This window comes from Arachis ipaensis, chromosome B5 (assembly GCF_059453495.1).
Source record: "Arachis ipaensis isolate K30076 ecotype BB chromosome B5, ASM5945349v1, whole genome shotgun sequence".
In the NCBI taxonomy this organism is placed as follows: Eukaryota; Viridiplantae; Streptophyta; class Magnoliopsida; order Fabales; family Fabaceae; genus Arachis; species Arachis ipaensis.
Window position 1 is genome coordinate 68,296,677 of NC_142440.1, and position 72,089 is coordinate 68,368,765.

Here is a 72,089-nt window from a genome sequence, read left to right on the forward strand (position 1 = left end):
GCTTGTTGAGTATATCCTTTTGCAACCAAACGTGCCTTATATCTCTCTAACAAGCCATCAACCTTTAGCTTAGCTTTGTACACCCAACGACAACCAATGGCTTGCTTATCTGGTGGTAAAGGTACGAGGGCCCAATTGTTATTGGCCTCAAGCGCATCAAGTTCCTCTTGCATAACCTGTCTCCATTCTTTGAACTGAACTGCCTGGTGGTAAAATTAAGGCTCAGGTATGGTGTCTAATTGTGCGATGGAGTTAAGGTATGTGATGTTAAGGCGATGGTTACTAATATGATTGTCTAAGGGATAGAGAGTAGAAGTGTGGCAGACATAGTCACTGAAGTAAGGAGGAGGTTGAATGTGTCTAGTTGATTTTCTTAGTTGTTTAGGTGGGGAAGTGATGGTGTTTAGTGTTGGTTCTTGATGTTGAGATTCTGGGTTTATGAAGGTTGGAGTTGGTTATGAGAATGGAGAAGAGATGTGATTAAGAATGTGTTTAGGAAGTACAAAGTCATTGAACAAGTCCTCATTAGACTGCAGATGAGGTGAGGTACTAAAAGGCATAACATGTTCATGGAAAATGATGTCTCTTGAGATAAAAAATTGTTTGATTCTAAGGTTGTAGAGTTTGTAACCTTTGTAACCAATTGGATATCCAATAAAGACTGAAGGATCAGCTCTAGGACAAAATTTGATTTTGGAGTTAGAGGTGTCTGCTGCATATGCAAGGCAACTGAAATTTCTTAAGGCATCATAGTTAGGTGTCTTCCAAATAGCAGTTCAAAGGGAGAATTAAATTGTAATAATTTGCTTGGGGTTCGATTGATTAGGAAGGCTGCAGTGATGATGCACTCCCCCCAAAAGAAAATAGGGACTTTTGACTGAAAGAATAAGGATCTGGCCACATTCAACAGATGCTGGTACTTTCTCTCTACAACAGCATTTTGTTGGGGTCGATAAGGGCATGAGAATTAATGCAGGACACCTCTCTTCTGCAGAAAATCCTTAAGTGCAAGTTCCTTAGCATTGTCAGACCTGAGACATTTGATCTTAATGCCAAACTGAATGTCAATTAGTGCAAAGAAATCCTTCAAGTAACCTGTGGCTTCAGATTTATTATTCAGCATATAAATCCAACAAAATCTGGTTGCATCATCAACAATGGTTAGAAAGAAAATCATTAGACGATATGGGATTATGTGACTTAAAAGGAAACTTCTTGAATTTAGCTAAATGCCAGATTTCACAAGTATGACAAGTTGATTTATTCGACAAATGCAAAATACTATCTAAGTGTTGTAGAATGTTAGGAGGTACATGACTAAGACGTGTGTGCCATAAATCTGGACTACACAAATTTATTGAGATAGAATCAGTATAAGAAATATCACTAGAAAGAAAAGAATTTGAAGAATTTTGTGAACCATGCAGTGCCGAATTGGTTGGGATTTCTGCTCTTAGGATGTAAAGTCCTTGTTGCAAGTCACCCTTTCCAATCATCTTCAAACACTTGTTGTCCTAAATAGTGAAGTAATTAAAACCAAGAGTGACAGTGATTGTGGAGTTAGCAAGAAAGGATGAAACTGAAAGTAAATTGACATGAAACTCAGGGACATAAAGCACATTTTGGAGAGATATATGCTTATTGAGAGTAACTGAACCTATGAAATTGGCAGAGAAAATGTCACCATTAGGTAAGGAGACAGAAAAATTCTTCGAAGTATGTATTGAGGTGAATAGAGATAAATCACAAGCAATGTGAATGGTGGCACCACTATCCAAAATCCAAGAATTATGAGATAAGTTTGACCTTAACATGGATGCATTGAGAACGATACCTGCTGGAGTTGAAACTTCAGTTGATTCATTTGATTAAATATCTTGGATCTTCTTATTATTCAGCAAGGTTAGGAGCTGTTGAACTTGTGTTGGAGTCAAATTTGGGTTGATTTGTGCATCTGAATTGGACTGAGATGTGGAGATATGATGAACCGAAGGCTTCGTGTTCTTTCCTTTGCCAAAATTTGGAGGGTAACCGTGAATTTTGGAACACTTGTCGATAGTGTGCCCAAGAATTTCACAGTGCGAGACGAGGGGTCTATCTTTCTTCATCATGCCTCTGTCATGACCTTGAGATTGTGTTGGTTGCTGATTTCTCGCCAAAAAAACTACTTGATTATGGGAAGCAGAATTGAGTGACGCTCCTATTACCCTATGTTTTTCTTCTTATGTTACAAGAGAAATGACTTTGTTAATTGTGGGAAGAGGTTCCAAGAGCAAGATTTGCCCACGAATCTGGAAAAAGGATTCATCCAATCCCATGAGAAAATAGTGAATATACTCAACTTGAAGAAACTCTTGCGTGGCGTGCACATCACCGCAATTGCATTGTACTGGGTGATATGAGTTCAATTCTTCCCAAAGAACCTTGATTCTTATGAAGTATTGTGACACAGACGTGGCACCTTGTCGAAGATTCATCAAGTCGCGCTTCAATTCGAACACGCGCGGGATATTTCCATGTTGTAAACACTCCTTCAGATCGTTCCACAACTCCACTGCAGAATCTATATATACGAGAGAGGTAGCAACTTCTTTTGTAACAGAATTCAAAATCAATGTGCTTATTACATCATTCGCACACTGCCAATTCTCAAATTTCTCTGGTTCAGTGATTGGATCTGGTTTAGGCACCGATCCAGTGATGAAACCAAGCTTACGTTTGGCATTTAGGGCTTTCTGCATCGCGCGGCTCCAAGAATGATAGTTGTAAGGTCCCACATCGGTTGGGGAGGGGAACGAAGCATGCCTTATAAGGGTGTGGATACCTCTTCCTAGCATGACGCATTTTGACGAGTGAGTGTGGGGGACTTCGGCTATCATCCCTATCGTCAAATGCAAAACCGTGAGGCCTTGTGTGCCAAAGCGGACAATATCGTGCTAGCGGGTGGTTTGGGCTGTTACAATAGTTGTAGTCAGTGAATTGTTGAGTGACCAAGATCAGACTGGGTTGATCAGCGGGAGAGAGGTTATAAGGATCCACAACTATTGATGAAGCTGAAGAAACTACAGATGAAGATGAAGCTAGCTACGCCATGGTTGGTGAAATTAGGGGAAGAACAAAATGACGCTTCTTTCCAAGTCTCGTTGATCGGAATCGCTATTTCTATCAAGAACAGAGGTGAAACACGCGCATTCTCATCAAACTCAGTGTGTGAGTCAAAAAAAGAGGAAGAGAGAAGAGGGAAAGAACACACATTAACACATATGCCTTTAGTCTAACTAATTAATATAACTAAATAACTTTACATTTAGTCTAACTAATTAATATAATTAATTCAGGTCTTAACTAAATTGTTAAGTTATAACAGACTGTATAAATATATGCTATGGCTAATAGTGCTAACATATAATATATTATCTTAAGAACACACATTAACACATATGCCTTTATTGCCACTTTCATACACAATTTTACAAACAGAAATACAGGAAGAGACATGTACCATTAAACTTTCTAGATCAACCACAGCCATTCAAGATCCTAGCTGGAAAACTAATGGGACCAAATAATAACAATATAGTTGTCAGGTAAAAGCCAAAGTTGTGGATGATTCTATTAGACAACTAAAGACAATTAAAACTATATAGTTATATAACTTTTTTATTTTTCTTTTATGGAAAAAGAAGAGAGATCCATCATTTTATTTGTGAAGTGACACTTGAACAGTTGTATGTCATTTATAGGGTATTGTTCAGGACTATTTGGAATTTTGTTGGTTAAAAGATGATCCTTGGATCAATCAAGTAAATTCTTCGAAACTCAATTTATGGAGAAAATGTTCATACAAACAGATTGAGCGATAATGATTATCATTCATTATTTTTTACGATTAATTCACCTCAAAGATTTAATCACCAAATTGTGTACTTCTTAGAATTATTTATCTTTTGTTACTCACATTATGTTGATAATAGAGTGTGTAACTATCCCAATAAGTCTGCTAATAATATTAATATCATAATAAGTCTATTGAAGTTTCTCAATTAGATTAACAAGGTCCTAACCAATTGACTATGAATAACATAAAAAGTTAGTTATAATTATGTAAACTTAGTTAATTCAATTCAGTTTAATTCTATCAATTATACATATAATTAAAATAAGGTTATTTTAATAAGTTAACCTATCATAACGAAAAATCTATTTGAGTTTCTTAACCTAATTATTAAGGTCCTAACTAATCAATTATTAAAATTGTAAAATGTTAGTTAGAGTGATATTAATTAAACTAATTAGACCACCTTAATTATCATTCATTTTTTTTTGGTGTCTACCTTAACCATCATTAATGGAAAGTAATATGGGACTCTAATTAATAATAATTAAGACAGTTTAATTAAAAGATGTATGGATACTACATCAGACATTTTGGAATTTCTATCCTTAATTACAACATTCAAACACTACAAACTACTTGTATGCATATTTTGGACATTCTCAATTATTTCACTAACATTTTTTGTTTTCTATTAATCAAAACCATCTTAAATGATACGTATTTAAAAGGATACTTTTATATTTTAGAGGTAAAATGTAAAATGATAATTTTGTCATATTTAAGTATCTGAAATCTTTATAAATCGAAGCTATTCAATTCAATTTACACTACTTTATATGAATCGAATCAATTGAATTTGATTTAGCTATAGTAGTAATAAATCAAATTGAATAGATTCGATTTAGTAGGAATAAGCTTCCAAAAGAACTCAGTCCAGCCATAATAAATCGAATCAATTGAATTCAATTTATAGCTGAAGGTGCTCAAAGTAAATCAAATCAAATAGATTCGAATTACTCTTTAACGCTAACAATATAAATTGATTTTTACCTGATTCGGTTTAGCCTTTGTATACTTTATATATAGAATTCAAATTAACATGTTTCGAATTACAGCCACAATATTCTCTCCAACAACCCACGCAAGAGAGAACACTAAAGTCACAACACGACAAGATTTAAAACTGACATGGAAGACAACCTGGATCATATCTATCGATTGGAATGAGTTGCCCAAATTACTGGTAGCATCTCGAACAACAAATTACGAAATTCTATAAATAACTTCTTCATCCGTTTTATGTTATGCAGTCTCAATTTTTGGATTATAGTATTCTGCAACTCAACAAAAGTCGTAGAAAGTTTGATAAAGACACCCAACAGAATCTTATTAGTAAATTTTATTCTTTGTTGTGTTTTTTCCTTAATCGTCTTTCTATAGTGCACAAGAATTAAAAAACTATCTTTACTAGCCAGTTTAAGTGCCACTCTGATGAAAATTTAACGTTCTGCTTATATTTATATATGTTACATTCGTTGCTAAATCGAATTAACTGAATTCGATTTATTTCATTAGCTCAGCATGTAGTAAATCGAATCAATTAGACTCGATTTATTTAGGATGTTACCAGCTCCTGCTACACTAACATAAGTTATTTTGAATTACATAAAATAACTTTTCTTAATAAATTGAATCTATTCAATTTAATTTACTACTATAGTTAAATCAAATCAATTGAATTCGATTTAATTATATAAAAAAAGTGTAAATCGAATTAGATACCTCCGACTTACATAAAATTGTTCTAAAATAGGACATACATATAAACTTCTTGATTTTAGCACAATTATATAATATTGAGATTCATTTAATTTGTTTATGTGATCTTATCCTTAATATTATCTGCAAGTAAAAAATATGGGTTACCGCAAATAGGGGCAAGTAATGGCATCTGTTTCCATGCCTAAACATTAAAAAGTATTAGTGGATTGTTTACGTTCTTACCGTCAAAACTAGATACTCAAGCAATTTAGTCAAAAGTAAATTTTTTTTATAACATGGATAAATTTAGGGTTAAATAAGTTTTTAATTTCTATAAAATATTTATACTTTAGTTCTGATTCTCATAAAAAAAAATTGTCTTTTATTTTAATCCAATAAAATTTAAAAGTTGTCTATTTCAATATTTCCTGTTAATTTACTCTATTAAGTACTAATATACCAGATTAAATCCTAACGTACTATGGTCACCAAAAATAAATCCTAACTATTTTTCAAATAACTTTAAAACTTTACACTAATAAACATATACACAATAAAACAGCCTTCTTAAGACTGCATTACTAAGGATAGAAAGCAGGTCAAATGGCTCACAGCTGACAAGAGCCTATGGTCCGACTTACGAAAAGTGTTATTATTTCAAGTGTATCAACTATCAAGGAATCAGAAGTATTCAGTAACTTTAGCAATAATTCTGTAGTACACTTAAAATGTTTCCATTATCATGAACCTTTAGCATAGTAGTTTCATAAATTTGTTCATTAATAAATAATAAATTAACAACATCACAAGTGGATCGTCCTCATGGTCAACCATTTTGGTGTCCATCTCATTCCTCCGATGATTTCTTGACCTTAATTAAAATGCCAACTTCATCGTGAAAGATCACTGCTCCTTGTGGCTGTAAAATCTTGTCCATCTCAAGAAGAATGTTTTCCATGTTATAGCTGCATTTAATTGTGAGACAAGATGTTGAGTTAGAATTGTTTGGATATATAATTATAATGACAAATATTTACTTGGTTAAAAGTTTAAGTATGATTTAATTTGTGTATTAGTGGTGCAGGTCCAATATTTCATCTCTCAGTCCAAATTCATATTGCTTCAACACACTTCCAATACACAAATTCAAGGCTTAAGCCCAATACCCTTAATGAACAACATATTTAGAAACTTGATGTATGTCAAGAGAGAAGGTTCTGAACAATTTATGAAAAAAAAGGAGTGGAACATTTAGCAATATTATGGGATAGTTGGGGCATTAGAATACTAACTAAGACACAAAGGACAATAACACTACATAAAGGACATTAGAGGATCGATATTTAGAGATTGGAAGAGCAAAAACAACATGCAAGTGTAGTGGAGAAACTTCAAAGATAATAGAGGTGGTGAAGCAACTCTTCAGACAACAGAGTTAGTGGATCAAAATGAAAAAGGACCGCATGCCAAGGAAGACAGCAGCAATAGACAAAATGAGCAAAGAAACTAAAGAGGTAATGAAGCAATTTGAAGGGAGAGACTCACCCTATAAATCTGGCCTTACATCAGCATTTGAGGAAAAGGAAAACAAACTGGCACTTAAGTATCATTTCATACACTTGAGCTGAAATATTTTCTTTTAATTTTGTACTTCATTTGAAATTTCAGTGTTATGGCTATCTAATGTTATTTTTTTGTAATTGAGAAAAAGGTTATTCATGGTAAGGAGAAAATTGAAAAAGTCATGAGAGAAAAGAGGCAAGAGAGAAGCATAGAAAAGCCAAAAAAATCTTTTGTGTAACTGTTTTAGTTGAACTATGGTTTAGTTCCCTTACCAAGTTGGGATAGCACTTAGTGATGGCGAGACTTGTGTAGAAGTTTAGTGGTTAATACTACATGAATTAGGTTGTAATTCATTGGTATTGGTGTATGTAATCAGTTTGATTATAGTGAAAATTCTACCATGGTTGTAGTGGAGACTAGATGTAGGTTTTATGGCACCAGAAAACCGAATCAGGATACATGTTGGCCTCATTCTCTTCTTTCCTTCTCTGTTTATTTTTGGTTTTAGAGACAAAAAGAAAAAAATCTCATGCATAATCAGGTTCCACATAAAACAGAGCAAAAGAACTTCATTTATGAATTCAACTTGATTCAACCCCCTTCTCAAGTTCTAGCATTACCATCAATTGATATCAGAGCCCAATCTCAAAGAGTCAAGATTCATAGCTTGGTATAAAGATCCATAGCCAATAACATGGGTGCTAGCATCATGGTATACACGCTCACAGAAGGACATTCTAATAATAGACCTCCTTACTTCAACGACAACGACTACTCATACTAGAAGGAGAGAATGAGAATCTTCGTACAGTCAATCGACTAAAACTTTTGGAAGATTATTGTCAACAGACCTGATATTCTAACAAAAGCAAAATGCTGATGGGGATTTGGTGCTAAAGGAAGATAATGAGTGGTCAGAGAAAAAGAAGAACAATGTTAAACTCAATGCCAATGCAATTAACTTAATGCACTGCGCGATAAGTTTTGAAGAGTACAGAAAAGTTTCAAAGTGCAAAACTGCCAAAGAAATATGAGGCTAGTTGAAACACACACATGAAGAAACCAAACAAGTGAGAGAGACAAGAATAGACATGCTGATGAAGGAATACGAGATGTTCATCATGAAGGAGAATAAAAGCATTGATCAGATGTTCAAAAATTTTCAATAATCATCAACAACCTAGATGCCATGGGGAAGAGCTATTCAGAAGAAACACTAGTAAGGAAGATCTTGAGGAGTCTCGCAAAAAAGTGAAAAGTGAAAAGTACAGCCATCTCAGAAAGGAATGATTTGATAAAAATTACCTATGATGAGCTAAGAAGCAAGCTGCTAGTCTATGAAACTACTCACATGTCTCAAGACACAAATGACAAAAAGAAATGTATAGCATTGAAGTTAAGAATGATAGCCAAAAAAGAAGAATCTGATGACAGTATTTCACATGAAAAGATGGTGCTCTTTGCAAGAAAAATGAGAAGATCAATGAGGTTCAAAAGCAAATGCAAAGGAACTACTTCATCTAAAGATTTCAAGAAGGATCAATCCAAATTTACTTGTCACTATTGCAAGGAGTCGGGTCACTTCAAGTCCGACTATCCTTAATTGAAGAGAAGCAAAAAATCAAGCAAGGACAAGAAGAAGGTGATGATGGCAACATGGGAAGATTTGAAAAATAATTCTAACTCAGAAGATAAAGAATATTTTGATTATGAGGCTCAAATATGCTTGATGGTTGATCACATAGGCATGGATGAGATAGATCTTTCTGATTTATCCATTAATGAATTGCACTCTATTATCAAAAATTTTGCTGTGAACTCAAAGAAACTTTTTGATAAATTTGTTAAGTGCAAGAAAGACAATGAGACATTGAGAGAAAAAAATAAATTTTTATTAGAAAAGGTGAAGGCAACTATAGCTTATAATGAAAAATTTTTAAAAGAAGAAAATAATGCTTTAAAAGCTAAATTAAACAAATTCAAACTCAAGCATTCGGTCTCAGCCTCTACTAATTTAATTTCTAAAAATGAAAGGTTGAATAAGAAAATTAAGAATTTTAATGGAGACCTAACAAAATTTGTTCAAGGTTCACAAAATCTTGACAAATTACTTGCTTGTCAAAGATCTAATTTTAAAAAATCTGGACTTGAATTCAAAAGGAAAAGTAACTTTGTTTTCAAATAAACATTTAAAAAATCTGAAACTTTCTTTTTCAAGAATGTTAAACCCAAAATTTCCAGCAAGCCTCAAAATTCAGCAAACAAGAATCCTTGCTATAAATAAAATAGAAATAGTCATGTTCCTCAACAATACTCTATTTTTCTAAGGTCTTTTGGTGATAACAAATTGTATAAAATTGTTCATGATTATAATACTCTTGGACAACCAAGAAGATTTCACATAAGAGGATCTAAATAGATTTGGATACCTAAGGTTAGTTGAAGAACATGTAAATTTGTCTTACATCAAAGAAAAAAAAAAGACATATGGTATCTTGATAGCAGATGTTCAAAGCATATGATTAGAAAGGCTACCTCCTTCTTCATCAAACTCAACAAGTACGATGGAGGGTTTGTCACTTTGATAACAAGCTCAAGCATCACTACAAGAAAGTGAAGCACTTGTAACAAAAAATTTGTATTAAATTTAAAATTGTTATAAATTATGATTTTTTCGTAACAAAATAATTTGTTACAAAACATTTCAGTATTTTGTAACAATATAATAACTCGAATTTTTGAAAAATTAAATAATGAGTTATTTATGATTTATTATTTAATTTAAAAATATATTTCTTAAAAATAATTAAATTAAATTTTATGATATTTTAAATTTAAAATCTATTAAAATTTTTAAATAATTTTTATTATAATAAAATATTTTTAAAAAATAAAAAAATTATCATTATTATTATTATATTATTATTATTGTTATTATTACCATTACCGTTATTATTATTGTCATTATTATATTACTATTTTCTTGGCCGAAGGCCAAATATATAGATTAATACATATATGCTATTATACATGTATCCATTATACATATACATATAGTATTAAGAAAGAAAGCAACGCGCCTTCAACTCAATGCATATATATGCATATACATATATAATATGACACGTACTCTTTATATTTATTAATCATCATGATCGACATCTCATCTTTCTTCATCAACGAAGCCAAAACGAAAGAAATTAAAATAAAGAAGGAAAGATCATAGGTGAGAGAGAGAGACCGAGCTTGCATGGGGAGAACCGTAAACCCCACCAAAATTTCGGTTTTGATTTTTTGTGATATGTAACTCTAATAAAAAATCTAATCCAATAAAAGTGTTTGTATCTTCCTTCTTTATGTGTTGGTGTCATTTTTGTTCGGTAAAAATTGACAGTAACGTAGCTCTCATTCTCTTTGAGTTTGGCCAATTGAAGCTTTAAGAGAGATAGACGATTTCTGATCTTTTCTTCTTCAGCAGCCCGGTTAAAAAATTTCTTCGGAACTTCCGTTGTGTTGATTTCGTACGGAAGTAGGATTTGGTAACTTTATAATAATTAAAGGTGAATTTGATGAGTGAATGTTGATATGATTGATTATTATTTGAGTTTGAATGAGTTTATGTTGAATTATTGTTGTTGCTTGTGATTTGTTGGTTTGGCTATAATGAACAACTCAGCTGTGCTTATTTTAATGATTTTGGGACTGTTGTGATATGGTATTTAGAGGAAATTGATGAGATTTGGTAGTTAAAATATTAAATTAAAAGCAGAGAAAAATCGATAATCGAAAGGCTCGAAAACGGATTAAAATACAAATAATATTTTGAAAGGAAAGGGTTAAGAATTTCGGTTTTGATATAAAAGAAAGATTAGTAATTACATTTTATTTTTGAAGGGTAACTTTGTATTTGTATATAAAAATCGAGGTACAATTTGTAATTTTATAAATTTTTGGGTATTTTTGGTAATAAATAAAGTACGAAGTTAAAAGTGGGTATTTTATAAAAATTCAGGGTTATTTTTATAAATATAAAAATAAGTGAGGATTTCAAATATAATTTTTATAAAATATTGAGGTTAAACATAGAATATTAAAAAATTCATAATTTAGAAAGTAATTAATAAAAGCTTGAAAATAAGGTTTTATAAACTAAGTTTTAAAAGAAGATTATAAATATTATTTTAAATATTTTTTTAAAATTATTCATTTCTATTAAAATAAATCATTATTATAATTAGTATTTATCAAAGATATTATTTTGTAAGAATATTATAAAGTGTAATATTAATGAGGAGAGCAAGCAAAGTAATCTTAAAAATTTTAGAGAACGTAGACTTAATTAAAGGACTTTATAATTCTTTTCCATAAAACATTTAGGGTGAGGCGAGGGAATAATGAAGAAATAATTTATACTATAGAATGATAAGAAAGAAAAGAAAGAAAAGAAAGAACAAGACGAAAATGAGATAAGTAAAGATATGGTGGTGAGACCACTGAGATTCGCTTTCCGGAGATACATCGGCCACCCCAGGGGATGGTCGCACATATAAGACAGAGGTTTCTTAAAGAAGTTATCAATATATACATCGGCTCAAGAGAGTCACACCTGTAAGATAGATGTTACTTACAGAGGTTATGACACTGGAAGCCAAACTCAGACATAGGTTGTTGAGTGATGAGCGGATAATTTATACGGTTTTTGGCATTGTTTTTACATAGTTTTTAGTATGAATTAGTTAGTTTTTATTATATTTTTATTAGTTTTTAAATAAAAATCATATTTCTGGACTTTACTATGAGTTTGTGTGTTTTTCTGTGATTTCAGGTAATTTCTGGCTGAAATTGAGGGATTTGAGCAAAAATCAGATTCAGGCTGAAAAAGGACTGCAGATGTTGTTGGATTCTGACCTCTCTGCACTCAAAGTAGATTTTCTAGAGCTACAGAAATCTAAATGGCGCGCTCTCAATTGCGTTAGAAAGTAGACATCCAGGGCTTTCCAGAAATATATAATAGTCCATACTTTGCCCGAGTTTAGACGATGCAAACTGGCGTTCAACGCCAGTTCCATGCTGCATTTTGGAGTCAAACGCCAGAAACAGGTTGCAAAGTGGAGTTAAACGCCAGAAACAGGTTACAAATTGGCGTTCAACTCCAAGAGAAGCCTCTACATGTGTAAAGCTCAATGCTCAGCCCAAGCACACACCAAGTGGGCCCCGGAAGTGAATTTCTGCATCATTTACTTATTTCTGTAAACCCTAGTAACTAGTTTAGTATAAATATGACTTTTTACTATTGTATTTACATCTTCGGATCTTTGATTAGTTTTATGCTATCTTAGACTTTCATGGGGGCTGGCCATTCGGCCATGCCTGGACCATTATCACTTATGTATTTTCAAACGGTAGAGTTTCTACACACCATAGATTAAGGTGTGGAGCTCTGCTGTTCCTCATGAATAAATACAAAGTACTACTGTTTTTCTATTCAATTCAAACTTATTCCTATTCTAAGATATCCATTCGCACCCAAGAACATGATGAATGTGATGATTAGGTGACGCTCATCATCATTCTCACTTATAAACGCGTGCCTGACAAACACTTCCGTTCTACATGCAAACAAGCTAGAATGAATATCTCTTAGATATCTAATACAGAGGACCGAGTCCGAGATATTAGAATCTTCGTGGTATAAGTTAGAACCCATGGATGGCCATCCTTGAGATCCGGAAAGTCTAAACCTTGTCTGTGGTATTCCGAGTAGGATCTGGGAAGGGATGGCTGTGACGAGCTTCAAACTCGCGAGTGCTGGGCATAGTGACAGACGCAAAAGGAAAGTAAATCCTATTCCAGTATGATCGAGAACCGACAGATGATTAGCCATGCAGTGACAGCGCATTGGACCATTTTCACAGAGAGGATGGGATGTAGCCATTGACAACGGTGATGCCCTACATAAAGCTTGCAATGGAAAGGAGTAGGAATGGTTGGATGAAGACAGCAGGAAAGCAGAGGTTCGGAGGAACGAAAGCATCTCTATACACTTATCTGAAATTCTCACCAATGAATTACATAACTATCTCTATCTTTATTTTATATTTTATTTATCTTTTAATTATTAAAACTCTATAACCATTTGAATCTGCCTGACTGAGATTTACAAGGTGACCATAGCTTGCTTCAAGCCGACAATCTCCGTGGGATCGACCCTTACTCACGTAAGGTTTATTACTTGGACGACCCAGTGCACTTGCTGGTTAGTTGTGCGAAGTTGTGACTAAGAAACAAGATCATGAACGTGCATATTTAGTTTTTAGCGCCGTTACCAAGGAAGGAACGATCACGATTTCGTGCACCAAGTTTTTGGCGCCGTCGCCGGGGATTGTTCGAGTATGGATAACTAACGGTTCATCTTGTTGCTCAGATTAGGTAATTTTATTTTAATTTTAAGCTTTTTATTTCTTATTTTCGAAAAATACAAAAAAAATTTTTTTCTTCTTTTTCGTTTTTCCCAATTAAATTTCGAAAAAAATAAAAAAAGTTTAATAAAATAATAAAACCAAAAAAATATTTGATGTTTCTTGTTTGAGTCTAAAGTCAAGTTTTAAGTTTGGTGTCAATTGCATCTTTTTAATTTTCTAAAAATTATTTTCAAAAATTTCATGCATTGCATTCTTCATGATCTTCAAGTTGTTCTTAGCCAGTCTTCTTGTTTGATCTTCATATTTTCTTGTTTTGTGTCTTTTCTTGTTTTTCATATGCATTTTCGATTTGTTAGTGTCTAAAGTTTGATAATTTCTAAGTTTAGTGTCTTGTATGTTTTTCTTTTCTTGAAAATTATCAAAAATAAGTCTTGATGTTCATCTTGATCTTCAAAGTATTCTTGGTGTTCATCTTGACATTCAAAGTGTTCTTGCATGTATTGTGTGTTTTGATTCATAATTTTTATATTATGTGTCATTTTTGTGTTTTTTTCTCTTTCATCATTAAAATTCAAAAATCAAAAAATTATCTTTCCCTTTTTCTCTCATAAAATTTTCGAAAATTTGAGTTGACTTTTTCAAAAATTTTTAAAATCAAGTTGTTTCTTATGAGTCAAATCAAATTTTCAATTTAAAAATTCTATCTTTTTCAAATCTTTTTCAAAAATCAAATCTTTCTCATTTTTCCTTTCATAATTTTCGAAAATTCCAAAATGATTTTCAAAAATCTTTTTCTTATTTCTATTTCAAATTTTCAAAATTAATGCTAACAATTAATGTGATTGATTCAAAAATTTTAAGTTTGTTACTTGCCTAGTAAGAAAGGTTCAATCTTTAAACTCTAGAATCATATCTTTTTAGTTTCTTGTTAGTCAAGTAATCAACTTTAATTTTCAAAATCAAATATTTTTAAATTTTTTTTTAAATCTTTTTCAAAATAAATTTCAATCACATCTTTTTCAAAATCAATTTCAAAATCTTTTCTAACTTCTTTTCTAACCTCTTATCTTTTTAATTTGAGTTTCAAATCTTTTTCAATCAATCTTATCTTTTTGTTTCAATCATACCTTTTTCAAAACTACCTAACTAATTTTCTCTCTAATTTTCGAAAATCCATTCCCTCTTTTTCAAATTTTCTTTTTAATTAACTAATTGTTTTGATTTCAATTTAATTTGATTTCAATTTTAATTTTCGAATTTTAACTTTAATTTTAAATTTTTTTTATTTTATTTTATTTAAATTTTCGAATTCTTCTCTTCCTCACCTCCTTCTGATTATTTATTTATTTACTAACACTTTTCTTCATCTCAAAATTCGAACTCTCTCTTCCTCTTGCTGTTCGAATTTCTCTTCTTTTATTCTTATCTTCTTCTACTCACATAAAGGAATCTCTATACTGTGACATAGAGGATTTCATATTTTCTTTTCTGTTTTCTTCTTTTTCATATGAGCAGGAACAAGGATAAGAACATTCTTGTTGAGGCTGATCCTGAACCTGAAAGGACTCTGAAGAGGAAGCTAAGGGAAGCTAAAGCATAACTCTCTGGAGAAAATCTGACAGAAATTTTCGAAAAAGAAGGAGACATGGCCGAAAATAATAACAATGCAAGAAAGATGCTTGGTGACTTTACTGCACCAAATTCCAATTTACATAGAAGAAGCATCTCAATCCCTGCCATTGGAGCAAACAATTTTGAGCTTAAGCCTCAATTAGTTTCTCTGATGCAACAGAATTGCAAGTTTCATGGACTTCCATCAGAAGATCCTTTTCAGTTCTTAACTGAATTCTTGCAGATCTGTGATACTGTTAAGACAAATGGGGTTGATCCCGAGGTCTACAGGCTTATGCTTTTTCTGTTTGCTATAAGAGACAGAGTTAGAGTATGGTTGGACTCTCAACCTAAAGACAACCTGAACTCTTGGGATAAGCTGGTCACGACTTTCTTAGCCAAGTTCTTTCCTCCTCAAAAGCTTAGCAAGCTTAGAGTGGATGTTCAGACCTTCAAACAAAAAGAAGGTGAATCCCTCTATGAAGCTTGGGAGAGATACAAGGAACTGACCAAAAAGTGTCCTTCTGACATGCTTTTAGAATGGACCATCCTGGATATATTCTATGATGGTCTGTCTGAATTATCTAAAATGTCATTGGACCATTCTGCAGGTGGATCCATCCACCTAAAGAAAATGCCTACAGAAGCTCAAGAACTCACTGACATGGTTGCAAATAACCAGTTTATGTACATTTCTGAAAGGAATCCTGTGAGTAATGGGACGCCTATGAGGAAGGAAGTTCTTGAAATTGATACTCTGAATGCCATATTGGCTCAGAATAAAATATTGACTCAGCAAGTCAATATGATCTCTCAGAGTCTGAATGGATTGAAGGAATCACCCAACAGTACTAAAGAGGCATCTTCTGAAGAAGAAGCTTATGATCCTAAGAACCCTGCAATAGCAGAGGTGAATTACATGGGTGAACCCTATGGAAACACCTATAATCCCTCATGGAGGAATCATCCAAATTTCTCATGGAAGGATCAACAAAAGCCTCAACAAGGCTTTAACAATGGTGGAAGAAACAGGTTTAGTAATACCAAGCCTTTTCCATCATCCACTCAGCAACAGACAGAGAATTCTGAGCAGAATCCATCTAGCTTAGCAAATATAGTCTCTAATCTATCTAAGGCCACTTTGAGTTTCATGAATGAAACAAGGTCCTCCATTAGAAACCTGGAGGTACAAGTGGGCCAGCTGAGTAAAAGGGTCATTGAAACCCCTCCTAGTACTCTCCCAAGCAATACAGAAGAGAATCCAAAAAGAGAGTGCAAGGTCATTGAATTAACCATCATGGCCGAACCTACAAGGGAGGGAGAGGACGTGAATCCCAGTGAGGAAGACCTTCTGGGACATCCAGTGATCAATAAGGAGTTTCCCTCTGAGGAACCAAAGGAATCTGAGACTCATCTAGAGACCATAGAGATTCCATTGAACCTCCTTATGCCATTCATGAGCTCTGATGAGTATTCTTCTTCTGAAGAGAATGAAGATGTCACTGAAGAGCAAGTTGCCAAGTACCTTGGTGCAATCATGAAGCTGAATGCCAAATTATTTGGTAATGAGACTTGGGAAGATGAACCTCCCTTGCTCATCAATGAACTGAGTGATTTGGATCAACTGAGATTGCCTCAGAAGAAACAGGATCCTGGAAAGTTCTTAATACCTTGTACCACAGGCACCATGACCTTTGAGAAGGCTCTATGTGACCTTGGATCAGGGATAAACCTCATGCCACTCTCTGTAATGGAGAAACTGGGAATCTTTGAGGTGCAAGCTGCCAGAATCTCATTAGAGATGGCAGACAACTCCAGAAAACAGGCTTATGGACAAGTAGAGGAAGTGCTAGTAAAGGTTGAAGGCCTTTACATCCCTGCTGATTTCATAATCCTGGATACTGGGAAGGATGAGGATGAATCCATCATCCTTGGAAGACCTTTCATAGCCACAGCAAGGGCTGTGATTGATGTGGACAGAAGAGAATTGATCCTTCAAATGAATGAGGATAACATTGTGTTTAAAACTCAAAGATCTCCTTCTGTAACCATGGAGAGGAAGCATGAAGAGCTTCTCTCACTGCAGAGTCAACCAAAGCCCCCACAGTCAAACTCTAAGTTTGGTGTTGGGAGGCCACAACCAAACTCTAAATTTGGTGTTGAACCCCCACATTCAAACTCTAAGTTTGGTGTTGGGAGGTTCCAACCTTGCTCTGAACATCTGTGAGGCTCCATGAGAGCTCACTGTCAAGCTATTGACATTAAAGAAGCGCTTGTTGGGAGGCAACCCAATGTTATCTAATTATATTTATTTATTTTTCATTGTTATTCTATGTTTTCTTTAGGTTGATGATCATGTGAAGTCACAAAAACTACTGAAAAAATCAAAAATAGAGTGAAAAATAGAAAGAAAATAGCACACCATGGAGGAGAATAGTCTAGCGTTTAAACGCCAGAAACAAGCATCTGTCTGGCGTTTAACGCCAGAAACAGGCACCAAGCTGGCGTTTAACGCCAGAAACAAGCATCTACCTGGCGTTAAACGCCAGAACAGAGCATGGAAGTGGCGTTTAATGCCAGAAACAGGCAGCAGTCTAGCGTTAAACGCCAAGATTGCATGTATAGGGCGTTTTACACGTCTAAAGGGTATAGGGATAAAAAATCCTTGACACCTCAGGATCTGTGGACCCCACAGGATCACCTCAGGATCTGTGGACCCTACAGGATCCCCACCTAACCCTATTCTCTCCTTTTCACACCTTTTCATAACTCTCTTCCCCAAATGCCCTTCATCAATCACTTCAATCACTCTTTCCTATCACCCCCTCACCACTCACATCCATCTTCTCTTCCCCATAAATCCCACCTACCTTCAAATTCAAAATATTTTCCCTCCCAAACCCAACCCTAAATGGCCGAACCCTAAACCCCTCCCTAATTATATATAAATCCCTCATTCCTTCTTCTATTTCATACAACACAACCCTTTCTTCTTCCCCTTGGCCGAAACCTACTCTCTCTCCCTCTCCTCCATTTCTCTTTTCCTTCTACTTCTTTCTTTCTTCTTTTGCTCGAGGACGAGCAAACATTTTAAGTTTGGTGTGGTAAAAGCATTGCTTTTTGTTTTTTCATAACTATTTATGGCACCTAAGGCCAGAGAAACCTCTAGAAAGAGGAAAGGGAAGGCAATTGCTTCCACCTCTGAGTCATGGGAGATGGAGAGATTAATCTTAAAGGTCCATCAAGACCACTTCTATGAAGTTGTGGCCAAGAAGAAAGTGATCCCTGAGGTTCCTTTCAAGCTCAAAAGGAATGAGTATCCGGAGATCCGACTTGAGATTCAAAGAAGAGGTTGGGAAGTTCTCACCAACCCTATTCAACAAGTCGGGATCCTAATGGTTCAAGAGTTCTATGCAAATGCATGGATCACAAGGAACCATGATCAAAGTGTGAACCCAAATCCAAAGCATTGGCTTACTATGGTTCGGGGAAAATACTTAGATTTTAGTCCGGAAAATGTAAGGCTGGCATTCAACTTGCCAATGATGGAAGAGAACGCACGCCCCTACATAAGAAAGGTCAACTTTGATCAAAGGTTAGACCAAGTCCTCATAGACATATGTGAGGAAGGAGCTCAATGGAAAATTGACTCAAGAGGCAAGCCGGTTCAATTAAGAAGGCATGACCTCAAACCAGTGGCTAGGGGATGGCTAGAGTTCATTCAACGCTCAATCATTCCTACTAGTAACCGGTCTGAAGTTACTATAGACCGGGCCATCATGATCCATAGTATCATGATTGGAGAAGAGGTGGAAGTTCATGAGATTATACCTCAAGAACTCTACAAGGTGGCTGACAAGTCCTCTACTTGGGCAAGGTTAGCCTTTCCTCACCTCATTTGCCACCTCTGCAATTCGGCTGGAATTGACATAGAGGGAGACATCCTCATTGAAGAGGACAAGCCCATCACTAAGAAAAGAATGGAGCAAATAAGAGATCATGGACCTCAACATGAGCATGAGGAAATTCCTCACCATGAAATCCCTGAGATGCCTCAGGGTATGCACTTTTCTCCACAGAATTATTGGGAGCAAATCAACACTTCCCTAGGAGAATTAAGTTCCAACATGGGACAACTAAGGGTGGAGCATCAAGAGCACTCCATCATTCTCCATGAAATTAGAGAAGATCAAAGAGCTATGAGGAAGGAGCAAGAAAGACAAGGAAGAGACATAGAGGAGCTCAAGAGCACCATTGGTTCTTCAAGAAGAGGAAGATGCCACCCTCACTAAGGTGGACTCATTCCTTAATCTTCTTGTTTATTTATTTTCCTGCTTTTTGATTTTTGAGTGATGAGCGGATAATTTATACGCTTTTTGGCATTGTTTTTAGTATGTTTTTAGTAGGATCTAGTTACTTTTAGGGATGTTTTCATTAGTTTTTATGTTAAATTCACATTTCTGGACTTTACTATGAGTTTGTGTGTTTTTCTGTGATTTCAGGTATTTTCTGGCTGAAATTGAGGGACTTGAGCAAAAATCAGATTCAGAGGTTGAAGAAGGACTGCTGATGCTGTTGGATTCTGACCTCCCTGCACTCAAAGTGGATTTTCTGGAGCTACAGAACTCAAAATGGCGCGCTTCTAATTGCGTTGGAAATTAGACATCCAGCGCTTTCCAGCAATATATAATAGTCCATACTTTGGCCGAGTTTAGATGACACAAAAGGGCTTTGAACGCCAGTTCTACGCTGCAGTCTGGAGTTAAACGCCAGAAACACGTCACGAACCAGAGTTGAATGCCAGAAACACGTTACAACCTGGCGTTCAACTCCAAAAAGAGCCTCTGCACGTGTAACATTCAAGCTCAGCCCAAGCACACACCAAGTGGGCCCCGGAAGTGGATTTATGCATCAATTACTTACTTCTGTAAACCCTAGTAACTAGTTTAGTATAAATAGGACTTTTTACTATTGTATTAGACATCTTATAATCTTGGGATCATCTTTTGATCATTTTTAGATCTCTAGACCTCCATGGGAGGCTGGCCACTCGGCCATGCTTACCCTGTATTCACTTATGTATATTTCAACGGTAGAGTTTCTGCACTCCATAGATTAAGGTGTGGAGCTCTGCTGTTCCTCATGAATTAATGCAAAGTACTATTGTTTTATATTCAATTCAACTTATTTCGCTTCTAAGATATTCATTCGCAATTCAATATGAATGTGATGAACGTGACAATCATCATCATTCCCATACGAACGCGTGCCTGACAACCACTTCCGTTCCACCTTAGATTGGATGATTATCTCTTGGATCTCTTAGTCAGAATCTTCGTGGTATAAGCTAGATTGATGGCGGCATTCATGAGAGTCTGGAAAGTCTAAACCTTGTCTATGGTATTCCGAGTAGGACTCTGGGATTGAATGACTGTGACGAACTTCAAACTCGCGAGTGCTGGGCGTAGTGACAGACGCAAAAGGAGGGTGAATCCTATTCCAGTATGATCGAGAACCTCAGATGATTAGCCGTGCTGTGACAGAGCATTTGGACCATTTTCACAAGAGGATAGGATGCAGCCATTGACCACGGTGATGCCTCCAGATGATTAGCCATGCAGTGACAGCGCATCGGACCATTTTCACAGAGAGGATGAAAAGTAGCCATTGACAATGGTGATGTCCTTACATAAAGCCAGCCATGGAAAGGAGTAGGACTGATTGGATGAAGACAGCAGGAAAGCAGAAATTCAGAGGGACGAAAGCATCTCTATACGTTTATCTGAAATTCGCACCAATGATATACATAAGTATTTCTATCTTTATTCTCTGTTTATTTATTATTATTTTCGAAAACTCCATAACCATTTGATATCCGCCTGACTGAGATCTACAAGATGACCATAGCTTGCTTCATACCAACAATCTCCGTGGGAACGACCCTTACTCACGTAAGGTTTATTACTTGGACGACCCAGTGCACTTGCTGGTTAGTTGTATCGAAGTTGTGAATGAAAAATGATTTACTAAGACGTGCGTGCAGAGTTTTTGGCGCCGTTGCCTGTGATCAGAATTTCGTGCACCAAGTTTTTGGCGCCGTTGCCGGGGATTGTTCGAGTTTGGACAACTGACGGTTCATCTTGTTGCTCAGATTAGGTAATTTTCTTTTTGTTTTATTTTCAAAAAATTTTCAAAAATCTTCAAAAAAAAAAATTTCTCCTTTATTTGCGAAAAAATAAAAATTCTTTTCAAAAATTTTATTATGTTCTTCAGAATTTTTAAGAATGAATCCTAGAGTTTCATAGAGCATGTTGAAGCCTGACTGGCTGTAAAGCCATGTCTAAATTCATTTGGACTGGGGCTTCCAACCCAACATTATCAAGAGCAAGCTAGTTGCTAATCCACCTGCTGCTGTTCCAGATCCACCTGATTTACATCCTAAAGCTGACTGGCTATTAAGCCATGTCCAACCCTTTGATTGGAGCTTTAGGCTAATATTGAAAGATTCCTGGAATTTTTCTTAAAGATTTTGGATTTCTTGTTTTCTTCTTCCTACATGTTTTTCGAAAATAATATAAAAAAATCCAAAAAAATTAATAAAATCATAAAAATCAAAAATATTTTGTGTTGCTTGTTTGAGTCTTGAGTCAAATTTTTAAGTTTGGTGTTAATTGCATACTCATCTTGCATTTTTTCGAAAATTGCATTCATGCATTACATTCATCATGATCTTCAAGTTGTTCTTGATAAACCTTATTAATTGATTTTCATATTTTCTTGTTTTGTGTCTTTTCTTGTTTTTCATATGCATTCTTGCATTCATAGTGTCTATACATGAAAAATTTCTAAGTTTGGTGTCTTGCATGTTTTCTTTGCATTGAAAATTTTTCAAAAATATGTTCTTGATGTTCATCATGATCTTCAAAGTGTTCTTGGTGTTCATCTTGACATTCATAGCATTCTTGCATGCATTCATTGTTTTGATCCAAAATTTTCAGGCATTGCATCATTTTCATGTTTTTCTCTTTCATCATTAAAAATTCAAAAATAAAAAAAATATCTTTCCCTTTTTCACTCATAAGTTTCGAAAATTTGAGTTGACTTTTTTCAAAACCTTTTAAAACTTAGTTGTTTCTTATGAGTCAAATCAAATTTTCAATTTAAAAATCTTATCTTTTTCAAAATCTTTTTCAAAAATCATATCTTTTTCACTTTTCTTATTTATTTTCGAAAATTTTTAAAATATTTTTCAAAAATCTTTTTCTTATCTTTATCTCCTAATTTTTGAAAATAACGTCATCAACTAATGTTTTGATTCAAAAATTTCAAGTTTGTTACTTGCTTGCTAAGAAAGATTCAAACTTTAAGTTCTAGAATCATATCTTGTGATTTCTTGTGAATCAAGTCATTAATTGTGATTCTAAAAATCAAATCTTTTTCAAAAACTAATTTCAATCATATCTTTTCAAAAATATCTTCCTATCTTATCTTTTTCAAAAATCTGATTTTAAAATATCTTTTCTAACTTATTATCTTCTTATCTTTTCAAAAATTGATTTTCAAAATTTGTTTCAACTAACTAACTAACTTTTTGTTTGTTTCTTATCTTTTTCAAAACTACCTAACTAACTCTCTCTCTCTAATTTTCGAAAATATCTCCCTCTTTTTCAAAAATTCTTTTTAATTAACTAATTGTTTCAAATTTTAATTTTAATATTTCTTCTTTTAATTTTCAAAAATCACTAACCATTTTTCAAAAATAATTTTCGAAAATCCTTCTCTCTCATCTCCTTCTATTTATTTATTCATCTACTAACATTTCTCTCCCATCCAAAAATTCGAACACTACCTCCCTCTCTGTGTTCGAGTTTTTCTTCTTCCCTTCTTTACATTACATTCTTTTCTTCTTCTACTCACACAGGGGAACCTCTATACCTGGGTAAAAAGGATCCCTATTATTATTATTTTTCTGTTCCCTTCTTTCTCATATAAGCAGGAGCAAGGACAAGAATATTCTTGTTGAAGCAGATCCAGAACCTGAAAGGACTCTGAAGAGGAAACTAAGAGAAGCTAAATTACAACAATCCAGTAAGCACCTTTTAGAAATTTTCGAACAAGAGGAGGAGATGGCAGCCGAAAATAATAATAATACAAGGAGAATGCTTGGTGACTTTACTGCACCTAATTTCAATTTACATGGAAGAAGCATCTCCATCCCTACCATTGGAGCAAACAATTTTGAGCTGAAACCTCAATTAGTTTCTCTGATGCAGCAGAACTGCAAGTTCTATGGACTTCCATCTGAAGATCCTTTTCAGTTCTTAACTGAATTCTTGCAGATCTGTGATACTGTTAAGACTAATGGAGTAGATCCTGAAGTCTACAGGCTCATGCTTTTCCCTTTTGCTGTAAGAGACAGAGCTAGAGTGTGGTTGGACTCTCAACCCAAAGATAGCCTGAACTCTTAGGATAAGCTGGTCACGGCTTTCTTAGCCAAGTTCTTTCCTCCTCAAAAGCTGAGCAAGCTTAGAGTGGATGTTCAAACCTTCAGACAGAAAGAAGGTGAATCCCTCTATGAAGCTTGGGAGAGATACAAGCAACTGACCAAAAAGTGTCCTTCTGACATGCTTTCAGAATGGACCATCCTGGATATATTCTATGATGGTCTGTCTGAATTAGCTAAGATGTCATTGGATACTTCTGCAGGTGGATCCATTCACCTAAAGAAAATGCCTGCAGAAGCTCAAGAACTCATTGACATGGTTGCTAATAACCAGTTCATGTACACTTCTGAGAGGAATCCTGTGAGTAATGGGACGCCTCAGAAGAAAGTAGTTCTTGAAATTGATACTCTGAATGCCATATTGGCTCAGAACAAAATATTGACTCAGCAAGTCAATATGATTTCTCAGAGTCTGAATGGAATGCAAGCTGCATCCAACAGTACTCAAGAGGCATCTGCTGAAGAAGAAGCTTATGATCCTGAAAACCCTGCAATAGCAGAGGTGAATTACATGGGTGAACAATATGGAAACACCTATAATCCCTCATGGAGAAATCACCCAAATCTCTCATGGAAGGATCAACAAAAGCCTCAACAAAGCTTTAATAATGGTGGAAGAAATAGGTTTAACAATAGTAAACCTTTTCCATCATCCACTCAGCAACAGATAGAGAACTCTGAACAAAATACCTCTAATTTAGCAAACTTAGTCTCCGATCTATCTAAGGCCACTGTAAGTTTCATGAATGAAATAAGGTCCTCCATTAGAAATTTGGAGGCACAAGTGGGCCAGCTGAGTAAAAGGATCACTGAAATCCCTCATAGTACTCTTCCAAGCAATACAGAAGAAAATCCAAAAGGAGAGTGCAAGGCCATTGAATGGACCATCATGGCCGAGCCCACAAGAGGAGAGAAGGACGTGAATCCCAAGGAGGAAGACCTCCTGGGACGTCCTGTGATCAAAAAGGAGTTTCCCTCTGAGGAACCAAAGGAATCTGAGGCTCATCTAGAGACCATAGAGATTCCATTAAACCTCCTTATGCCATTCATGAGTTCTGATGAGTATTCTTCTTCTGAATAGAATGAGGATGTCACTGAAGAACAAGTTGCCAAGTACCTTGGTGCAATCATGAAGCTGAATGCCAATTTATTTGGTAATGAGACTTGGGGAGATGAACCTCCCCTGTTCACCAATGAACTAAATGCATTGGATCAACTGAGATTGCCTCAGAAGAAATAGGATCCTAGAAAGTTCCTGATACCTTGTACCATAGGCACCATGACCTTTGAAAAGGCTCTATGTGACCTAGGGTCAGGAATGAACCTCATGCCACTCTCTGTAATGGAGAAACTGGGAATCTTTGAGGTACAAGCTGCTAAAATCTCATTAGAGATGGCAGACAATTCCAGAAAACAGGCTTATGGACAAGTAGAGGACATATTAGTAAAGGTTGAAGGCCTTTACATCCCTGCTGATTTCATAATCCTAGATATTGGGAAGGATGAGGATGAATCCATCATCCTTGGAAGACCCTTCGTAGCCACAGCAAAAGCTGTGATTGATGTTAACAAAGGTGAACTAGTCCTTCAATTGAATGAGGACTCCCTTGAGTTTAAAACTCAAGGACATCCTTCTGTAAACATGGAAAAGAGGCACAGTAAGCTTCTCTCAAAACAGAGTCAACCAGAGCCCCCACAGTTAAACTCTAAGTTTGGTGTTGAACTCCCATATCCAAAATCTAAGTTTGGTGTTGGGGAGTCTCAACAATGCTCTGAACATCTGTGAGGCTCCATGAGAGCCCACTGTCAAGCTATTGACATTAAAGAAGCGCTTGTTGGGAGGCAACCCAATTTTTTATTTAATTATATTTTTATTAGTTATATGTCTTTATAGGTTCATGATCATGTGGAGTCACAAAATAAATCAAAAAATTAAGAATAGAATAAAAAACAGCAGAAGAAAAATCACACCTTGGAGGAGGATCTTACTGGCGTTTAAACGCCAGTAAGGAGCATCTGGCTGGCGTTCAACGCCAAAACAGAGCATGGATCTAGCGTTGAATGCCAGAAACAAGCAGCATCCTGGCGTCCAGACGCCAGAAATGCACAGTGAAGAAGAGCTGGCGCTGAACGCCAGAAACAAGCATTTGGCTGGCGTTCAACGCCAGAAATATGCTGCATCTGGGCGTTGAACGCCCAGAACAAGCATCAGTTCGGCGTTTAAACGCCAGAATTGCATGCAAAGGCATTTTACATGCCTAATTGGTGCAGGGATGCAATTCCTTGATACCTCAGGATCTGTGGACCCTACAGGATCATCTCAGCATCTGTGGACCCCACAGGATCCCCACCTACCACCACTCACTCTCTTCCCTCTTCTCAATGTTCATCCTCTCTTCCCAATAAACACTCTTCCCCAAAACTCTTCACCAATCACCTCAATCTCTCTTCCTTATCACTACTTCACCACTCACATCCATCCACTCTTTCCCATAAACCTACCTCATAAACTCCACCTACCTTCAAAATTCAAAATCAATTTCCCACCCAAACCCACCCTATATGGCCGAAATTAACCCCCCTTCCCTCCCTATATAAAGCCCTCCATTCTTCCTCATTTTCACACAACACAACCCTCTCTTCTCTTCTTGGCCGAATACACCTCTCCCTCCTCTCCTCCATATTTTCTTCTTCTTCTTCATCTATTCTTTCTTCTCTTGCTCGAGGGCGAGCAATATTCTAAGTTTGGTGTGGTAAAAGCATAAGCTTTTTGTTTTTCCATTACCATTGATGGCACCCAAGACCAGAGAATCCTCTAGAAAAGGGAAAGGGAAGACAAAAGCTTCCACCTCCGAGTCATGAGAGATGGAAAGATTCATCTCCAAAGCTCATCAAGACCACTTCTATGATGTTGTGGCCAAGAAGAAGGTGATCCCCGAGGTCCCTTTCAAGCTCAAGAGAAATGAGTATCCAGAGATCCGACATAAAATCCAAAGAAGAGGTTGGGAAGTTCTAACAAACCCCATCCAACAAGTTGGAATTCTAATGGTTCAAGAATTCTATGCTAATGCATGGATCACAAGGAACCATGATCAAAGTAAGAACCCGAACCCAAAGAATTATCTCACCATGGTTCGGGGGAATTACTTAGATTTTAGTCCGGAAAATGTAAGGTTGGCGTTCAACTTGCCAATGATGGAAGAGAACGCACGCCCCTACACAAGGAGAGTCAACTTTGATCAAAGGTTGGACCAAGTCCTCATGGACATATGTGTGGAAGGAGCTCAATGGAAGATTGACTCAAAAGGCAAACCGGTTCAGCTGAGAAGACTGGACCTTAAGCCTGTAGCTAGAGGATGGTTGGAGTTCATTCAACGCTCAATCATTCCCACTAGCAACCGGTCTAAAGTTACTATAGACTGGGCCATCATGATCCATAGCATCATGATTGGAGAAAAGGTGGAGGTTCATAAGATTATACCTCAAGAACTCTACAAGGTGGCTGACAAGTCCTCCACTATGGCAAGGTTAGCTTTTCCTCTCCTCATTTGCCATCTATGCAATTCGGCTGGGATTGACATAGAAGGAGACATTCCCATTGAGGAAGAGAAGCCCATCACTAAGAAAAGGATGGAGCAAACAAGAGAGCCCATTCATGGAGCTCAAGAGACACATGAAGCTCATCACCATGAGATCCCGGAGATGCCTCAAATGCATTTTCCTCCACAAAACTATTGGGAGCAAATCAACACCTCCCTAGGAGAATTAAGTTCCAACATGGGACAATTAAGGGTGGAACATCAAGAGCACTCCATCATCCTTCATGAAATTAGAGAAGATCAAAAAGCAATGAGGGAGGAGCAACAAAGACAAGGAAGAGACATAGAAGAGCTCAAGGACATCATTGGTTCCTTAAGAAGGAAACGCCACCATCACTAAGGTGGATTCATTCCTTGTTCTTACATTCTCTGTTTTTCGTTTTCTTTATGTTAAGTGCTTATCCATGTTTGTGTCTTATTACATGATCATTAGTATTTAGTAACTATGTCTTAAAGTTATGAATGTCCTATGAATCCATCACCTCTCTTAAATGGAAAAATGTTTTAATTCAAAAGAACAAGAAGTACATGAGTTTCGAATTTATCCTTGAACTTAGTTCAATTATATTGATGTGGTGACCATACTTTTTTTTTCTGAATGAATGATTGAACAGTGCATATGTCTTTTGAAGTTGTTGTTTAAGAATGTTAAATATGTTGGCTCTTGAAAGAATGATGACAAGGAGACATGTTATTTGATAATCTGAAAAATCATAAAAATGATCCTTGAAGCAAGAAAAAGCAGCAAAGAACAAAGCTTGCAGAAAAAAAAATAGCGAAAAAAAAAATAGAAAGAAAAAGAAAAAGCAAGCAGAAAAAGCCAAAGCTCTTAAAACCAAAAGGCAAGAGCAAAAAGCCAATAGCCTTTAAAACCAAAAGGCAAGGGCAAATAAAAAGGATCCCAAGGCTTTGAGCATCAGTGGATAGGAGGGCCTAAAGGAATAAAATCCTGGCCTAAGCGGCTAAAACAAGCTGTCCCTAACCATGTGCTTGTGGCGTGAAGGTGTCAAGTGAAAACTTGAGACTGAGCGGTTAAAGTCAAGGTCCAAAGCAAAAGAAGAGTGTGCTTAAGAACCCTGGACACCTCTAATTGGGGACTTTAGCAAAGCTGAGTCACAATCTGAAAAGGTTCACCCAATTATGTGTCTGTGGCATTTATGTATCCGGTGGTAATACTGGAAAACAAAGTGCTTAGGGCCACGACCAAGACTCATAAAGTAGCTGTGTTCAAGAATCAACATACTGAACTAGGAGAATCAATAACACTATCTGAACTCTGAGTTCCTAATAGATGCCAATCATTCTGAACCTCAATGGATAAAGTGAGATGCCAAAACTATTCAAGAGGCAAAAAGCTACAAGTCCCGCTCATCTGATTGGAGCTATGTTTCATTGATAGTTTGGAATTTATAGAATATTCTCTTCTTTTTATCCTATTTGATTTTCAGTTGCTTGGGGACAAGCAACAATTTAAGTTTGGTGTTGTGATGAGCGGATAATTTATACGCTTTTTGGCATTGTTTTTAGTATGTTTTTAGTAGGATCTAGTTACTTTTAGGGATGTTTTCATTAGTTTTTATGTTAAATTCACATTTCTGGACTTTACTATGAGTTTGTGTATTTTTCTGTGATTTCAGGTATTTTCTGGCTGAAATTGAGGGACTTGAGCAAAAATCAGATTCAGAGGTTGAAGAAGGACTGCTGATGCTGTTGGATTCTGACCTCCCTGCACTCAAAGTGGATTTTCTGGAGCTACAAAATTCAAAATGGCGCGCTTCTAATTGCGTTGGAAAGTAGACATCCAGGGCTTTCCAGCAATATATAATAGTTCATACTTTGGCCGAGTTTAGATAATGCAAAAGGGCGTTGAACACCAGTTCTACGCTGCAGTCTGGAGTTAAACGCCAGAAACACGTCACGAACCAGAGTTGAACGCCAGAAACATGTTACAACCTGGCGTTCAACTCCAGAAAGAGCCTCTGCACGTGTAACATTCAAGCTCAGCCCAAGCACACACCAAGTGGGCCCCGGAAGTGGATTTATGCATCAATTACTTACTTCTGTAAACCCTAGTAACTAGTTTAGTATAAATAGGACTTTTTACTATTGTATTAGACATCTTATGATCTTGGGATCATCTTTTGATCATTTTTAGATCTCTAGACCTCCATGGGAGGCTGGCCACTTGGCCATGCTTACCCTGTATTCACTTATGTATGTTTCAACGGTAGAGTTTTTGCACTCCATAGATTAAGGTGTGGAGCTCTGCTGTTCCTCATGAATTAATGCAAAGTACTACTGTTTTATATTCAATTCAACTTATTTTGCTTCTAAGATATTCATTCGCAATTCAATATGAATGTGATGAATGTGACAATCATCATTATTCCCATACGAATGCGTGCCTGACAACCACTTCCGTTCCACCTTAGATTGGATGATTATCTCTTGGATCTCTTAGTCAGAATGTTTGTGGTATAAGCTAGATTGATGGCGGCATTCATGAGAGTCCGAAAAGTCTAAACCTTGTCTGTGGTATTCCGAGTAGGACTCTGGGATTGAATGACTGTGACGAACTTCAAACTCGCGAGTGCTGGGCGTAGTGACAGACGCAAAAGGAGGGTGAATCCTATTCCAGTATGATCGAGAACCTCAGATGATTAGCCATGCTGTGACAGAGCATTTGGACCATTTTCACAAGAGGATAGGATGCAGCCATTGACCACGGTGATGCCTCCAGATGATTAGCCATGCAGTGACAGCGCATCGGACCATTTTCACAGAGAGGATGAAAAGTAGCCATTGACAATGGTGATGTCCTTACATAAAGCCAGCCATGGAAAGGAGTAGGACTGATTGGATGAAGACAGTAGGAAAGCAGAAGTTCAGAGGGACGAAAGCATCTCTATACGTTTATCTGAAATTCTCACCAATGATATACATAAGTATTTCTATCTTTATTCTCTATTTATTTATTATTATTTTCGAAAACTCCATAACCATTTGATATTCGCCTGACTGAGATCTACAAGATGACCATAGCTTGCTTCATACCAACAATCTCCGTGGGATCGACCCTTACTCACGTAAGGTTTATTACTTGGACGACCCAGTGCACTTGCTGGTTAGTTGTATCAAAGTTGTGAATGAAAAACGATTTACTAAGACGTGCGTACAGAGTTTTTGGCGCCGTTGCCTGAGATCACAATTTCGTGCACCATTGAGCTTTATGTTTATTTATATTTGTGTCTTATTACATGATCATTAGTGTCTAAGTGTCTATGCCTTAAAGTTATGAATATGAATCCACCACCTCTCTTGAATGAAAAATGTTTTAATTACAAAAGAACAAGAAGTACATGGTTTCAAATTCATCCTTGAAACTAGTTTAATTATTTTGATGTGGTGACAATACTTTTTGTTTTCTGAATGAATGCTTGAACTGTGCATATGTCTTTTGAAGTTGTTGTTTATGAATGTTAAATATGTTGGCTCTTGAAGAATAAGGAAAAAGGAGAAATGTTATTTGATAATTTGAAAAATCATAAAAATAATTCTTGAAGCAAGAAAAAGCAGTGAATACAAAAGCTTGCAAAAAAAAAGAAGAAAAAAAATGGCAAAAAAAAAGAAAAAAAAAAAGAAAAAGCAAGCAGAAAAAGCCAAAAGCTCTTTAAACCAAAAGGCAAGAGCAAAAAGCCAATAGCCCTTAAAACCAAAAGGCAAGGGTAATAAAAAAAAGGATCTAAGGCTTTGAGCATCAGTGGATAGGAGGGCCTAAAGGAATAAAATCCTGGCCTAAGCGGCTAAACCAAGCTGTCCCTAACCATGTGCTTGTGGCGTGAAGGTGTCAAGTGAAAACTTGAGACTGAGCGGTTAAAGTCAAGGTCCAAAGCAAAAAAAAAAAAAAGAAGAAGAAGAGTGTGCTTAAGAACCCTGGACACCTCTAATTGGGGACTTTAGCAAAGCTGAGTCACAATCTGAAAAGGTTCACCCAGTTATGTGTCTGTGGCATTTATCTATCCGGTGGTAATACTGGAAAACAAAGTGCTTAGGGCCACGGCCAAGACTCATAAAGTAGCTGTGTTCAAGAATCAACATATTGAACTAGGAGAATCAATAACACTATCTAAATTCTAAGTTCCTATAGATGCCAATCATTCTGAACTTCAATGGATAAAGTGAGATGCCATAACTATTCAAGAGGCAAAAAGCTACAAGTCCCGCTCATCTGATTGGAGCTAAGTTTCATTGATATTTTGGAATTTATAGTATATTCTCTTCTTTTTATCCTATTTGATTTTCAGTTGCTTGGGGACAAGCAACAATTTAAGTTTGGTGTTGTGATGAACGGATAATTTATACGCTTTTTGGCATTGTTTTTACATAGTTTTTAGTATGATTTAGTTAGTTTTTATTATATTTTTATTATTTTTTAAATAAAAATCACATTTCTGGACTTTACTATGAGTTTGTGTATTTTTTTGTGATTTCAGGTAATTTCTGGCTGAAATTGAGGGACTTGAGCAAAAATCAGATTCAGGCTGAAAAAGGACTGCAAATGCTGTTAGATTCTGACCTCTCTGCACTCAAAGTATATTTTCTGGAGCTACAGAACTTCAAATGGCGCGCTCTCAATTGCGTTGGAAAGTAGACATCCCGGGCTTTCCAGCCATATTTAATAGTTCATACTTTTCCCGCGTTTAGATGACGCAAACTGGCGCTCAACGCCAGTTCCGTGCTGTATTCTGGAGTCAAACGCCAGAAACAGGTTGCAAAGTGGAGTTAAACGCCAGAAATAGGTTACAAATGGGTGTTCAACTCCAAGAGAAGCCTCTACACGTGTAAAGCTCAATGCTCAGCCCAAGCACACACCAAGTGGGCTCCGGAAGTAGATTTCTGCATCATTTACTTATTTCTGTAAACCCTAGTAACTAGTTTAGTATAAATAAGACTTTTTACTATTGTATTTACATCTTCGGATCTTTGATTAGTTTTATGCTATCTTAGACTTTCATGGGGGCTGGCCATTCAGCCATGCCTGGACCATTATCACTTATGTATTTTCAAACAGTAGAGTTTCTACACACCATAGATTAAGGTGTGGAGCTCTGCTGTTCCTCATGAATTAATACAAAGTACTACTGTTTTTCTATTCAATTCAAGCTTATTCCTATTCTAAGATATCCATTCGCACCCAAGAACACGATGAATGTGATGATTATGTGACGCTCATCATCATTCTCACTTATGAACGCGTGCCTGACAAACACTTCCGTTCTACATGCAAACAAGCTAGAATGAATATCTCTTAGATATCTAATACAGAGGACCAAGTCCGAGATATTAGAATCTTCGTGGTATAAGTTAGAACCCATGGATGGTCATCTTTGAGATCTGGAAAGTCTAAACCTTGTCTGTGGTATTCCGAGTAGGATCTGGGAAGGGATGGCTGTGACGAGCTTCAAACTTGCGAGTACTGTGCGTAGTGACAGACGCAAAAGGATAGTAAATCCTATTCCAGTATGATCGAGAACCGACAGATGATTAGCCATGCAGTGATAGCGCATTGGACTATTTTCACAGAGAGGATGGGATGTAGCCATTGACAACGGTGATGCCCTACATAAAGCTTGCCTTGGAAAGGAGTAGGAATGGTTGGATGAAGATAGCAGGAAAGCAGAGGTTTGGAGGAACGAAAGCATCTCTATACGCTTATCTGAAATTCTCACCAATGAATTACATAAGTATCTCTATCTTTATTTTATATTTTATTTATCTTTTAATTATTAAAACTCTATAACCATTTGAATCTGCCTGACTGAGATTTACAAGGTGACCATAGCTTGCTTCAAGCTGACAATCTCCGTGGGATCGACCCTTACTCACGTAAGGTTTATTACTTGGACGATCCAGTGCACTTGCTGGTTAGTCGTGTGAAGTTGTGACTAAGAAACAAGATCATGAATGTGCGTATTTAGTTTTTAGCACCGTTACCAAGGAAGGAACGATCACGATTTCGTGCACCTTTGAGTTATGTGAAAATATAATTCAATAAATAACCAAGAACTAAAGAATTAAAAGAATCTAAAGAATATTTGCCACAAAAGAGCAGAGGGCAGGAATGAAAAAATGTACTAATTAATGGGATCTCTACCGCAGTAGAGTAGAGAGCAAAGATTGAAAAGAAATTGAATGCTGTTTGGGCCTTAGTGCCAAGTGTCTAGTGGGGACGGTAATACGTAACACTCACTTGATACTATAAGGATGGCTCAGTGAGGAAGGCAATACGTAACGCTCACTGGAGACCGGAAGGAAGATTCCCCATAAGGACGGCGATGCGTAACGCTCATGGAGAGGACGTTGGCTGAGATAAGGACGGTGGTACGAAACGCTTATCTCAGGACCAGTGTCGGGAATCGGGCAACAAACCGACACATGAGCTCATGGTCTGTATAGGACTAGACATGTGATGAATCCATATTTGACAATAAATTTTGGATTGATTTGAGTGGATTTCATCATATAAACCCACATTTATTCATCCAAATAGCATACTTTTGTGTTCTCTCCTTAAGTTGAGCTTAATTGTGAAAATATGCTATTTTGTGCTTAATTTAGTCAATTTTATTCTATTTACATTCCATTCAATACCTTGATATTGTTTGTGAGTGATTTCAGATGTAGAACGTAGGAATGACTTGGTAAAGATGGAAGAAGAGCATGCAAGAGGGAGAAAACATGAAGAAAACAAAGGAGAAGTGCACATTGGAGTGTGCGTGCGCACAACATCCTATGCATACGCACAAGAAGCACAACAGCATGTGTCGGATGCACAACAGTCTGTTCGCACGCACAAGTGAAAGATCAGCAAGTGTGCGTATGCACAAGTCCCAACACGTGACTTTATTAATGCAAATCGCTGGGGGCAATTTCTGGGCCTCCAGAGCCCAGTTTTGGGACTTTCTGAAGCTGATTGATGCTATATCAAAGAGGCCATCATTCATGTGAAAGGGGGAGCAATTAGGGTTAGTTTAGCATCATGTAGGTTATTTTCTAGAGAGAGAAGCTCCCCCTTCTCTCTAGAATTAGGGTTTCTTAGTTTAATTTCTTTGTAATTTCTCTTTTTAATTCTTATTTTCATCTAGTTTCTTCTACCTTTCTTCATTCTATTGTCTTAATTTCTTTAGTTTATCTTGTTAATTTCTCAATTTTGTCACTTTTATGTTTATGGATACTCTTGTTAATTTTAATTTCAATTAATGTAATTTATGTTTTCATGTTAATTACCGCTTCCTTTAATTGTTGTTATTACTTTCTTGCTTTTGGTAGCTTTAGAATTTAACTTCATTGCAATTCAATTTGATTTTATTTTCATGCACACCAAGTATTTGATAAAATACTTGGCTTAGTTTTTGCATAGTTTTTCACACTCTTGGTTGGGAAATTGAGTAATTGGGTGAACTTGAGTGGTGGATATCCATTCAATATTGTGTGAGGATTGTTAGTTGATTTGGTTTTCACTAACTCTAAGCCTTCCATTAATAGTGTTGCTTGGACTTGTGGATTGGGACCAATTATGCCCTTTTGACTAATTCTCGATGTTAGGATTGACTAATTGGGATTAATTCTACACAATTACCATGTTTGTGGTCTATAACTAAGATAGGAAGCCTTAATTCCCCAATTCTTGCTAAGAGTCCTTTTTAGTATTTGAATTCCCTTTTTTTGCTTTAATTGCTTTCATTTAATTTCATCCTTGTTTCATTCCTTGCTATTTACAAAATTTGATTGGGGGTTAATTGTTGATTCAGACTATACTTACAATGAAAAGATTCTATTTTGTGAAAATTTAGATCAACAATAAATTTCATCTATCAAATTTTTGGCGCCGTTGCCGGGGAGTTGCAATATGTGCTTATTGTTGGCTATTGTGCATATGTGAATATTGTAAATAGCTTATTTTTTTGTTGTTGATTGTGCATATGTTGCTTGCTTATTTTTGGCTATTGTGAATATGTTAATATGTGAATATCTTGCTTTCTGTTTGTTTTCATGGTTTTGTTTGTGTAGAAGGTTGATTTTGGGAGCTCATACCTTGTTGGAGACCCCATCAAGCTTGGTATTACAATCAAAGCTTGGAAACTCCTTGATTAGAGCTCTCCATAAGTCCAACTTAAGGACAATAAACCAAAGTGTTAGGTGGGAGACATCCCACCATGGTAACATTATTCTTAACTTCTCTTTTTGTTTATAATTTGACTTTATTGCATTTTTCTTCTTTTAGTTAGCTTAGAATTAGTTTAATTTTGAGTTTAGACATGTTAATTTTGGTTTGGATCATGAATTTATGGGTTTTTGCATGTTTTGGGGTTGAATTTTGGTTGAACTAAGGCTTGGTGCCTTGGAATTTGAAGACAAATTTTTGGAAAAAATAGGGCATGTGCGTCCGCACACCCTTGTGCGCATGCACACAACATCAAAATTTTGCATCCTGTGCTTGTGCGTACGCACACCAACCTATATGCTGTAACAACCCCGGTTTTTGAGTATGCGATATCTTTTTCTGAAAGTACAGATTCTCCAAAGATTAGTAAGGGGAGAACCCCTGATATATCATCAAGTATCCCGATCCTCATTGTCATTACGTCTTCTTTAAGCTAGAACCTTTTCTGAGGCCAGCTCAATAACGCAGTCACGAAGAACCTAGTTTTTGAACTGTATCTGTTAGGGGTTTTGATTCCGTTTTTCGTAAATAGTCTCAGTTTGATGAACCGGACTCTATTCATCAGAGAAGAGAGATAATAGGATAATATTATCATTATATTAGTATTATAAGCTTCTTGAATGATATTATAAGGTTACTTGGTTGTTTTTAGTTAAAAAACAGAAAATCGGTTTAACCGGGTTCATAGTTTACTGGTGCAGCTTAGCACCAGCACTCCCTAATGACTTTAGCAATGCTAAGGCCTCATTATACATGTTTTATTCTTATAATAAATATGTTACTAGTTTCATTTATGCTAGTAGCTCAGAAAATAATTTTTAGAGATGTTTTTACAAGTGTTCCGATACATCTAGTTTTAGTAGTTATACACCTGAGATATTTTAATATTATTTTAACCCACCTCCAAGCCAACCAATCACAACTTACCCTACACCCCCAAAACCCCCAAGGCTGGTTCATTTGCACCTTGTGGCCAAAATTTCCAAGAGAGAAAAGGAGAGAAAAGTTCTTAGTTCCAAATCTTCAAAGCTTGATTTCTGCTGAACTAAAACTCAAATCAAAATTCTAGTCTGAGCAAAATGATCCTCTCTTCTTTCTCTACCTAATCATATGACTTATCAAGGCTGGAATCAAGGTGAGTTGGCTGCACCATCTTCCTTTTGCTTCGGTTTCAAGGAAACATGCTTAAACATGTGTTTTCTTGATGTTCTTCCTTAGTAATCATGCTAAACTTGACTTGAGGGCCAAAAAACGTTAATTTCCAGCAATTCTAAGGTGAGAAATTCCTTCCTAACATGCTGAGTTAGATTCAGTTAGTTGAGGGTTTTTGGATTTAAAGTTGTTCTTGATGTGATTTAGGAGGAAAAATTGCTTAAGGACCACCTGAAAGTATAACCGAATTAGGAGCAGCAAAACCAGGTAGGGTTTGACAAAATTAATCTTGATTATTTGTGTTTGAGTTGTGTGAATGTTTTATGATTTGGCTGTGCTAAAAATTGGTTGCATATATGATTAATTCTTGGTGAAAATTTGGTGAAATTTTGATGAAATTTGATGAAATTCAAGCTTTGAGTTCATGTTCTTGAAGCTACTGGAAAAACAAAACCATAGGCTTAAATTGAAGTTCAATTTGTGTTAAAATCATGTGAAAAATATAGGATTTTAGTGGCTGGGAATTTATTATGAATTATGATAAAAATCGGTTGCTGAAAAGACTGAAAAACGGGTAAAAACAGAGAAAGAATTTGAAGAATTTATGAAGAACACTTTGAGTGTGATGAAGAACAATGAAGAACAGGCTTTAGATCTTAAAAAGGGAAAGGAAGTAAAATTTTTGGTGTTTGGGGGGTTATTTGGTAATTTCTGAAAGTTAGGATGGTTAAAGTAGAAATATTAAGTTACGGGTGGTAAAAAGTAAATTTTAAAGTAATAAATAATAATAATAATTTTAAATAATAATAAAATATTAAATAATAATATTTAATTAAAAATAATATTTTAATAAAAATAATAAAATATTGCGAAAAAGGCAGTTTTCTGTAAAAGCTTTAGAAAGACAACTTTAAGCGTAGAATCTCATAATTACCTTCATGAAACACTTAGGGAGTGGTAAGAACATATTAGTGAGGAAAAGATAAAAGAAAGATAAAAATATAAAGAAAAGATAAAAACCAAAGAAAAGTCTGTAAAGTTTTAACGACAGAAAAACAGACAGAGAATAGCAAACGAACTAGGGCAACATAGTTAGACCTTGAGTTGCGACTAGGGTTAGGTATTATATGAAGAGTTAAACTGTTTCAGTATAGACTTAATGAACCTATACTTGGGACAGGCCAACTATTCATACTGAAATTTACATAAGCTTTAAATACACATGTTAAACAGAGAAATCAGAACAGAGTAAAGGAACAAAGAGTAGAGGACTTATTAAAAAGTTATTTGTTGCTTGAGGCAACCCAAGAGATGTTTTATTTGTTGCTTGAGGCAACCCAAGAGATGTTTGTTTGTTGCTTAAGGCAACCCAAGAGATGTTTGTTTATTTATCTATTGCTTAAAGCAACCTAAGAGCTTCTGTAGGGAAACTAGGATATCTACAGCAATTTTCCGTTCCCAAGAGTATATTTCCTGCGAGTAGAAAGCAGAGGCTATCTCAATAGAGCTGCTAATGATTATATGCGCATTTATTTGAACGGAAAATCGTATCCGGGAAATCGTGAACTCGTTACCGGATAAATGTCGGGAATGCAGGTGTTAACCGACACATGAGCTCATGGCCTGTACTAGGGCTAGACATGCATCATTCTTGTTTGCGCATCATTCTATGTTGCATTCCTTTCTGTGTTTGATCTATTTCTTTATATTTGTCTGCTTGTATGCTATTTTGTGTTTCACATTCTTGTATTCTTCTGTTTGTGTTTTGCTTTCTGTTTTCCCTCTTTTCTCTGTTTATCTTTAACTTCTATTTGCTACTTCACGAAATTTTGTTATGCGTCTGTTAACTGAAACTGAATAAATGAATGTAACTAATAACCCCGACCTTACTAAGGACTCCTCAGTTCTTACCCCCTTCTCTCCCTTCCTCCTCTTCAGATGGAAACGGGCGTGATATTCTATGAGTTCGAGGACCTTTACGTCTACGAGGATCCGGTACATCATGGTTTCTTCATTATGGGATTGGAGCCTCGTATTAGACGATATGCGTTACCTAATCGAGCTTTTCAACATCCTCTGTCTAGCTCGCATTTTGACCCCGATGCTCTTTACGACTTTCCCTTATCCTGGTTACATCCTGACGCACCTGGACATCCTTTTTCCAATGGTCCCGGACACCCTATACCAGCTCAACCTTTGAATATGATAGAACCTGAGCCTATCATACCTGATGAGCCTGAGTTAGATGGTGATTACGTACCTATGATTCCACCAGAGTGGGACTTTCCTCCTGAGCCGATCCCCGATTTTTCACAGCTTGATAAGCCGGCACTACCGGATGATAGGGTAGCTCTGATATATGCGAATAGACCTGTGCTTGCGAATAGTTTTGTACATAGTGATAGCAGTACTTCTGGTGAGTCTGAGGGTATAGCTGTAGCTGCGGACGAGGAGGAGGAGAAGGATCCTGAGACAGAGATAGAGCAGGATGAGGAGATGGGCAAGCCTCACGACGATCTTACGAACGGCTACGTGTAGATATAGTTTGACAGCCGTAGGGACATTCTTTTGATGACACTCTAGTCTGACATTAGCTGTTAGTTAGTCTCTCACTTGTGTTAGTACACCCGAGAGCTAGGTGCTATATAGAGGTTAGGCTAGCCTGGGCGCTAGTTTAGAGGCTTTTTGTATGGGCTAGGCCCTGGGAGTGTCGTGTATATATTAGCTACGTAGGTTGACGAGGATGTAAACTGACTTGATCTTGTGTAAAGGCTACATGTTTTGTTATAGTGTACATGATGTATATTATCAGCTGTGTTTCTATGCTTCAATATACTTCCTTTTTATTTCTCTCAATGTATGCTTGTTTATTTTACCTCTTCACCGCAACATAATATGTTGAATAAAAAAAAAGTTACTCGTAAAATTGGCAACGTTCTAACAAGGAACAGGCTCATATATTAAGTAATAGTTAATAACTAGTAAGAACAAGTTGGTAACACTTGGCTTCTTGTATGACCATGGCATACTAGAAGTTGGGTCGTTACAATTTGGTATCAGAGCAGTTCGTTCCTAGTAGAGCTTGGGGAGTGGACTGCCTATGCTTTATTGCATACTTTGCTTGTGTGTCTCATGCTGTTAGGGTATCTTCAAGATACATTTGGCATGAATGTCTATGAGTGCCCATTTTGGGAATGTTTGTGCCTAACTTGAGATATTAAGACTGATCACCTTAATGTTGATTGTTTGGTGCGGATAGGACCTTAATGACTGCGAATAGGCATAGTTTAATCGAGCTCTGAATAACGAATCAATGCGAGGCACAGCTATCCTCATAGCTGTTATGATCTCCATGGCTATGGCTATGTGAGATTTGGATGCTGTAAGGAATGAACACTTGTTTTATTTGTGAGGAATCTGGACACACAGCTAGGATCCACCCAAGAAAATTTGCTCAGAATCCAGTACGAACCCAACAATAAGGTCGAGTGTTTGCTATGACTGCTGATGATGCTATGCAATCAGACGCCCTGATCCAAGGTCAGTGTTATGTCAAGAATCAGTTTCTAACTGTACTGTATGATTCGGGTGCATCGCATTCTTTTACTTCTTTAACTGTTGCTCGTAAGTTGGGACTTGATTTCTCTCAGTTGAACTTTGATCTGATTGTCCATACACCTGCATCCCAAAATGCTTTGACTAGTTTAGTGTGCCTACAAGTACCATTTGCTATTAGGAACAGGACTTTTACACATGATCTAATCTGTTTGCCTCTATGTGGTTTAGAAGTTATTTTAGGATTAGATTGGTTATCTAAGTATCATGTTTTCCTTAATTGCTTTGAAAGAACTACTGTTATTCCATCTGATTATTTAGATATTAAACGATTTCTGTCCCATACCTTATATCTGAATTCTGTAAGAGTTATCTTAGACGGGAGTGATTGTGAGGGGTACGTTCTGTTAGCGGCTAGCTGGAATGACAGTGAATTAAGCCTAGAATGGATCCAAGTGGTGAAAGAATTTCCTGATATTTTTCCGGACGACATACCTGAGTTTCCTCCTCAGCGAGAGGTAGAATTCAGCATTGAACTAGTGCCTAGAACCGGACCAATTTCCATAGTACCGTACCGGATATTACCAGTGGAACTTGCAGAGTTGGAAAAGTAGTTGGATGAGCTACTTGGAAAAAAATTATTCGTCCCATTGCATCATCTTGGGGAGCTCCAGTATTACTGGTAAAGAAGAAGGATGGTGGAATGAGGCTTTGCATGGATTATCGACAGCTAAATAAAGTCACTATCAAGAATAAGTATCCACTTCCACGGATTGATGATTTGATGGATCAGTTGAAAGGTGCAACTGTGTTTTCAAAGATTGATTTGCAATCGGACTGTCACCAGATTCGAGTGAAAGAGTCAGGTATACCGAAGACTGCATTCAGAACTCGATATGGTCACTATGAGTATACGGTTATGTCGTTTGGACTAACTAATGCTCCTGCATTTTTCATGGATTACATGAATCGTATTTTCCGTCCATACCTTGATCAGTTCTGATGACTTGCATCATCTACACTTTTTGTTGCATAAAAAGGACCATAAAAGAGCAAAATCTCAATTGATCATTGCAATTCATGCATTATTTGATGAACATTATAGTACATTGTACATTGCTTTGGAATGATTTTGTGCTGCATTTCAGGTGAAAAAAAGACATCAAAAAGAGGAAGAAAACAACAAAACAAGCTAGGCGTGCCACTTGGAGCAAACACCACAAAAATGCATTGGTGTGGCATGCTAGAAGCTGGGTGTGGCACGCCAGTACAAATTTCCAGAGAGCAACAATGAAGGCCACTAAAGGGGCATGGCACGCCAGGTTAGGGGTGGCACGCCTAACCCACCACTTGAGCCATGGGCGTGCCACTTGATATCGAAGATGTGGCATGCTAGCTTCAAAAGTCACTTGGACGTGCCACTTGAGGAGCCAAGCGTGGCACACCAAGCTTAAGAAGGCTACAAATGAATGGGCGTGCCACTTGAGCAGCATGGCGTGGCATGCTAGTACAAGATTCCAAAGAAGATGATGAAAGCTAAAAAGGCCTGGGAGTGCCACTTGAGATTGAAGGCGTGGCACGCCAAGCTTCCACCCTTACTTGGGCGTGCCACTTGAGTATTTGGGCGTGGCACGCCAATGTACAAGAAGGCTAAAACAAAGGCTGGCGTGCCACTTGGTATCGAAGGCGTGGCACGCCAGCTCAAGATTATCACCTGGGCGTGCCATTTGAATGCTAGGTGTGGCACGCCAGCTATTGGAACCAAGGCAAAATGATGGGTGTGGCACGCCAACCCCTGGGCGTGGCACACTAGTACAATTTTCCAGAGAGGGAGATAGGAGGCCAACCATATGGGCATGCCACTTGGTATCGAAGGCGTGGCACGCCAGCTACCATTCTCCACCCAAGCGTGCCACTTGAGTCTCAGGCATGGCACGCCATCATCACCAATCAACCCAGAGAAGACCTGGGCATGCCACTTGAATGCTGGGCGTGGCACGCCAGCGAAGAAGCCAAGAACACAAATGGGCGTGGCACGCCAGACCCTGGGCGTGCCACGGTAGTTCAATTTTCCAGAAGCAAGAAGAAGAGGGAGAAGGCCTGGGCATGGCACGCCAGGCTATCCAAGGGTTTAAAAAGGCCTGGGCGTGCCACTTGGACTCGAAGGCATGGCACGCCAGGCTACACAAGTGATTAAAAGACCCTGGGCGTGCCACTTGGGCTTGAAGGCATGGCACGCCAGGGATGCTAATGAAGGAGGGCGTGCCACTTGAAGAGTTGGGCGTGGGACGCCAAGCCAGAATCAAAGTGAGGCGTGGCAGGCCACTGAAGCGCCAGCCACACGCCAGCTGGGGGATCACGTTTATTGAGCCTCTTTTCCCTCTAAATTGTAATTTTTTTCACTTTTGTATTTTCTTTATTTCTAGTTCTAAGAGTAGTATAAATAACCCCTGAAAGTACTGAGAAAGGGGTTAAGCAGTTGAGCTATTAGTTGAAGATAGTTAGATTCACTTTTTCATCTCTTACTTTTCCTTGAGCTATGAGTAGCTATATTCCATCTCATTGAGAGAGGGAGCTCTGTTGTACTTGATGGATTAATGATAGTGAATTTCTTCTTCTCTTCATCTTCTCTTTAATTTTCTAGAAGGAATTTCATTTTAATGTTAGTATTCAATCACCTTGGAAAAGGGGTTGAATGCAAAATGGGTTTCGTGGGAACTTTGGAAAAGAAAATATGAAACCAAGCTAGAAATCCCTTCTCACACTTGAGTAGGATCTGGGTTTTGGTGTTTGGATATGGTGACATATAATCCTCCCTTTACTCGGACCTATGATGATGTGTGGTATAATCAGGGACCAAGCATATCTCTCTTCATGAGCAATTAGACCAAGGAATTGGCTATTGATCAACATCTGAGAGATTGAGTCACCAAGGGATTGGGACTCAATCAATTATGATTGCCAAGAGGTCAATGAGTTGCATGATTGAAGAGGATATAAGCTGGATTTAATCCAAAGAGACAATATCTCCTGATCTCAATGAATCCCCCTATTCTTATCTTCCACTTTCTTTATAGCTTTCTTTATATTCTGCAAATCCCCATTCCCATTTACTTTGAATCATTTATGTTTATGCACTTTACTTTATTGCCATTTACTGCTTTCCTTTACTTTTGATGTCATTTATATTTCTGCACATTTACACTTCTGTAATCACAATCCATTCTGTTTAGCTTGACTAATTCACCAATTGATTAAAATTGCTCAAATCTACCAATCTCTATGGATACGATCCCACTCCACTATGGGTTATTACTTGACGATAATTTTAGTGCGCTTGCCAAAAGAACAGATTCATCATTTTTATATGGGGAGTGAATTCGACTCATCAAGTTTTATCGTAGTAGTTTTCATAGACGATATTCTCATCTATTCGAAGACAGAAAGAGAGCATGAAGAGCATCTAAGAACTGTATTACAGATACTGAGGACTCGGAAGTTATATGCTAAACTATCAAAGTACGAATTCTGGACAGAGAAGGTGGCATTTTTGGGACATGTTATACCACAGGGAGGAATTGCAGTGGATCTTTCAAAAATTGAAGTAGTAGTGCAATGGGAACCACCTAGACCGTTACAGAAGTTCAGAGTTTTCTCGGACTTGCTGGATATTACCAGAGGTTCATCAAAGGATTTTCACAGATAGCCTTACCTTTGACTTACCTTACATGAAAGGAAGTTCCGTTTATCTGGACAGCGGAGTGTGATAGAAGTTTCAAGATGCTTGAGGAAAAGCTAACAACCGCACCTGTATTAGTGCTACCAGACCCACAGAAACCTTTTGAAGTATACCGTGATGCCTCTCACAAGGGACTTGGGTGTGTGCTAATGCAAGATAAAAATATGGTGGCTTATGCTTCCCGGCAGTTAAGACCTCATGAACGAAATTATCTGACGCATGACTTGGAGTTGGCTATAGTGGTGTTTGCTCTGAAAATCTAGGGCACTATCTGTATGGCGCTCAAAATTTTAAAGTATATCTTTGACCAGAAGGATCTTAACATGCGACAGTGAAGGTGGATGGAATTTTTAAAGGACTATGATTTTAAGTTAAGTTATCACCCAGGGAAAGCGAACGTTGTGGCGGATGCATTAAGTAGAAAGAATTCGAATATCTATTGGATGATATTAAAAGAAGAAAAGCTACTTGCGGAGTTTGAGAACCTTAAGCTAGGTATGACTGAGACACCAAGTGGAGTTCGTTTGGCGCGGTTGCATATAACACCAGATTTTAAGATTAGTATTCAGCAAGCACAAGCACAAGACTCAGAAATGATGACGATGCTGAGACGGATGAAAGCAGAGAAACCGAAAGCTGTAAGACAAGATCATAGCAGTCTCTAGAGATACAAGAATAGAATTTGTGTGCCTAGCTCTGGGGATTTGCGACAAAGGATTCTTGCAGAAGCCCATCAAAGTAGATTCTCTATGTATCCTGGAGTGACAAAGATGTATCAAGATTTGAAACAAATGTTCTGGTGGCCGGGCTTAAAGAAAGAAGTAGCTGATTATGTCTCAAAATGTTTAACCTGCCAAAAGGTGAAGGTGGAACATCAGAAGCCGTCAGGAACCCTGAAACCTTTGGAAATACCGCAATGGAAATGGGAGCAGATTACTATGGATTTTGTCACGGGATTGTCAAGAACATCAACAGGACATGATGCCATCTGGGTAATTGTGGACAGATTGATAAAATCGGCGCATTTCCTTTCGATTCAAGTTTATTATACATTAGAAAGGCGGGCACGGATATATATTCAAGAAATCGTACGATTGCATGGGATACCTTCGTCAGTTGTTTCAAATCGAGATCTGAGGTTTACTTCCAGATTCTGGGGAGCTTTTAAGAAAGCATTGGGAACAGAGCTACATATGAGTACAGCATACCATCCTCAGACAGACAGACAATAAGAGCAGACAATCCAGACATTAGAGGACATGCTAAGATCTTATGTGATGGATAACCAAGGAAGTTGGGATAAGTACTTGTCATTAATCGGGTTCGTCTACAACAACAGTTACCAACAAAGTATCAGGATGGCACCTTATAAGGATCTCTACGGAAGAAGATGTCAGACACCATTGTGTTGGAATGATGACGGAGAAGCTAGTATCTTGGGTCCAGACTTAGTGCAAGAAACTATTGAGAAGATAAAGGGGATTCGTCAGAAGATCCAGACAGCACAAAGCCGTCAAAAGAGCTATGCCGATAATAGACGTAGACCCTTAGAGTTTAGTGAGGGAGACCATGTCTTTCTAAAGGTAACCCCGACTACTAGAATAGGTAGAGCCCTTAAGACTAAAAAGCTTAACCCTCAATATATAGGACCTTTCCAAATACTTAAAAGAGTCGGTCCAGTAGCTTATCAAGTAGCCCTTCCTCCAAACCCATCAAATCTTCATGATGTTTTTCATGTCCTGCAACTTAAGAAATATATTCCCGACGAGAGTCACATTTTACAACCAGAGACAGTATAGTTACGAAACGATTTAACATATCAAGCATCACCAATTCAGATCGTAGAAAGAAGTGATAAGCAGCTAAGAGGTAAGACTATTCGCTTAGTCAAAGTAGCATGGGGACCAAGAGGAGAAGAAGAGCACATTTGGGAACTGGAAGATAGGATGAAGGCTGATTACCCATGTCTATTCTCAGGTAACTGAAATTTTGAGGGAAAAATTTTCTTTTAGGAGGGTAGAATGTAACAACCCCGGTTTTCGAGTACGCAAGATATTTTCTAAAAGTATGGATTTCTCCGGAAGATTAGTAAGGGGAGAACCCCTGATATATCATCAAGTATCTCGATCCTCATTGTCATTACGTCTTCTTTAAGCTAGAACCTTTTCTGAGGCAAGCTCGATAACGCAGTCACGATGAACCTAGTTTTTGAACCGTATCGGTTAGGGGTTTTGATTTTGTTTTTTGTAAATAGTCTCAGTTTGACGAACCAGACTCTATTCATGAGAGAAGAGAGATAATAGGATAATATTATCATTATATTAGTATTAGAATATTCTTGAATGATATTATAAGGTTACCTAGATGATTTTAGTTAAAAACAGAAAATCGGTTTTACCGGGTTCACAGTTTGCTGGTGCAGCTTAGCACTAGCACTCCCTAATGACTTTAGCAATGCTAAGGCCTCACTATACATGTTTTATTCTTATAATAAATATGTTACTAGTGTCATTTATGCTAGTAGCTCAGAAAATAATTTTTAGAGATGTTTTTACAAGTGTTCTGATACATCTAATTTTAGTAGTTATACACCTCAGATATTTTAATATTATTTTAACCCACCTCCAAGCCAACCAATCACAACTCACCCTACACCCCCAAAACCCCCAAGGCTGATTCATTTGCTCCTTGTGGCCGAAATTTCCAAGAGAGAAAAGTTCTTAGTTCCAAATCTTCAAAGTTTGATTTCTACTGAGCTAAAACTCAAATAAAAATTCCAATCTGACCAAAATGATCCTCTCTTCTTTCTCTACCTAATCATATGACTTATTAAGGCTGGAATCAAGTTGATTTGGCTGCACCATCTCCCTTTTGCTTCGGTTTCAAGGAAACATGCTTAAACATGTGTTTTCTTGATGTTCTTCCTTGGGAATCATGCTAAACTTGACTTGAGGGCCAAGAAACATTAATTTCCAGCAAGTCTAAGGTGAGAAATCCCTTCCTAATATGCTGAGTTAGATTCGGTTAGTTGAGGGTTTTTGGATTTAAAGTTGTTCTTGATGTGATTTAGGAGGAAAAAGTGCTTAAGGACAACCTGAAAGTATAACCGAATTAGGAGCAGCAAAACCAGGTAGGATTTGACGAAATTAATCTTGATTATTTGTGTTTGAGTTGTGTGAATATTGTATGATTTGGATGTGCTAAAAATTGGTTGCATAGATGATTGATTCTTGGTGAAAATTTGGTGAAATTTTGATGAAATTTGATGAAATTCAAGCTTTGAGTTCATGTTCTTGGAGCTGCTGGAAAAAAAAAACCTAGGCTTAAATTGAGGTTCAATTTGTGTTAAAATCATGTGGAAAAGATAGGGTTTTAGTGGCTGGGAATTTATTATGAATTATGGTAAAAATCAGTTGTTGAAAAGACTGAAAAACAGGTAAAAACAGAGAAAGAATCTGAAGAATTTACGAAGAACACTTTGAGTGTGATGAAGAATAATGAAGAATAGGCTTTAGATCTTAAAAAGGTCAAGGAAGTAAAATTTTTGGTGTTTGGGGGTTATTTGGTAATTTCTGAAAGTTAGGATGGTTAAAGTAGAAATATTAAAAGTTACGGGTGGTAAAAAGTAAATTTTAAAGATTAAAGGTTAAAGTGGGATAATTTTCAAAAATTTAATGATAAAATAATAAATAATAATAAAATATTAAATAATAATATTTAATTAAAAATAATATCTTAATAAAAATAATAAAATAAAGCGGAAAAGGCAGTTTTCTGTAAAAGCTTTAGAAAGACAACTTTAAGCGTAGAATCTCATAATTACCTTCATAAAATACTTAGGGAGTGGTAAGAACATATTAGTGAGGAAAAGATAAAAGAAAGATAAAAAGATAAAGAAAAGATAAAAACCAAAGAAAAGTCTGTAAAGTTTTAACGATAGAAAAACAGACAGAGAATAGCAAACGAACTAGGGCAACATAGTTAGACCTTGAGTTGTAACTAGGGTTAGGTATTATATGAAGATTTAAACTGTTTCAGTATAGACTTAATGAACCTATACTTGGGACAGGCCAACTATTCATACCAAAATTTACATAAGCTTTAAATACACATGTTAAACAGAGAAATCAGAGCAGAGTAAAGAAACTAAGAGCAGAGGACTTTTTAAAAAGTTATTTGTTGCTTGAGGCAACCCAAGAGATGTTTTATTTATTGCTTGAGGCAACCCAAGAGATGTTTTTTTGTTGCTTAAGGCAACCCAAGAGATGTTTGTTTATTTATCTGTTGCTTAAAGCAACCCAAGAGCTTCTGTAGGGAAACTAGAATACCTACAGCAATTTTCCGTTCCCAAGAGTATATTTCCTGCGAGTAGAAAGTAGAGGTTGTCTCAATAGAGCTGCTAATGATTATATGTGCATTTATTTGAACGGAAAATCGTATCCGGGAAATCGTGAACTTGTGACCGGATAAATGTCGGGAATGCAGGTGCTAACCGACACATGAGCTCATGGCCTGTACTAGGGCTAGACATGCATCATTCTTGTTTGCGCATCATTCTTTGTTGCATTCCTTTCTGTGTTTGATCTATTTCTTTATATTTGTCTGCTTGTATGCTATTTCTGTGTTTTACATTCTTGTATTCTTCTATTTGTGTTCTGCTTTCTGTTTTCCCTCATTTCTCTGTTTATCTTTAACTTCTGTTTGCTACTTCACGGAATTTTGTTATGCGTCTGTTAACTGAAACTGAATAAATGAATATAACTAATAACTCCGACCCTACTAAGGACTCCCCAGTTCTTACCCCCTTCTCTCCCTTCCTTCCCTTCAAATTGAGACGGGCGTGATATTCTATGAGTTCGAGGACCCTTACGTCTATGAGGATCCGGTACATCACAATTACTTCATTATGGGATTGGAGCCTCGTATTAGACGATATGCATTACCTAATCGAGCTTTTCAACATCCTCTGTCTAGCCCGCATTTTGACCTCGATGCTCCTTACGACTTTCCCTTATCCTGGTTACATCCTGACGCACCTGGACATCCTTTTCCCGATGGTCCCAGACACCCTATACCAGCTCAACTTTTGAATATGATAGAACCTGAGCCTATCATACCTGATGAGCCTGAGTTAGCTGGTGATTACGTACCTGTGATTCCACCAGAGTGGGACTTTTCCCTTGAGCTGATCCCCGATTTTCCATAGCTTGATAAGCCGGCACTACCGGACGACAGGGTAGCTCTGATATATGCGAACAGACCTGTGCTCGCGAATGGTTTTGTACATAGTGATAGCAGTGCTTCTGGTGAGTCTGAGGGTATAGCTGTAGCTCCGGACGAGGAGGAGGAGGAGGATCCTGAGATAGAGATAGAACAGGATGAGGAGATGGGCGAGCCTCACGACGATCTTCCGAACGGCCACGTGTAGATATAGTTTGACAGTCGTAGGGGCATTCTTTTGATGACACTCTAGTCTAACATTACCTGTTAGTTAGTCTCTAACTTGTCTTAGTACACCCGAGAGCTAGGAGCTATATAGAGGTTAGGCTAGTGATGAGCGGATAATTTATACGCTTTTTGGCATTGTTTTTACATAGTTTTTAGTTTGATTTAGTTAGTTTTTAATATAATTTTATTAGTTTTTAAATAAAAATCACATTTCTAGACTTTACTAGGAGTTTGTGTGCTTTTCTGTGATTTCAGGTAATTTCTGGCTGAAATTGAGGGACATGAGCAAAAATCTGATTCAGAGGCTGAAGAAGGACTGCAGATGCTGTTGGATTCTGACCTCCCTGCACTCGAAGTGGATTTTTTGGACCTACAGAAACCCAATTGGCACACTCTCAATTGCGTTGGAAAGTAGACATGTAGGGTTTTCCAGAAATATATAATAGTCCATACTTTGCCCGAGTTTAGATGACGTAAACTGGCGTTTAACGCCAGCTTTCTGCCCTATTCTGGCGTTAAACGCCAGAAACAAGTTACAAATTGGCGTTTAACTCCAAAAAGAGTCTCTACACATGAAAGCTCAATGTTCAGCCCAAGCACACACCAAGTGGGCCCGGAAGTGGAATTCTACATCATTTACTTATCTTATGTAACCCTAGCCACTAGTTTAGTATAAAAACTACTTTTAGTGATTTATTTTACATCTTTTGATCATCCTTGATCAGGGATCAGTCTTTTTCCCTATTTTCAAATTCATATTCCATTTGGGGAGGCTGGCCATTCGGCCATGACTGGACCATTATCACTTATGTATTTTCAACGGTAGAGTTTCTACACACCATAGATTAAGGTGTGGAGCTCTGCTGTTCCTCTTGAATTAATGAAAAGTACTATTATTTTTCTATTCAACTCAAGCCTATTTCTTCTCTAAGATATTCATTCGCACACAAGAACATGATGAATGTGATGATTATGTGACGCTCATCACCATTCTCACTTATGAACGCGTGCCTGACAAACACTTCCGTTCTACATGAAAGCAAGCTTGAATGCATATCTCTTAGCCTCCTGATTTAAGATCAGAGTCTTCATGGTATAGGCTAGAATTATTGGCGGCCATTCTTGAGATCCGAAAAGTCTAAACCTTGTCTGTGGTATTCCGACTAGGATCTGGGAAGGGATGGCTGTGACGAGCTTCAAACTTGCGAGTGCTGGGCGTAATGACAGATGCAAAAGGATCACTGGATCCTATTCTAGCATGATCGAGAACCGACAGATGATTAGCCATGCGGTGACAGCGCATTTGGACCATTTTCACTGAGAGGACGGGATGTAGCCATTGACAACGGTGATGCCCAACATACAGCTTGCCATGAAAAGGAGTATGAGTGATTGGATGAAAGCAGTAGGAAAGCAGAGGTTCAGAAGGAACAAAAGCATCTCCATACGCTTATCTGAAACTCTCACCAATGAATTGCATAAGTATCTCTATCCTATTTTATATTTTAAATTATATTTTAACTATCAATTCAACATGACCATTTGAATCCGCCTGACTGAGATTTGCAAGATGACCATAGCTTGTTTCATGCCGACAATCTCCGTGGGATCGACCCTTACTCACGTAAGGTTTATTACTTGGACGACCCAGTGCACTTGCTGGTTAGTTGTGCGAAGTTGTGAAAAAGAACTAAGATTATGAACGTGCGTATTAAGTTTTTGGCGCCGTTACCAAGGAATGAACAATCACGATTTCGTGCACCAAGTTTTTGGCGCCGTTGCCGGGGATTGTTCGAGTTTGGACAACTGACGGTTCATCTTGTTGCTCAGATTAGGTAATTTTATTTTAATTTTAAGCTTTTTGTTTTTTATTATTTTTATTTTCAAAAAAAAATTTCAAAGATAATAAATTATCCTATGGCTTTAGAATTTTTAAGAATGAATTCTAGAGTTTCATGATGATCTGTTGAAGTCTGGCTGGCTGTGAAGCCATGTCTAATCTTTTGGACCGAGGTTTCAACTCATCATCACAAGAGCTTTTTTGATTCTCATCAATTCATCTGTTGTATTCCTGATTTGTATCTTAAAGCTTGGCTGGCCATTGGCCATGTCTAGTGTTTTGGACCGGAGCTTTCACTGAAAGCTTGGCTGGCTAGTAAGCCATGTTTAATTCCTGGACCGGAGCTTTAGACTAACATTGCATGATTCCTGGAATTCTCATTAGAAATTTTGAAATCCTTATTTTTCTTTTTCAAATTAATTTTCGAAAAAAAAATACAAAAAAATTATAATAAAATCATAAAAAACCAAAAATTTGATGTTTCTTGTTTGAGTCTAGTGTCAATTTTTAAGTTTGGTGTCAATTGCATTCTTTTATTTTTCTTAAAAATTTTTGAAAAATTCATGCATAATGTCCTTCATGATCTTCAAGTTGTTCTTGATGATCTTCTTTGTTTGATTTTTGCATTTTCTTGTTTTGTGTCTTTTCTTGTTTTTTCATATGCATTTTCAATTTGTTAGTGTCTAATTATTGAAAATTTCTAAGTTTGGTGTCTTGCATGTTTTTCTTTTCTTAAAAATTTTCAAAAATAAGTCTTGATATTCATCTTAATCTTCAAAGTGTTCTTGGTGTTCATCTTGACATTCAAAGTGTTCTTGCAAGCATTAGTTATTTTGATTCATAATTTTTATGTTTTGTTCCAAATTGGTGTTTTCCTCGTTCCTCATTAAAAATTCAAAAATAAAAAAAATATCTTTCCCTTATTCTTCTCATAAAATTCGAATATTTGAGTTGATTTTTTCAAAATTTTTAAAATCTAGTTGTTTCTTATTAGTCAAGTCAAATTTTCAATTTAAAAATTCTATCTTTTTCAAACCTTTTCAAAAATCAAATCTTTCTCATTTTTTTTCATATTTTCGAAAAATTTTTAAAATGATTTTCAAAATCTTTTTTTTTATTTCATTTTATAATTTCAAAATCTTTACTAACAATTAATGTGATTGATTCAAAAATTTTAAAGTTTGTTACTTGCCTATTAAGAAAGGTTCCATCTTTAAATTTTAGAATCATATCTTTTAGTTTCTTGTTAGTCAAGTAATCAACTTTAATTTTCAAAATCAAATCTTTTTAATCTCCTTTTCAATTACAATCATGTCTTTTTCAAAACTTAATTTCAAAATCTTTTCTAACTTCTTATCTTTTCAAATTTGATTTTCAAATCTTTTTCAATTAAGTACTTGAATTTTTATTTTAAAAGTTTTCTATTTCAATCATATCTTTTTCAAAACCACCTAACTAATTTTCCCTCTCTAATTTTCGAAAACTCTTCCCCACTTTTTCAAAATTCTTTTTTAATTAACTATTTGTTTTAAATTCTAATTTAATTTAATTTAATTTTTCTTTTTAAATTTCGAATTATAACTAATAGTCAAAATAAAACAAAATTTTTTTTATTTAATTTTTGAATTCTTCCCCCTCTCATCTCTTTCTATTTATTTAATTATCTACTAACACCCCTCTTCCATTCAAAAATTCGAACCCATTCTTCTCCTCTGTGTTCGAATTCTTATCTTCTCCTTCTTCTATTCTTCTCTTCTTCTACTCACAAAAAGGAATCTCTATACTGTGACATAGAGGATTCCATATTTTCTTTTCTGTTCTCTTCTTTTTCATATGAGCAGGAACAAGGATAAGAACATTTTTGTTGAAGCTGATCCTGAACCTGAAAGGACTCTGAAGAGGAAACTAAGAGAAGCTAAAGCACAACCCTCTGGAGAGGACCTGACAGAAATTTTTGAAAAAGAAGGAGACATGGCCGAACATAATAACAATGGTGGAGATGCAAGGAAGATGCTTGGTGACTTTATTGCACCTTCTTCTAACTTCTATGGAAGAAGCATCTCACTTCCTGTAATTGGAGCAAACAATTTTGAGCTTAAACCTCAATTGGTTTCTCTAATGCAACAGAATTGCAAGTTTCATGGACTTCCAATGGAAGATCCTCATCAGTTTTTAGCTAAATTCCTGCAAATCTGTGACACTGTCAAGACCAATGGAGTTGATCCCGAGGTCTACAGGCTTATGCTTTTCCCTTTTGCTGTAAGAGACAGAGCTAGAACATGGTTGGATTCACAACCTAAGGATAGCCTGAACTCTTGGGATAAGCTGGTCAGTGCTTTCCTGGCCAAATTCTTTCCACCTCAAAAGATGAGCAAGCTTAGAGTGGAAATCTAAACCTTCAGACAGAAGGAAGGAGAATCCCTCTATGAAGCTTGGGAAAGATATAAGCAACTGATTAAAAGGTGTCCTACTAACATGCTTTCAGAATGGAGCATCATAAGTATATTCTATGATGGTCTATCTGAGTTGTCAAAAATGTCATTGGACCATTCTGCAGGAGGATCTCTTCACGTGAAAACCCCTGCAGAAGCTCAGGAACTCGTTGAAATGGTTGCAAATAACCAGTTCATGTACACCTCTGAGAGGAATCCTGTGAACAATGGGATGCCTCAGAAGAAGGGAGTTCTTGAAATTGATACTCTGAATGCCATATTGGCTCAGAACAAAATATTGACTCAGCAAGTCAATATGATTTCTCAGAGTCTGAATGGATTGCAAGTTGCATCCAACAGTACTAAAGAGGCATCTTCTGAAGAAGAAGCTTATGATCCTGAGAACCCTGTAATAGCAGAGGTGAATTACATGGGAGAACCCTATGGAAACACCTATAATCCTTCATGGAGAAATCATCATAATCTCTCATGAAAGGATCAATAGAAGCCTCAACAAGGCTTCAATAATAATGGTGGAAGAAATAGGTTTAGCAATAGCAAGCCTTTTCCATCATCTTCTCAGCAACAGACAGAGAATTCTGAACAGAGCCATTCTGGCCTGGCAACTATAGTCTCTGATCTATCCAAGACCACACTAAGTTTCATGAATGAAACAAGGTCCTCCATTAGAAATTTGGAGGCACAGGTGGGTCAATTGAGTAAGAAGATTACTGAAACTCCTCCCAGTACTCTCCCAAGCAATACAAAAGAAAATCCTAAGAGAGAGTTCAAGGCCATAACCTTACTTGGTGTGGCCGAATGCCCAGAGGAGGAGGAGGACGTGAATCCCAATGAGGAAGACCTCTTGGGACGTCCTCTGGACAGAAAGGAGTTCCCTTTTGAGGAACCAAAGGAATCTGAGGCTCATACAGAGACCCTAGAGATTCCATTAGACCTTCTTCTGCCATTCATGAGCTCTGATGAATACTCTTCCTCTAAAGAGGATGAAGACAGCATTGTAGAGCAAGTTGCTAAGTATCTAGGAGCAATCATAAAATTGAATGCCAGTTTATTTGGTAATGAGACTTGGGAGGATGAACCCCCCTTGCTCACCAATGAACTGAGTGCACTAATGAGGCAGACATTGCCTCAGAAGAAACCGAATCCCGGAAAGTTTTTTATACCTTGTACCATAGGCACCATGACCTTTGAGAAAGCTCTGTGTGATCTTGGGTCAGGGATAAACCTCATGCCACTCTCTATAATGGAGAAACTGGAAATCTTTGAGGTACAAGCTGCAAGAATCTTATTAGAGATGGCAGACAAATCAATGAAACAGGCTTATGGACTAGTAGAGGACGTGTTAGTAAAGGTTGAAGGCCTTTACATCCCTGCTGATTTCATAATCTTAGACACTGGGAAGGATGAGGATGAATCCATCATCCTTGGCAGACCCTTCCTAGCCACAGCAAAAGCTGTGATTGATGTTGACAGAGGAGAGTTGGTCCTTCAGTTGAATAAGGGCTACCTTGTATTTAAGACTCAAGGTTCTCCTTCTATAACCATGGAGAGGAAGCATGAAAAGCTTCTTTCAATACAGAGTCAAACAAAACCCCCACATTCAAACTCTAAGTTTGTTGTTGGGAAGCCACAACCAAACTCTAAGTTTGGTGTTAAGAGGCCCCAACATTGCTCTGATTTTCTGTGAGGCTCCATGAGAGCTCACTGTCAAGCTATTGATATTAAAGAAGAGCTTGTTGGGAGGCAACCCAATGTTATTTAATTATATCTATTTATTTTCCATTGCTATTTTATGTTTTCTTTAGGTTGATGATCATGTGAAGTCACAAAAACTACTGAAAAATAAAAAACAGAATGTAAAACAGCATTAAAAATAGCTCACCCTGGAGGAAGAGCTTACTGGCGTTTAAACGCCAGTAAGAAGCTTCAAACTGGCGTTTAACGCCAGAAAGAAGCATCAAGCTGGCATTAAACGCCAGAAACAAGCACCAGACTGGCGTTTAACGCCAGAACAGAGCATGGAATTGGCGTTTAACGCCAAGAATGGGAGAAAAGCTGGCATTAAATGCCAAAAACAAGCAGCAAGCTGGCGTTTAACGCCAGACATGCATTCTAAGGGCGTTTTGCACGCCTACTTGGATCAGGGATGCTAAGTCCTTGACCCCTCAGGATCTGTGGACCCCACATGATCCCCACCTACCATACCTCTTCTTCTCTCCTCTTCACACCTTCTCATAACACTCTTCCCCAAATACCCTTCACCAATCACCTTATTACCTCTTCCCCAAATACCCTTCACCAATCACCTTATTACCTCTTCCCCATAAACCCCACCTACCTCGAAATTCAAATTCCTTTCCCTCCCAAACCCAACCCTAATGGCCGAAACCTAACCTTCCCCTACCCCTATATAAACCCCTTAACACTACTCCATTTTTACACATCACAACCACTACTTCTTCCCCTTGGCCAAATATACTCTCTCACTCTATCTCCTCGATTTTCTTCTTCTACTACTACTTTTTTTATTCTTTTGCTCGAGGACGAGCAAACCTTTTAAGTTTGGTGTGGTAAAAGCATTGCTTTTTGTTTTTCCATAACCATCAATGGCACCTAAGGCCAGAGAAACCTCAAGAAAGAGGAAAGAGAAGGCAATTGCTTCCACCTCTGAGTCATGGGAGATGGAGAGATTCATCTCAAAGGTCCATCAAGATCACTTCTATGAAGTTGTGGCCAAGAAGAAGGTGATCCCTGAGGTCCCTTTTAATCTCAAAAAGAGCGAGTATCCGGAGATCCGATAAGAGATTAGAAGAATAGGATGGGAAGTTCTCTCTAATCCTATTCAACAAGTCAGAATCTTAATGGTTCAAGAGTTCTATGCAAACGCATGGATCACTAGGAACCATGATCAAAGTATAAACCCAAACTCAAAGAACTGGCTTACAATGGTTCGGGGGAAATACTTAGATTTCAGTCCGGAAAATGTAAGGTTGGTGTTCAACTTGCCAATGATGCAAGAAAACGCACGCTCCTACACTAGAAGGGTCAACTTTGATCAAAGGTTGGACCAAGTCCTCATGGACATATGTGTGGAAGGAGCTCAATGGAAAGTTGACTCAAGAGGCAAGCCGGTTCAATTGAGAAGACCGGACCTTAAGCCTGTAGCTAGAGGATGGTTGGAGTTCATCCAATGCTCAATTATTCCTACTAGTAACCAGTCTAAAGTTACTGTAGACCGGGCCATCATGATACATAGTATCATGATTGGGGAGGAAGTGGAAGTTCATGAGATTATACCTCAAGAATTCTACAAGGTGGCTGACAAGTCCTCCACTTTGGCAAGGTTAGCCTTTCCTCACCTTATTTGCCACCTCTGTAATTCGGCTGGAAATGACATAGAGGGAGATATCCTCATTGATGAGGACAAGCCCATCACTAAGAAAAGGATGGAGCAAACAAGAGATCATGGACCTCAACAAGAGCATGAGGAAATTCCTCACCATGAAATCTCTGAGATGCCTCAAGGGATGCACTTCCCTCCATAAAACTATTGGGAGCAAATTAACACCTCCCTAGGAGAATTAAGTTCCAACATGGGACAACTAAGGATGGAACACCAAGAGCACTCCATCATTCTCCATGAGATTAGAGAAGATCAAAGAGTTATGAGGGAGGAGCAACAAAGACAAGGAAGAGACATAGAGGAGCTCAAGAGCACCATTGGTTCTTCAAGAAGAGGAAGACGCCACCCTCACTAAGGTGGACCCATTCCTTAATCTCCTTGTTCTTATTTTCCTGTTTTTCGGTTCTTGAGCCTTATGTTTTATTTATGTTTGTGTCTTTACTATATGATCATTAGTGTTTAAGTGTCTATGTCTTAAAGCTATGAATGTCCTATGAATCCATCACCTCTCTTAAATGAAAAATGCTTTTAATCACAAAAGAACAAGAAGTACATGATTTCGAATTCATCCTTGAAACTAGTTTAATTATTTTGATATGGTGACAATACTTTTTGTTTTCTGAATGAATGCTTGAACAGTGCATATGTCTTTTGAATTTGTTGTTTGATGTGTAAAATTTGGAAAACGAATTCCAAACATACAAATCTAACCGGCAAGTGTACGGGGTCGCATCAAGTAGTAAAACTCACTTAGAGTGAGGTCGATCCCACAGGGATTGATGGATCAAGCAACTTTAGTGGGTGATTAGTTTAGTCATGCTAACATTGATGATTTGAGGTGTAAAATGACCAACAGAATTTTAAATGACAGGAAATTTAAAGTTGCAGGAAGTAAATGTGCAGAAACTTAAAGAAAAAGAAAAGTAAATTGCAGAAGCTTAAATGACAATAAATGTAAATGACTGAATCTTAAAGTGTAAGAAATGTAAATTGATTGAATTATAAAAGGGATTGGGAGCTAGGATTGTAGAATTTAAACAAGGAGAATTAAATTGCAACAAACAGATGAACTAAAGATGAATTAAATGGCAATAGATTTCAAACAGAAAGGTAAAAATGCTTGAAAGATGAAAACAAAAAGACTGATGCTTAATTTGTAGCAATTTAAAAGAAGGTTGAAGATCTCAAAGGTTGGAAGAGACTAGAAAACAAGTCTAGATCTCAAATCCTTCCTTGATCCAACAAGAACAATTGCAAATTGAAAATGAAAAAGTAAATTGCAGAAGAAAAGAGAGTTGGAAGCAGTAAACAGAATTGAAATTTAAATTCTAGAATTATGTAGAAAGCAAACAAAAGATCTCAAGGTAAGATTGAAACAGAAGTTCTTCAATTCTTCACCCAAGATTCAAAACAGAAATGAGAATTAAAAGAGAGAGCAAAATGAAAACTAAAGAGTGCAAAACTCCCTATTGGAGCCAGCCTTTTATGCTCTCTATTAGAGCCAACCTCCTCAGTGAAATGAAACTAATGCCTTTATATAGGCTTTTATAAAATGAAAATGAAAAATGAAAATAATATTTACAAAAATGAAATTCCTAATCTAACTTCTCTGTTTGCCTTTGAGTCATGTGGGCTTTGTTTGCTTTGGAGTGGAATTGGGTTGAAGAGGGATCCAGATGGTTGCTCTTGGACTTGGGAAGAAATCCGTTTGCAATTTGGACTGTTAGTGCTTCACATTTGAGTCAACGTTTGAGGCAAACGTTGACTCAAACATCTTCGTGAAGGATTTATGCAGAACGGCCATTTTGCTGTCATTGGCGTTTGAGTCCAAGTTTGAGGCCCAACTTGGATGCAAACGTTGACACTTGTTGCACATCAAGTCTTGGGATGCAACTTTGTCCGCTTATCAACATTGCCAATTTCATGCCCACTATAAACTATTATATATGGTTAGAAAGCTCTGAATGTCAGCTTTCTAACCCAACTGAAATCACCTCAATTGGACATCTACAACTCAAGGTATGCTCCTTTGAAGAGGACAGGGTCGTTGGCTTTGGTGTGCAACGTTTGAGGCGACGTTTGCCTCAAACGTGGTCGAAAACGCCAGATTCTGGAGGCTCAAACGCATTGTCCACCCCATACTATTATATATTGTTGGAAAGCCCTGAATGTCTACTTTCCAATGCCATTGGGAGCGCATAGTTTGGAGCTTCATAGCTCGAGTTATACTCCATCGAAGGTGCAGAGGTCAGTTGGCCTCACTGCAGGTTGACACCATGTTCGTTTATGCACATTTCGGGGCAGTTTTCTCCCTCAATTTTAGTGTCCACCATGCAGTGCCATATATGCTTGGAAAGCTCTCGATTCCTACTTTCCATTGCTTTTTGAATCACTTGATTTGGAGCTCTGTAGCTCAAGTTATTTTTGTTGGAAGTATACCCCTTCAGGCTGTGAGGAGCAACGTTTCACCTCGAGTTTGAGGCAAATGTTGGCGCAAACTTGGCATGCATCCAGGGTGAAATTGTGCTCTTCCTCACGTTTGAGTCCAAGTTTGAGGCAAACTTGAGCTCAAACGTGAGTTCCTTTGCTTTTTGCCATTCCCTTTTTCTTCAACCTTCTTCCAAACCTCTTTTCACCTATCATCAATCAACAATTGCATCAAAGCTGTGGGAAATGGATCCTCTCCATTTTTTTTGTCACTGGAGAGAATAAAGTGTAATCTCCTACCTTTAATTCTACAAGTGGGACCAGAAATAAATAAGAGAGAGAATGCAATGAAGGGTGAGATCTTCCACTGGATACCATCCAATTTTTTTTCCACTGGAGAGGATCCAATCCCAAAGCTGTGCTATAATCATGAGAGTTCTTCTTCTTCTTGAAATTCAAGTGATTATGGTACAAAAACTCATGAAAATACATCAATTTATCCATGGTTGATTGAATCTAAGGAAAACATGAAATTCTACCCAAATGGCTTACTTATGGCTCAAGAAAGTGCATAAAACCTATTGAAAACAAAGGAAAAAGGCTAGTGAAACTAGGCTAAGATGACCTGTCATCACAACACCAAACTTAAAGCTTGCTTGTCCCCAAGCAAGAAAAGAATCATACAATAGAGATTGACAATCCAAGGTAAGAAGAATAGCAACTCAATGTTCATGGTAAGCTAGTTTTCTAAGCATGCTACAATCACAAAAGAAATGTAAATGATTGATGCTTCTATCTAGCTCAATTTATGAAATTTTTTTCTTATATTTTTTTCCTTGAAACAAGCTTTTGATTTTCTTATTAGCTTCTCCTTTTGGGTGCTTTGCCCCATGAGTTGATAACAAAGCTACGACTTCTAAATGCTTTGTTTTCAAGTATTACCACTTGATACATAAGCACCACAAGCATTTGAATTAGAGGACTTCATTAAGCTCATTTGTTTCTTTTCTTTACTCTCTAATCATTGATGCTCAGAACCTTGAGCTTTGAGGGAGTGCTTTTGCACTTGAGCCTAGCCTTGACTTCTAAGTGTTTTGTTTTCAAGCATTTGGCTTGATACATAAACACCACAAGTACTTAACAATATAATTGTCATTGGTACTCAGAGCCTTCAGCTTTCTCATTCTTTCCCTTTTTCTTTTCTTGCTTTATTTTGCATTTGCTTCTTCAAGATTTTCATGATTTTAAAAGATTTCACAAAATGTGCTAGATGAAAACTTCAATTAAATAAAATCTAATGTAATTAAGCAACAATCAAACATACTAGCTTTCCAATACTTTTATGCACATGCTAAATTCTTCTTTAATTCCTTGTTTGTTTATGATCATGATACTTTATTGCTTTTGAATTCACAAAACTCAAGTTGGTAATCATAATGACACAGCACCATGTTGCAATTTAGAAATCAAACTATGCCTTTTCATACACACATGCATACAGAGAAGGTAAAGACAATCATGCAGTTTATAGTGCTTGAAACAAATGAGAGGAAAAGGAACTTTACAACCTTGTAGTTCATCTTCTCTATTGTTGTCATTTTTCTCCCATTCTCCTCCTTTCCCTTGCCAAACTCAGAATGCTTGCTCATCCTCAAGCAACAATTAGAACAATAGCTATGGGGCTAAGATGGATCATGAATGTCTTACACAATAAAATATTAGTAGCATATGTATTTTAAGCAAGCAAAATTAAAGATAAAAATCAAGGCACAAAGGACAGAGACATTTTAATTGCATAGATAAGAAGGTGTGCACAATACATTGCATAAAAAATAAGTGGCACACCAAACTTAGAATCTTAGTGTGACACTTTCATTTTTGATTTGATGCAATCATCCAAAAAGATTGAAAACAATTTGTTGCAAGGCAACACCAAACTTAGAATGTAACCATATGCCAATTTATTGAATTTAAACAAAGCACAGAAAGAAAACAAAGCAGAGAAGAAATGTTACCTACAGTTGGGTTACCTCCCAACAAGTGCTCTTTTAGTGTCATTAGCTTGACATGTTGTTCTTCACTTTCTTCCTCCTCTTCCAATTTGTTAAGAGGAATGACCTTAAGAGGGGATAAGATTCAGCTACTGCCCCTTGTCTTGGCCTTTCCTCAGCAAGCTTCCTTTTGCAAATGGCTTGATTGATCTTGCTTGCTGAATCAGGGACAGGATTGGTGCTCTTGCTAGTTGCCTTCACTCCTTTGGATTCAAGACTTGGTTGTTGTGTGATTATTGGAGTTTTGTATTCATCCAGAGCCTTTTGAATTGGTGGTTCCATGAGCTTTTCCTCTATGTACTTCTCTGCTTCACTTGAGTTTGGAATTCTTTGGTTGTCTTCCTCACTTTCTTGCTCTTCCACTTCCTCCCTTGCACTCAACATTTGACTTAATAGCTTTTTCATGGAGGAGGTTTGTTGATCTTCCCAACATTTCTTCATCTCCTCTTCATATCTTTTAATCTCAGATTCAGTTGTTGAGACTTTTTGGTCCAGGGGAGTTTGTGAGGGTTGTGAATGTTCATGTTCCTTTGTCACCTCAAGTGCAGTTTCAGGTTCAAATATTTCCACCACCTCTTCCTTCTTCACTAAAAATTCACTTGACTCAGTAGCCTCTTCCTTTTGTTTTTCCTCCTTCTTCGTTGCACTCAACAATTGACCTAACTGAACTTCCATGTTTTTGAGGGAGTTCTCTTGTTCTTTCCAAACTTTCGTTGTCTTCTCCTCATATCTTTTGAGCATGGACTCAAGCTTTGAGAACCTTGAGTGATTCATGGAAGTTTGTGTGGGTGGTGAGTTTTGAAAGGGGTTTTCTGTTGAAGCATGGTCAAGTGATGATATCTTTGGATGAATATCATATGGAGCATTAGAATTCCCTTCCCAGCCACCATTAGAATCATGACTTGCATCATTTTGTGGTGGAGGGAAGTATCCCATATGGTTTTCTTGCTCATCTCGTGTCTTTGAAGCAAATCTCCATGGATTGGAGTGCTCAGAATTGGTATTTTTTTGGTGATATTCCCAGCCGCTATTAGAGATTGGTGATGGTGGGTAATATCCCATAAAGTTTGTTTGATCATAAGATGAGTTGAACTCCATTTGAATTTTGGAAAACACAACACCAAGGAAAATTGAAATTACTCATATCAGAGATGAGAATTTCTTAGTGAGGCAAAAACTCAAACACCTTGGTTTCAATCTAAAACAGAAAATAAAAATAAAGAAAAAGCTTGATTTAGACCTCTCACCCACTTAATCATTGTTGATCTAAATCAATCCCCGGCAACGGCGCCAAAAACTTGATGGGTATTTTTGTGGAAAAACAAAATTCCAAACACCCAAAACTCACCGGCAAGTGTACCGGGTCGCATCAAGTAGTAAAACTCACTTAGAGTGAGGTCGATCCCACAGGGATTGATGGATCAAGCAACTTTAGTGGGTGATTAGTTTAGTCAAGCTAACATTGATGATTTGAGGTGTAAAGTGACCAACAGAATTTTAAATGACAGGAAATTTAAAGTTGCAGGAAGTAAATGTGCAGAAACTTAAAGAAAAAGAAAAGTAAATTGCAGAAGCTTAAATGACAATAAATGTAAATGACTGAATCTTAAAGTGTAAGAAATATAAATTGATTGAATTATAAAAGGGATTGGGAGCTAGGATTGCAGAATTTAAACAAGGAGAATTAAATTGCAACAAACAGATGAACTAAAGATGAATTAAATGGCAATAGATTTCAAACAGAAAGGTAAAAATGCTTGAAGGATGAAAACAGAAAGACTGATGCTTAATTTGCAGCAATTTAAAAGAAGGTTGAAGATCTCAGGGGTTGGAAGAGACTAGAAAACAAGTCTAGATCTCAAATCCTTCCTTGATCCAACAAGAACAATTGCAAATTGAAAATAGAAAAGTAAATTCCAGAAGAAAAGAGAGTTGGAAGTAGTAAACAGAATTGAAATTTAAATTCTAGAATTATGCAGAAAGCAAACAAAAGATCTCAAGGTAAGATTGAAACAGAAGTTCTTCAATTCTTCACCCAAGATTCAAAACAGAAATGAAAATTAAAAGAGAGAGCAAAATGAAAACTAAAGAGTGCAAAACTCCCTATTGGAGCCAGCCTTTTATGCTCTCTATTAGAGCCAACCTCCTCAGTGAAATGAAACTAATGCCTTTATATAGGCTTTTACAAAATAAAAATGAAAAATGAAAACAATATTTACAAAAATGAAATTCCTAATCTAACTTCTCTGTGTGCCTTTGAGTTATGTGGGCTTTGTTTACTTTGGAGTGGAATTGGGTTGAAAATGGATCCGGATGGTTGCTCTTGGACTTGGGAAGAAATCCGTTTGCAATTTGGACTGTTGGTGCTTCACGTTTGAGTCAACGTTTGAGGCAAACGTTGACTCTAACGTCTTCGTGAAGGATTTATGCAGAACGACCATTTTGCTGTCATTGGCGTTTGAGTCCAAGTTTGAGGCCCAACTTGGATGCAAATGTTGACACTTGTTGCACATCAAGTCTTGGGATGCTACTTTTTCCACTTGTCAACGTTGCCAATTTCATGCCCACTATAAACTATTATATATGGTTGGAAAGCTCTGAATGTCAGCTTTCTAACCCAATTAGAATCACCTCAATTGGACATCTACAACTCAAGTTATGCTCCTTTGAAAAGGACAGGGTCGCTGGCTTTGGTGTGCAACGTTTGAGGCGACGTTTGCCTCAAATGTGGTCGAAAATGCCAGATTCTGGAGGCTCAAACGCATTGTCTACCCCAGACTATTATATATTGTTGGAAAGCCCTGAATGTCTACTTTCCAATGCCATTGGGAGCACATAGTTTGGAGCTTCACAGCTCGAGTTATACTCCATCGAAGGTGCAGAGGTCAGTTGGCCTCACTGCAGGTTGACACCATGTTCGTTTATGCACATTTCGGGGTAGTTTTCTCCCTCAATTTTAGTGTCCACCATGCAGTGCCATATATGCTTGGAAAGCTCTCGATTCCTACTTTCCATTTCTTTTTGAATCACTTGATTTGGAGCTCTGTAGCTCAAGTTATTCTTGTTGGAAGTATACCCCTTCAGGCTGTGAGGAGCAATGTTTGACCTCGAGTTTGAGGCAAACGTTGGCGCAAACTTGGCATGCATCCAGGGTGAAATTGTGCTCTTCCTCACGTTTGAGTCCAAGTTTGAGGCAAACTTGAGCTCAAACGTGAGTTCCTTTCTTTGCTTTTTGCCATTCCCTTTTTCTTCAACCTTCTTCCAAACCTCTTTCCACCTATCATCAATCAACAATTGCATTAAAGCTGTGCTATAATCATGAGAGTTCTTCTTCTTCTTGAAATTCAAGTGATTATGGTACAAAAACTCATGAAAATACATCAATTTATCCATGGTTGATTGAATCTAAGGAAAACATGAAATTCTACCCAAATAGCTTACTTATGGCTCAAGAAAGTGCATAAAACCTATTGAAAACAAAGGAAAAAGGCTAGTGAAACTAGGCTAAGATGACCTGTCATCATTGTTTATGAATTTTAAAATTGTTGGCTCTTGAAAGAATGATGAAAAAGGAGAAATGTTATTTGATGATTTGAAAAATCATAAAAATGATTCTTGAAGTAAGAAAAAGCAGTGAGTAGAGAAAAGCTTGCGAAAAAAAGAGAAGGCGAAAAAAAGAAAGAAAAAGAAAAAAAGCAAGCAGAAAAAGCCAATAGCCCTTAAAACCAAAAGGCAAGGGTAAAAGGGATCCAAGGCTTTGAGCATCAGTGGATAGGAGGGCCCAAAGGAATAAAATCCTGGCCTAAGCGGCTAAACCAAGCTATCCCTAACCATGTGCTTGTGGCTTGAAGGTGTCAAGTGAAAAGCTTGAGACTGAGCGGTTAAAGTCGAGGTCCAAAGCAAAAACAGAGTGTGCTTAAGAACCCTGGACACCTCTAATTGGGGACTATAGCAAAGATGAGTCACAATCTGAAAAGGTTCACCCAATTATGTGTCTGTGGCATTTATGTATCCGGTGGTAATACTGGAAAACAAAGTGCTTAGGGCCACGGCCAAGACTCATAAAGTAGTTGTGTTCAAGAATCAACATACTGAACTAGGAGAATCAATAACACTATCTGAATTCTGAGTTCCTATAGATGCCAATCATTCTGAACTTCAAAGGATAAAGTGAGATGCCAAAACTGTTCAAAGGCAAAAAGCTACTAGTCCCGCTCATCTGATTGGAGCTAAGTTTCATTGATATTTTGGTATTTATAGTATATTCTCTTCTTTTTATTCTATTTGATTTTCAGTTGCTTGGGGACAAGCAACAATTTAAGTTTGGTGTTGTGATGAGCGGATAATTTATATGCTTTTTGGCATTGTTTTTACATAGTTTTTAGTATGATTTAGTTAGTTTTTAATATAATTTTATTAGTTTTTAAATAAAAATCATATTTCTGGACTTTAATAGGAGTTTGTGTGTTTTTCTGTGATTTCAGGTAATTTCTGGCTGAAATTGAGGGACTTGAGCAAAAATCTGATTCAGAGGCTGAAGAAGGACTGCAGATGCTGTTGGATTCTGACCTTCCTGCACTCGAAGTGAATTTTCTGGAGCTATAGAAACCCAATTGATGCGCTCTTAATTGCGTTAGAAAGTAGACATCCAGGGTTTTCCAGCAATATATAATAGTCCATACTTTGTCTGAGTTTAGATGACATAAACTGGCGTTTAACGCCAGCTTTCTGCCCTATTCTGGCGTTAAACGCCAGAAACAAGTTGCAAAGCAGAGTTAATCGCCAGAAACAAGTTACAAACTGGCGTTTAACTCCAAAAAGAGTCTCTACACATGAAAGCTCAATGCTCAGCCCAAGCACACACCAAGTGGGCCCGGAAGTAGAATTCTACATCATTTACTTATCTTATGTAACCCTAGCTACTAGTTTAGTATAAAAACTACTTTTAGTGATTTATTTTACATCTTTTGATCATCCTTGATCAGGGATCAGTCTTTTTCCCTATTTTCAAATTCATATGCCATTTGGGGAGGCTGGCCATTGGGCCATGCCTGGATCATTATCACTTATGTATTTTCAACGGTAGAGTTTCTACACACCATAGATTAAGGTGTAGAGCTCTGCTGTTTCTCATGAATTAATGCAAAGTACTATTGTTTTTCTATTCAACTCAAGCCTATTTCTTCTCTAAGATATTCATTCGCACACAAGAGCATAATGAAGGTGATGATTATGTGATGCTCATCACCATTCTCATTTATGAACGCGTGCTTGACAAACACTTCCGTTCTACATGAAAGCAAGCTTGAATGCATATCTCTTAGCCTCCTAATTTAAGATCAGAGTCTTCGTGGTATAGGCTAGAATTATTGGTGGCCATTCTTGAGATCCGGAAAGTCTAAATCTTGTCTGTGGTATTCCGAGTAGGATCTGGGAAGGGATGGCTGTGACGAGCTTCAAACTTGCGAGTGTTGAGCGTAATGACAGACGCAAAAGGATCACTTGATCCTATTCCAGCATAATCAAGAACCGACAGATGATTATCCATGCGATGACAGCGCATTTGGACCATTTTCACTGAGAGGACGGGATGTAGCCATTGACAACGGTGATGCCCAACATACAGCTTGCCATGGAAAGGAGTATGAGTGATTGGATGAAAGCAATAGGAAAGCAGAGGTTCAGAAGGAACAAAAGCATCTACATACGCTTATCTGAAACTCTCACCAATGAATTGCATAAGTATCTCTATCCTATTTTATATTTTAAATTATATTTTAACTATCAATTCACCATGACCATTTGAATCCGCCTGACTGAGATTTGCAAGATGACCATAGCTTGTTTCAAGCCGACACTCTCCGTGGGATCGACCCTTACTCACGTAAGGTTTATTACTTGGACGACCCAGTGCACTTGCTGGTTAGTTGTGCGAAGTTGTGAAAAAGAACTAAGATTATGAACGTGCGTATTAAGTTTTTGGCGCCGTTACCAAGGAATGAACAATCACGATTTCGTGCACCAGCTAGCCTGGGCGCCAGTTTAGCGGCTTTTTGTATGGGCCAGGCCCTGGGAGTGTCATGTATATATTAGCTACGTAGGTTGACAAGGATGTAAACTAACTTGATCTTGTGTAAACGCTACATGTTTTGTTATAGTGTACATGATGTATATTATCAGCTGTGTTTCTATGCCTCAATATGCTTCTTTTTATTTCTCTCAATGTATGCTTGTTTAGTTTACCTCTTCACCGCAACATAATATGTTGAATAAAAAAAAGTTACTCGTAAAATTGGCAACGTTCTAACAAGGAACAAGCTCATATATTAAGTAATAGTTAATAACTAGGAAGAACAAGTTGGTAACACTTGGCTTCTTGTATGACCATGGCATACTAGAAGTTGGGTCGTTACATATGCCCTCTGCTGGGAGCGCTCGCACGCTTTGTGCGTGCGCATTCCCTTGTGTTTTGCGCTTTGTGCGTACGTAAGCCCCTGTGCGTACGCACGCACTCTTCTTTTTACGTACTTTATGCGTACGCACCTGCTTGTGCGTACGCATACTCCCTTACACCCATTCTGCTGGGAGTGCTGGCACGCCCTGTGCGTATGAACCCCTGCCCAATTTTGTTCCTGTGCGTACGCACGCACACATGATCCTTCCACAAAAAAAAAAAAACTGTGCGTACACACAAGCTTGTGCGTGCGCACACCTCTTAATTCCCTCTCTGCTCAGAGCATTCGCACACCCTTGTGCGTCCGCTTACTTTCCCTATTTCACCTAGTGTGCGTACGCACACATGTACGTGCGTACGCACAAGAGCTGTTTTGGACAAAAATTTTGATTTCTCTTTGAATTAAGCCCTAACGCACTTCCGCCCCCTCTACTCCTCTCTTCTCTCCCTTTTACCTTATTTTCTACTTGTCCTAGTTAGTTTTGTTTGCATTTCATTTTCATTTTAGTTATTATATTAGTTTGGTTTAGTTGTTTGTTAATTAAATAAGTTGTAAGTGTTTGCTTAATGTTGATTGGGATGCTTCTTGCTTGAATCTTGGCTTCATTTTTGATGAATATGTATACTGAGTATCAAGTCTTTGTTTGATTGCCTAAATGAATTATGAGTTTGATTCATATGTTGTAACTATCATATGCATTAAATTATATCCTTGTTTGGCATCTTAATCATGAATTGTGCACTTTTACTTTAGTGAATTGAATTGCATCACTTGTTCATCATGTTTTTCATATCAATTCAATCACATAACAAGATACTTGTTTGTTTTTAATGCTTTGCATTTGTTTGAGTGACTTGACTTGATTCTTATCAAGCTTACTACTTTTTGCAATAAGTACCTTTATTATATGACTATTGCATTATGTTGGGGATAAAGAAGTAGTTTGCTTTTCATCATTGGATTGGTTATTATTTATTGTGCTATTTTATATCAATTTAGCGCTTTCACTTGCACAATTTCTATATCCAATATCTCATAAATTCATTTCACTTTAATTGTGGTTACCTAGGTCTGTTTGTGCCTTAAACTCTTGCTTATTCTTTACTTGCAACCTAGGCCACTTAATTGAGGAACACCTGCTATTTCTTTTGATTATGTGGTTTTCATTTTCACCCGGCCAATGTGTGTGTTCTAAATCATGTACACTTAGAATACACACATTGTCTTTCATTATACCACACGCATATAAACTCTTTCTCAATTCTTTTTTATTTGTTTTCTTCAGTAACCCGGAGCCCCGATGCCCACCAGCTACAAGTGGAGCCTTATAGTTCTTCACCCCAGATTATGTGCATGCACGAAGGATCATGCAACGTTTAAGTGTGGGGAAAGATCCGCAATTTTGGCGGCGTAAATTTTCTCTTCCTAAACACTTTGCATCATTTTCTTGTTTTGATAGCTATTTTTTTGTGAATATTTGTTTAGTATTTCATTACATTGCACCTTGCTTAGTTGCTTGTATATATCTTAGATTGCTTGTAGTTTATGGTAGTAAATATTTGCATTTGCATTTGCATGGTAGAGTAAATAAATTTAGTAAAACAACAAAAAATTTTCAAGAGATCCCTTTCAGGGTGTTCCATTGATTAGATTTGAAAACTTATTTTTGAACTTGCTTGAAGTATTTTTTTATGAAACATAGAAAAGAGCTTGAACAAAATACCTAGTGATATTTGAGCTTTAATTGTGTGGTTGCACATTTTCAATCACAAATTTTATTCTTGTGTGCTATACTCCTTTATGATTGTGATCTTAGATTTGCTTGAATCTTTGTGTCCTATATTTGATGTTTTGAATAAATTTAGTATGATTAAGGCCATTTTTGAATAAACTCACTTAACCCATATGACCAACCCTTACATTTACCATTGTAACCACTTTTGAGCCTTTAATTCTCCTTTGTTATAATTTTAAGCACATCATTTGCCCTAAGAGAAAGACCATTATGTCCTTGAATTGTATCTTTGATTAGCTTGGGTTGAGTGTGTGTATTAATCAAGTGTGGGGGGAATTTGTGAGAAACATTGGTAGAAAGTTACTTTGGGTGTTCATTGAGAATATTTGGAAAAAGGGGTAAACACTCATGCATTCATTACTTAAGACATATGCATCTCTTTTTTACGACAAAAGAAAAAAATTTTGGTGTACATACTTTGTTAAAAAAAAAGAGAAAAGAAAAGAAAAAGAAATGACAATAAGAATGTAAATAAAGAATGCATATGTGGTTGAATTGGAAAAAAGATGCATGAGTGGATGTGAGAAAAGGAAAAAAATGGAAAGTTAGGTTAGTTTCTTTTGTGTACATAGGATGATATAGAATTAGGTGGGATATTTAAGCTAATCAAAGATCCAATCTATTAGCCCACGTAACCATATTAATCCTACCCTTATCCTAGCCCCATTACAACCCTCAAAAGACTTCATGATATTTGCATTCATTCATCAAGTATTAGTTGATTGTTAGATGACTTGCAAATCTTTGAAAAATATGATTAAAGGAGAATTGAGTGATTAAGCCCTACACACTGAGCAATTAGAGTGTAAACACATCCGGTGAGGGGTTCGATCGCGTAATTCTATGTTTCCATCGCTTATCTTATGTCTTCTTGCAAGTTGCTTGTTAGTTTTTGAAAATTTCAAATCAAATCTTTGGACATTGATCATATTGCTATATTTTCTTGTTTTGGCCCTAAGTTTCTACTTTGGATTGATTGGAATTCTTTTGTTTATTTTTGCCAAACTCAATAGGAACCATAGCATAGATATAGATAGTTAGCATTTAGCATAGTTGCATGTATGATGATTTGTATTATCTACCCCTTTTTCCTATCTAAAAGGACCATAAAAAGAACCCAATTTCATTGAATCAATGCAATTTCATGAATCAAATGATAAATATTATGGTACATTGCTTTGAAATGGGTTGTGTTGAATTTCAGGTGAAAAGAGCAACAAAAAGGGAAGAAAACAACAAATAAAGCTGGGCGTGTGAAGTTGGGCGTGCTACTTAGAACAAACGCCATGAATTTGTATGGGCGTAGCACGCCAGCACCAGGGCATGGCATGCCAAGTATACCTTCTAGAGAGCATGATTGGAGCTTTAACAAGGGTGTGGCACGCCAGAGTTCAGGAGTGGCACGCCAGTAATAATATCCAGAGAAGAATGTTTGGGTTTTATCAAGGGGGTGGCACGCCAGAGTGCAGGCGTGGGACGCCAGTATCATTTTCCAGAGAGCAATGTTGAAGGCAACAAAAGGGGCATGGCATGCCAGGTTGAGCGTGGCACGCTAAATCCATCACACACCCTAGGCGTGCCACTTGAACTTGTGGGCGTGGCACGCCAGTTCATTCATCCAGAAGAAGACACATACTGGGCGTGCCACTTGATATCGAAGGCGTGGCACGCCAACTCTAAACCTTCAATTGGGTGTGCCACTTGAACTTGTGGGCGTGGCACGCCAGTTCATTCATCCAGAAGAAGACACACACTGGGCGTGCCACTTGATACCGAAGGCGTGGCATGCCAGCTCTAAACCTTCACTTGGGCGTGCCACTTGAGAACCCAGGCGTGGCACGCCAGGCTTGGAAGAGTCACACCAACATGGGCATGCTACTTGAACACCAAGGTGTGGCACGCCACTACAAGTTTCCAGAGGAAGAGATGAAGGACCAAACACCTGGGCGTGCCACTTGAGGTCGAAGGCGTGGCATGCCAACTCTTATCATTCATTTGGGCGTGCCGCTTGAGGTCAAAGGCGTGGCATGCCAACACTCACCATTCATTTGGGCATGCCACTTGAGGTCGAAGGCGTGGCACGCCAACTCTCACTATTCACCTGGGCGTGCCACTTGAATGCTGCATGTGGCACGCTATCTACTGGAATAAGGAATAATGCATGGGCGTGGCACGCTAGCACTCAAGCGTGGCACGCCAGTTATGATTTCCAGAAATGTTGAGAAGGCTTCTGTCGGTGTGGCATGCCAG

At 37.3% G+C, this 72,089-nt stretch overlaps 1 protein-coding gene and 3 non-coding genes across 4 annotated transcripts; all 4 read right to left on the reverse strand.

The window, feature by feature from the left end:
* Positions 1 to 1,868: 1,868 nt before the first annotated feature.
* Positions 1,869 to 2,741, reverse strand: LOC107640636 (uncharacterized). Its single transcript, XM_016344146.1, has 2 exons — positions 2,232 to 2,741; positions 1,869 to 2,144 (listed from the first exon to the last, which is right to left on the reverse strand). Exons 1-2 carry the CDS (start codon positions 2,739 to 2,741, stop codon positions 1,869 to 1,871), a joined length of 786 nt encoding a protein of 261 aa, XP_016199632.1.
* A 12,881-nt stretch (positions 2,742 to 15,622) lies between these two features.
* LOC148564527 (small nucleolar RNA R71) lies at positions 15,623 to 15,730 on the reverse strand. The gene has a single exon (XR_015885363.1). It is a non-coding gene; the product is annotated as a small nucleolar RNA R71 (small nucleolar RNA).
* Positions 15,731 to 23,717: 7,987 nt separating this feature from the next.
* LOC148564528 (small nucleolar RNA R71) lies at positions 23,718 to 23,825 on the reverse strand. Its single transcript, XR_015884107.1, has one exon. It is a non-coding gene; the product is annotated as a small nucleolar RNA R71 (small nucleolar RNA).
* Positions 23,826 to 53,628: 29,803 nt separating this feature from the next.
* On the reverse strand, positions 53,629 to 53,736 carry LOC148564529 (small nucleolar RNA R71). Its single transcript, XR_015884054.1, has one exon. It is a non-coding gene; the product is annotated as a small nucleolar RNA R71 (small nucleolar RNA).
* Positions 53,737 to 72,089: the final 18,353 nt, after the last annotated feature.

Coding starts and splice junctions, on each gene's coding strand:
- LOC107640636 (XM_016344146.1), bottom strand. CDS start 2,741: ATGCAGAAAGCCCTAAATGCCAAACGTAAGCTTGGTTTCATCACTGGA. Junction 2,145..2,231: donor TTAACAAAGTCATTTCTCTT/GTAACATAAGAA, acceptor GCGAGAAATCAG/CAACCAACACAATCTCAAGG.